This window comes from Rhinopithecus roxellana, chromosome 14, assembly GCF_007565055.1.
Source record: "Rhinopithecus roxellana isolate Shanxi Qingling chromosome 14, ASM756505v1, whole genome shotgun sequence".
NCBI classification, from domain to species: domain Eukaryota; kingdom Metazoa; phylum Chordata; class Mammalia; order Primates; family Cercopithecidae; genus Rhinopithecus; species Rhinopithecus roxellana.
Window position 1 is genome coordinate 32,767,552 of NC_044562.1, and position 62,941 is coordinate 32,830,492.

A 62,941-nucleotide genomic window follows, 5' to 3' on the forward strand; every position below is an offset into this window, starting at 1 on the left:
ATAAATACATAATGAGAATACCAGTAAAGAAAAAAGAAAAAAAGGAAGAGATGAAATACTTCAAGAAATAACGTCTGAGAATTTTTCAAAATTAATGACAGCAAGCCAAGACCCAGGAAGCCCCAAAAGACACTAAGCAGGATAAACACAAAAAATATATACAATAGGCATATCATATGTGAACTGTGAAGAAATCAAAGACAAAGAAAAAATCTTGAAAGACGCTGGAGGGGGTGATAAAATCTTACCTACAGGGGAACAGAATAAGACTTAGATTGGACTTCTCTTCAGAAGCTATGCAAGCAAGAAGGTAATGGAGTGAAATATTTCAAGTGTTGAAATAAGAAACCACTGTAAAACCAAAGAAAATGACTGAAGCAAGTCTCCATCAATTTAGAGATTTCTATTGTCAAGGTTGAGGACGTGCCTGGGAAAAAAGAACACAAAATCCCAGGAACATCTGTGATCTGTGCTTTGTCCAAAGAGGGTTTGGAGACTTCAATATTTCTAGTAGAAAGAATGAGCAGTACGGGGGAAAGGAAAGGGAAAAATGGGAAGGGTAGATAGAAGAGGCAAGTGGTTGCGTTCTTTTGAGGCTTTGATCAGTGTTCACTGAATTCACATTTTACATGTGAAAAGAGGGGGTTGATGTGGTTTGGGTATTTGCTCTGTTCAAATCTTATGTTGAAATGTGGTCCCCACTACTAGAGGTGGAGCCTGGTGGGAGGGGTTTGGGTCATGGGGGAATATCTTTTGTGGCTTGATGCTGTCCTTGTGATAGTGAGTTCTCACAAGATTTGGTTTTTTAACAGTGTGTGACATCTTGCCCCTCACTCTTTCGCTTGCTCCCACCCCTCCCATGTGATGTGCCTGTTCCCACTTTGCCTTCTGCCATGAGTAAAGTTCCTTGAGGCCTTCCCAGGAGCCTAGCAGATGCCAGTGCCATGCTTTCTGTATAGCCTGCAGAACTATGAGCAAATTAAACCTCTTTTCTCTATAAATTACCTAGTCTCAAGTATTGCTTTATAGCATTGTTCTTGAAGTTAGGCTGCAAGAACAGCCTAACACATAAAATTGGTCATGAGAGTGAGACATTGGTATAAAGATACCTGAAAATGTGGAAGCAACTTTGGAACTTGGTAACATACAGAGGCTTAACGAGTTCAGAGGACTCAGAAGAAGACGAGAAGATGAGGGAAAGTCTGGAACCTCTTAGGGACTGGTTAGACGGTGGTGACCAAAATTCTGATGCTGATATGAACAGTAAAATCCAGGCTGCTGAGGTCTCAGATGGAAGTGAGGAACTTATTGGGTACTGGAGCAAAGGTCATCCATGTTATATCTTAGCAAAGAACATGACTGTACTGTGTTCATGTCCTAGAGATCTGTGGAAGTTTGAACTTGAGAGTAATGACTTAAGGTATCTGATGGAAGAAATTGCTCAACAGCAAGGCACTCAAGATATGGCCTGGCTGCTTCTTACAGCCTATCTCAGACGCAGGAGCAAAGAAATGACTTAAATTGGAAGTTATATTTAAAGAGAAAGCAGAATGTAAAAGTTTGAAAAATTGATCAGGACAAATATCCATGCCATATTCTGCTCTTAGCCCCACAATCTCATGTCCTTCTTGCATTTCAAAATACAATCATCCCTTCTCAATAGTAACCCAAAGTCTTAACACATTCAGCGTTAAGTCAAAAGTCCCAAGTCCTAAGTCCAAATTCTCATCAGGAAATGAATTCCTTAAATCTATGTGCCTGTAAAATCAAAACAAGTTATTTACTTCCAAGACACAATGAGGGTACTGACACAGGGTAAACATTCCCATTTCAAAAGGGAGAAATTGACCAAAAGAAAGGGGCTATGGGTCCCACACAATTCTGAAACCTAGGAAGGCAGTCATTAAATCCTTTTTTTTTTTTTTTCAGATGGAGTCTCACACTGTTGCCAGGCTGGAGTGCAGTGGCATGATCTCAGCTATCTGCAAACTCCACCTCCTGGGTTCAGGCTCAAGAGATTTTCCTGCCTCAGCTTCCCAAGTAGCTGGGACTACGAGCATGCACCACCAAGCCCAGCTAATTTTTATTTTTAGTGGAGATAGGGTTTCACCATGTTGGCCAGTGTGGTCTCGATCCCTTGACCTCGTGATCAGGCCACCTCAGCCTCCCAAAGTGCTGGAATTACAGGCATGAGCCACTGTGCCTGGCCCATTAAATCTTAGAGCTCCAAAATAGTCTCCTTTGATTCCATGTGCCACATCCAGGGTGCACTACTGCAAGAAATGGGCTCCCAAAGCCTTGGCAACTCTGCCTCTGTGTCTTTGTAGGGCACAGTCCCTGTAGCTGCCTCCTGGGTTGGAATTGAGTGCTTGTGCTTTTTCCACGTGCATGATGTGAGCTGCTTGGTAGATCTCTCATTTCGGGGTCTGAAGGACAGTGGCACCTCTCCCTAGCTCCAGGAGGAAGTGCCCCAGTGGGGACTCTGTGTGGAGCCTCCAACCCCATATTGACCCTCAGAACTGCCCTAGTAGAGGTTCTCTGTGAAGGCTGCAGCAGGCTTCTGCCTGGACACCCAGGCTTTTCCATACATCCTCTGAAATATAGGTTGAGGCTGCCAAGCCTCCTTTATCCTTGTACCCTGCAAGCCTGCAAATTGAACATCATGTGGAAGCCACCAAGGCTTATGGCTTGCAACCTCTGAAGCAGTGGCTGGAGGTGTACTGGAACCCTTTGAGCTGAGGCTGGAGCTGGAGCATCCTGGATGCAGGGAGCAGTGTTCTAAGGCTGTAAACGGCAGCAGGGCTCTGGGCCTGGCCTACAAAACCATTCTTTCCTCATAGGCCTGTAGGTGTGTGATGGGAGGGGCGACTGGAAGTCTTCTAAAATGCCTTCAAGGTCTTTTCCGCATTGCCTTGGCTACCAGCATCTGGCTTTCTTTCAATCATGCAAATATCTCTAGCAAGTGGCTGCTCTGCAGCCTGCTTGAATTTCTCTCCTGATAATGCTTTTTTTTTCTCTGCCACATGGCTAGGCTGCTGTAGCTCCAGCCTCAGCTCAAAGGGCTCCAGGTACACTTCTAGCCACTACTTCAGTGGCTGCAAGCCATAAGCCTTGGTGGCTTCCATGTGCTGTTAAATTTGCATGTTTGTAGGGTATAAGAGTAAAGGAGGCTTGGCAGCCTCAACCTATATTTCAGAGGATGTATGGAAAAGCCTGGGTGTCCAGGCAGAAGCCTGCTGCAGCCCTCACAGAGAACCTCTACTAGGGCAGTTCTGAGGGTCAATATGGGGTTGGAGGCTCCACACAGAGTTCCCATTGGGGCACTTCCTCGTGGAGCTGGGGGAAGGGGCAACTGTTCTCCAGACCCCGGAATGATAGATCCACCAAGCAGCTCACATAGTGCATGTGGAAAAAGCACAAGCACTCAACTCCAACTTACAAGGCAGCTGCAGGGACTGTGCCCTACAAAGACACAGAGGCAGAGCTGCCAAGGCTTTCGGAGCCCATTTCCTGCAGCAGTGTGCCCTGGATGTGGGACATGGAATCAAAGGAGATTATTTTGGAGCTTTAAGATTTAATGACTGCCCTGCTAGGTTTAAGACTTGCATGGGGCCTGTAGTCCCTTCCTTTTGGCCAATTTCTCCCCTTTGGAATGGGAATGTTTACCCAGTGTCAGTACCCTCATTGTATCTTGGAAGTAAATGACTTGTTTTGATTTTACGGGCACACAGATTAAGGAACTCATTTCCTGATGAGACTTTGGACTTAGGACTTGGGACTTTTGACTTAATGCTGGAATGAGTTGTTAAGACTTTGGAGGACTATTGAGATTATAATTTAAAATGCAAAAAGGACATGAGATTTGTAGGGCTAAGAGTAGAATATGGTATGGATATTTGTCCTGACCAAATCTCATTTTGAAATGTGGTCCCCAATGTTGGAGGTGGGGCCTAGTGGGAAGGATTTGGGTAGTAATGGCAGATCCTTCATGGCTTGATGCTGTCCTCGTGATAGTGAGCTCTTGCAAGATCTGGTTGTTTAGAAGTGTGTGGCGTCTTGCCCCTCACTGTCTCTCTTGCTCCCACTGCTGCCATGTAACATGCCTGCTCCTGCTTCACCTTCTGTCATGAGGAAAAGCTCCCTGAGGCTTCTCAGAAGCCTAGAAGTTGCCAGCACCATGTTTCCTGTCCAGCCTGCATATGTGAGCCAATTAAATCTCTTTTCTTTATAAATTACTCAGTCTCAGGTATTTCTTTATAGCAATGCAAAAACAGCCTAACAAAGGGTTAGGCTGTAAAGAAAACTGTGCATTCATCTGTCATTCGTGTGAATCTGAATTTTCATATAAGATAATTAAACACAGAGTAGAGGAAGTAGTGAAATACACATTTATCTCAGGTGAGTGGAGGGATGACTTCTAGTCCTGTCTTTGCCCTGTACCTGTGAAGATAAGCTGTTGATTTACATTGTCAGGGTGAAATTCAACAGATCTCTGTTTTAGGGTAAAGATCTTAGGCACCACAAAAAGTTTTCTTGTGAGCAAATTGTGAGGGAGCCCTCCTGACTGCAGGGGGTATGTGGCCTTTCTATTTTTGCAGCTATCTACATTTAGGAACAAAATAGGAGGCAGTTTGCACCACTCAGTTCCCAAGCTTAACTTTTCCCTATGGCATAGTGAGTTTGGGGTTCTGAAATTTTATTTTCCATTTATACCATCAACCTGGAATTTTATATTCAGCAAAAATATCCTTCAAAAGAAAGGTGAAATAAAGACTAGGCTTTCTTAGACAAATGAAAATCGAGGGAATTTCTCATCAATAGACCTGCAATTAATGTTAAAAGTTCTTCAGAGGAAAGAAAAATTACATAGGTCAGAAACGTGGATCTACATAAAGAAAGCATATTAGAGAGGATTAAATGAAGGTAAAATAAAATGTTTTATTTTTCTTATCTTAATCTAACAGATAACAGTTTGTTCAAAATAATGTTACCAAAAATGTATTTGATAATTATAGCTTATGGATAAGTGAAATGAGCGACAGCAACTTTGTAAGGGACAAGAGGAAGAACTAAGAATACTTTGTTGTTAAAAGGTTTAACCACCCATAAAATGGTATAGTGTCATTTGATAGTAGGCTTGGATTTGTGATAAATATATACCACAAACTCTAGGGCAGCCACTTTTTTTTTTTTTTTTTTTTTTTATACTTTAAGTTCTAGGGTACATGTGCATAACGTGCAGGTTTGTTACATATGTATACTTGTGCCATGTTGGTGTGCTGCACCCATCAACTCGTCAGCACCTAGGGCAGCCACTTTTTAAAAAGTGTAATTGATACACTAAAGGGAGAAAATGGACTTATATTAAATGTTTGATTAAAATAAGAGAAGGCAGAAAAAAAGAGTAGAAGACAAAAATGAAACAAAGAATGAGGAAAATGAATGGAAAATTGTTGTAAATATGATAGATGTTAACAACTATGTTAATAACCACTTTAAGTGTAAGACTGTCAGAACGAATAAAAAATATATAACTCCCAACTGTATATTGTCTATAAGAAGCTGTAATGATATTTAATATTAATAGAAAAGCAAGTATACGATTCATAAGTACACACATTAGGCTATATACTCAAAATCTTTTTTTGAAGGTGGGAGTGAGCAATCCAAACTGTTTAAAAGCTACTCATCGAGAGTAGAACACTTTCAAATTTCATTGTGCGTAGGAATCACCTGGAGACCTTGTTACAATGCAGATTTTGGATCACTGAGCTTAAGATGGAACTGAAATTCTGCACTTCAAAAGAGAACCCCAGGGATTCGGATACTGGCCTTCCTCAGACCTCATTTTAAGTAGCAAGGGTGTAGAAGACGTATTTCAACCCCCAGTAACTGTCACTGCATCTCAGAAGGAAACATAAGATCTGTACTACTGACAGGTTTCCCCTCCCTGCAATGATAATGCATTCACATACTACTGGTGAACTTTTTTTTTTTTTTTTTTAATATTTTAGGGCAAACAGAAATAAGACTGTATCTAAACGGTAAGAAAAAAAGTGAAGAAAAAAAGAAGGAAGCATAGAGGAAGGGAAGGAGAAAGAAAGAAGGAAAGAAAGAGGAGAATTAGGAATGAAGAGGGGGCTGCTATGAAATGAATATTTGCTTTTGTCAAAGCTCATGCTGAAATTTAATTGCCCCATTGTGACAATTTTGGGAGGTGGGATCTTTAAGAGGTGTTTGGGTCATGAGGTCATCACACTCGTAACAGACTAACACTATTATCACAGAAGTGGGTTTGTTATCTCAGGAGTGGGCTCACTCCATCTCTTCCTCTCTTTCACTATCTCTCTGCCCTCTCTTCGGCCACCATGTGATGCCTTCTGCCATGTTATCATGCAACAAAAAAGGCCCCAGCAAGGTGCCAGCACCTTGATATTGAACTTCCCAGCCTCCAGAACTGTGAGCCAATAAATTTCTGTTTGTCATAATTTACCCAGTCTCAAGTATTCTGTTATAGCAGCACAAAAGACTAAGACAGGAAGTAATGAGTTAGAATACAGGAGAACGTTACTCTGTCTTTGGGGTCATGAATCAAATAATACAGAAAGTAAAACTTACAAAGATTTTAAAAACCAAGATTTTACTTTTATGACTCATTCAGACCATTTTAAGACTTATGATTACACTATAAGGAATATTTTGAAATAGGGGTCTAGGGAGCAGGCTTTAATTGTTCACTTTCAGCCTTTATGGCTACTGAAGGAAATCTTGTGATGGGACCTCTATGAAGGAGAGGTGGCAGAGAGCCAAGTCCTATCCAGCAGCCTTAATTCTTGGGAGAGAGTTTTGGGAGAAAATCTTAATTGTCTAATAGTAACCAAAAGCCAGAACAAGCAGGTTGGAGTTCAAGACCAGCCTGTAGGGAGGGAAAGGAAGGAAGCACTGCAGGCCCAGATGCTTTGCCATCCCTTCAGCAAAAGCAAATTCTGAAGACCCTCAACAGGTGGACTTAAGGGGGATATAAATTATTGTGAGAAAAGAGGGTAAAGTTACAGATTTAGAAAGAATTATAGAGGTTACTTGAACTACTTCTATGTTTCTGATATACTCCTCAATATGGCTTCTGCTCTCTCTACTCCCTTTATATCCTTTCTATCAAAAGTTCTAAGTTCACCTGTGACCTCTTAATTTCAAAATCTAAAGAACATTTCTCAGTATTTCCAACAGAATATTTGGCAGCATCTGCCTCTAGTATAATCAAAACAATAAATAAATAAATCATACATACTTTTTTTAAAAAAAAAACAGATAAATACATAGGCTTTGAGGAGGAAGGGACTGGTTCACCAGCTCAGGATTTCTTCCTGCACCCTTGATAACAGGTTAGACTCCTCCTTTGGCTCCTCTTCTAACCAGTTTTTCAGTGTCTGAATGTGTCTCTCTTAAAATGTGGTTCCCAGAGGTAAAATGTATTTTTCATGTGAGGTTTGACCAAGGGAGAGTACAATGGAAATCTTCCTATTTTTCCTGTTGACTTTTCTAAGAAAGAAGTCAAGTGCAAGAGCTAAAGAGAAGAGTGTCACATGGCCACCCTAATGTTGATCTTGTAGATTGCCTCCTTAAAGTTCTTCAGACAAATGGATCTAAGTTGCCTTTCCACAAGCCAAACCTATCCAATACAGGATCATAATAAAATCATATGTCTCATTAATAATAATAATAATAAAATAAATACAATTAATTTGTAATAATTTTTTTTCAACAAGTGATTCCCTTTTCTGAAAACAAAACAGTGGCTACATAGGAAAATAATATGTTATTGTTTGCAAATAATCTTATAATTTCTTGGCAACTTCTGTTAACAAATTACTGTCCCATTAAACTGAAAGCTAAAACCATTATAAATTATTCCCTATCTTGTGCAGTTGATTCTGAGATCATTAAGTGGCTTGAATATTAATGAAGCTAGACAATGCAGTTGGTGAGACTACAGTAAGCAACTGATTGCTTACGGTATCCATCTCTGCTACTGACTCTGGTATTTGGCCTTGAGAAAGTCATTTCCTTACTTGTCCTCCTTTCCCCATCTGTAAAATGGGCCTGTTGGATTTTTAAGTTCTGTTTAGCCTAGGCTGATCCTCCTGGCCACATTCCATCTTTTCTGCTCAAAACATCCCATGGCGTCTACAATCACCTTTGTCACCTTAGCCCTACCTTCTGAAATCACATTCATTCTCCTACCAGATCCTCATCTCTCCTCCATTTGATCTTCTGGGCACCAGTCCCACGGCTTGCACACACCACCCCTGCAACAATGCACCAACGTGCAAGGAAAAAGAAACTGCATTCACAGACCCTCACTGAGATTTGTCACATTAAAGTGCATCTAAAACACAGATACGTAATTGGGGATGAGGTTAGTTTCTGTATTCTGACTTCCATTGGATTCCTTGGGACAGTAATAAATAGTCCATGAGAACAGTCCCTGAGGAAACTGGCCTGTCACTAGGCCTCTCTTGGGGGCAGGAGACCTGCAGTGTTAACTTGACTCCACCTCCACTTTACCAATAGACTCAGCCCTATTTCTGGGCTCCTTTTTTCCCCAAGCTGCCTGGGGAGATTCAGCTTATCTCCTCCACCTTTCCAGTGGCCTTGGAGAGTGGTGAAACTGGTTTTTCCGGAAGTTCTTTGAGGCACCTTTGACTTTGCTCTTGGTTCATTCCTTCCTCAGGACCCTCTTTAAAGTAGAGGTCGGGGTTATCTTGCTTTCCACTTAAACTCTCCATTTTCAGGTTTTTCTACTGAGGAAGGACCTGCAGCTCACAGTATAAAGAGTGGTACAGAAAAGAATGCAGGTTCTCATTCCTTAAGCAGTGGCCCATTGAATGGATGCTGGGGATTTATCCCCCTCTCTGTCTCCACATCCACAAAGTCCAATCCATGGAGATTGCACTTCAATCTGTTTATACCACTCTCTGCAGACAGGGCTTTTACCACCTCCTTCAGCCACCCATCTCTGCACCCAGTACAGGAAATTAATATGTTTATCTGCCAGAATTTACCCAAGTAGCTCTTTTCTGAGGATAAGCAGCATTTAAAGAGAACTACTTATGGGAGGCAGGGGCGGGAAACCAATGGGTTTCTTGTATTTTCAAGCTGATAATGAAAGAAGGAAGCCAGAGATGAAAGTCATCTGCATATCCAAAATTTTATCCCATTTATCAAAATCTTTCTAGAATTTAGATTAGCATGAAAATCTGTTTTCTGAAAAGTTCAAGAATTATCTGCTTTGACATAAACCCTTCCTGCATTCAGAAAATGAATGCATTGTAGCTTTAAGAAGGGCAACCCTACCCTTGTTCTCACACCAAATTGCACTCCACATTTGGAGCCCTTGAGCAACTGAGCTGAGGCAAGTAAGTGCTGAAGGTGCTGTGCAGCAGGCAACTCCTGGAGTCCTGCCAGGCAGACATGGCAGAGTACAGCCTTGCACACACATGCTCACCCACACTGAGGTCGTTACTCTTTGGTGTGATGGCTGTACCCACTGAGCAGCCAGGGATGATTTTTCCCTCCCTGGGACATGTGGCAATGTCTGAGACAATTTTTAGTTATCACAGCTGGTATGTGGGTGGGGTGGGGCACAGGGGGTTGTTATTAGTATCTAGTGGATAGAAGCCAAGAATGCTGCTATACTTTCTACAAAGCTCAAAACAGCCCTTGTTCAGCCCAAGATGTCGCTTGTGCCGAGATTGAGAAATGCTACCTTTAGAGTAACCAGTTTGGGAAAAGAGCCATTTCTCCTATGTATTTTCAGATCTACCATCTCCCAAGCTCCAATTCTGAATGCATTCATTCATTCTCTCATTCATTTATTCATTCATTCATTCTACATGCATATATTGAACTCCTACTACTGTATAACAAACCCTGTGTAGGTGCCGAATAAAGTGGCAAGAGGAAGTAGCCATGATCCTTGTCCTTAAAGAGAATGCAATCATGCAGGGAGAGAGATCAACATTAAGAGTATATACTTGAGGAGATCGAGACCATCCTGGCTAACACAGTGAAACCCCATCTCTACTAAAAAATACAAAAAACTAGCCGGGCGAGGTGGCGGGCGCCTGTAGTCCCAGCTACTCGGGAGGCTGAGGCAGGAGAATGGTGTGAACCCGGGAGGCAGAGCTTGCAGTGAGCTGAGATCTAGCCTGGGCAACAGAGCGAGACTCCATCTCAAAAAAAAAAAAAAAAAGAGTATATACTTGACAGCAGACATCATTCTAAGCACTTTGCTTATTCATTTAATTCTTACAATAGTCCTATGGGATAGGTACTATTATTATTCCTAGGTCATCAGTGAGATCATTGAGGCAATAGGTAGAGAGGTTAAGTAACTTGCACAAGATCACACAGACAACAGGCAGTGGAGGCAGGATTCAGGCATAGGCCAGCAGGTGACAGAGCCCATCTATGCTTTTAACCAGCATGCCATGCCGCCTGTCATGTAAACAAACACACAGCTGGAATGGTAGTAAATTATTTAGAAAGGAGAGGAAAATGAAGCTTTGAATGGCTATTATAAAAGGAAGTATAATACAGTCAGGAGGCTCTGAAGAGAACTTGAGAAAATGGCACTTGGGCTAAGATCTGAGGAGTTGACAACCGAGACAGAGAAGGGTCTTCCAGGCAGAGGGACAGTATGTGTATTTGTTTTCTGTTGTTGCTGTAACAAATCACCACATAGTGGCTTAAGACAACACACACTTATTCTCTTACAGTTCTATGGTTTAGACACGTGATGCGAGTCTCACTGAGCTAATATCAAGATGTTGGCAGAAGTGCATTCCTTTCTGAAGGCTCTAGGGGGAATCTGTTTCCTTGCCTTTTCCAGCTTCTAGGGGCTGCCTGCATTCTTTCGCTCATGGCTCCTTTCCATCTTCAGAGCCAGCGATGTCTGATTGAGTCCATCTCTCATCAAATCATTTCAACCTTTTATTCTGCTCCCTCTGCTACTTTTAAGGGCCCTTGTGATTACACTGAGCCCACCCAGATAATCCAGAATGATCTCTCTATGTTAAGGTTAGTTGATTAACAACTTTAATTCCATCTGCAATCTTATTTCCCCTTTGCCAGGTGATGAAACATATTCACAGGTTCTGGGGATTAATGTGTAGATATCTTTGGGAGGTCATTATTCCACCTATTACAGATAGCATGTCAAAAGCCTTGCAGAAGAAGAAAAGAGACAAGTATGAGAGGTGGCAGAAGGTCCACATGGTTGAAACTGAGGAAAGGAAGGGAGAAGTGGACAGGAGGCTAGGCCACAGAGCCAGACATGATGGACCTTGGAAGCTACATTAGAAATGTGGTCTTCTTCCTGAGAACAAGGGTTAGCTCTGAAACATGTTAACCAGGGCATTGGTGTGACTGGATTAGCATTCTGACAACAGGTGGTAGAGGTAGGTGTTTAACAAGAAGAGAGTAGAGGCAGAGGCCAAAGTGGGGCAGGTGGACCCGTTGGGGAGGAGAGGGGGTGCTGGTGGGAAGTGATGGCAGTCTAGAATGGAATTTAAGATGGAGAGAGACAGGAAGATGAAGATTCAAGAGGTATTTCTGAGATGAAATCAATAGAACTTGGGTTTGGGTGAGTAGGAAATGGAGAATGAGAGAGAGGGAGAAGTCAGGGAGGCTCCTGGGCTTGGGTGACCAGTGGTGCCACAGAGAATAAGAACAATTGAGGAGGAGCTCATGGAGGTGGGGGGAAATTGGCTTTGAATGCATTAAATTTGAAGTGCCCAAAAGGAAACGCCAGCTAGGCTGGTGGATTTGTGAGTCAAGAGCCCAGAGGAAAGGCCTTATTTATGGTTGCTACAGTGACTGTTGGGTAATTCCAACTCCATGTCCTGCTGGCATCTCAAAACCAATATATCTCAGCAAATCTGTTACCTTCCCCCAAACCAACTTTGACACCTGCATCCTTTTCCCTTTTAAGGCACCATCCTACAAGGTCAGAAGTCTTATCTGACTTATCTTACCAGGCCCTGTACAGGGCAGCAATGTGTCTGGACTCTTGTAAGAGAATAATAAACATGGTAGAATAAATAACTGATTAAATCAATGAATTAATCAATTACCTCTAAGTCTCTTTCTCTGGGTCCCCCTGCCCTACTCCCTGCATCACACTCTCTTATTCTGTTTCTTTTGGGCAAAAAGTCAGGTCTGTTTAGTTTACAAAGACCTGGGGTCAAATTGTGTTTTGACCCTAGCACCTGTAGCCACAGGACCTTTGACCTTAAAACTGCAAAGGGCTCTGTTTCTTTAAGCAGCTCAGCCAGACACTCAGAGAGAAACTTAACAAAACTGACAATCATTGCTGGATTTTATTATTTGTTTGGGTGTCTAAAATCAGAGTTATTTCCTGTAAGAGATATGTTTCATAAAGCATTGCTGTAAATTGATTCACTTAAATATAAAATTGTAGCTTTTTCAATCAGATAAATATATTTCCATGTAGATATTATTTTGTGAATTCATGTTCTTTGTCCTTTAAAGTTTCCAGGAACTCTACACTCATTCACCACACAGAACTGCAGTAGAAAGAGAAACAACTGCTCACAAAGGAATGGTCCACTGGGTTAGAGCCTCCCTGAGCTTAAACCCTAATTAATCAATCACTCAGAAAAGCATCCATTAAGCTCTGCTGTATTCATCACTGTAAAAAAAAGAAAAAGAATTACAGACATGGTGCTTTAAAAGCTTGTGGGCTGAGACTCTTTTCTGCCGTTCGCTTTTGCACCATACTTGTTAGATGTTTAAACAAGAAATTGAACAAAAACACAGCAAAATACTAAAAAGAGTTCTGGAGTTCTCTTTAGATCAAATGGTAGCTCATTCTATCAAAACAAAACTGTAGTCAGATAATTTTCCTTTTCTTCATTCACCAAATGAACTTTATTGAATACCTATTATTTGCCAAGCAGAGGGAATACAGCTAGGAAGAGTCTGTTCCAGTTCCCCACAGGACTCACATTCGAGAAGGAGGAGATAGTCAATCAGCACTAGATAAGCAGAAAAATACTAAGTCTTCATGATTGCAATAGGACTCTGTGAAATGAAGAAGCACTGTAGGCTAGACTTTTAGGAAATGCCTGTCACCATAGTTAATATTTAAGCTAAAATATGAATAATAGGGAAAAAGCAGGGGCATAATACAAATATCTGGGGGAAGCATCCCAAATATTTCTTGACTAAAAACTACATAAAACAGGGACTGAGCCCTGTTTAACATTACAGTCACTGGAGTTACTACACAGAGTGTTAGCTTTGTAGTTACTACACAGAGTGTTACAGAGTGTAGTGTTAGGAGCAGGTATTTACGGTCTTTAAAATATAGATAATCACCTCCAGGACCTACCTAACCTCTTGACACTTTGCAAGGCTCCCTAAACCAGTACCATAATCACTACAAAGCTGTGCTTAGAGGCTTTGAGCCAGCAGATCCAGCCCTTACCCCCATATGTGGGCACAAAGACTCTTTTTTTTAGGCTAGAAATTTTCTAACCTTGACTCCTTCTTTCTAACATTTTTCATTTCCTATTTATCTTTTACTGGGTTAAAGGTTTTGCCCAGTTTCCAGGTGGGTCCTGCTTTGGCACGTTAGGAGTAACTGCAGAAAAACCCCTCCCTTCACTTCTGAACCACACTAAAGGAAATGCTTGGGCTAGAAAAAGCAGGAACCACTTCACCTCTCTCCCTGCTCCCCAAAATACTCCTCGTAGCAGACTTGGAGCACAGATTCCCTCAGTCTTCTCTTCTAGTACATCACATCCTCCACCATAGGAAATTGCTTCTCATGACCAGTTCCTCCAGCTACAACATTATTCCATGTATGGAGCTGGTTCTTGCTGCTAAAACCAGTGGCTGACTCTTCACAGACTCAACACAGCTGAGGAAAAAATTGGTGAACTTGAAGATGGGTCAATGGAAATTAAACAAACTGAAGCACAAAGGCAAAAAAAAAAAGGGTAGAAAACATAACAAAGTGAAACAAAAACAGAATACAGCATCCAAGAGCTGTGGGATGATAAAAGTTAATGGCTGGACATGCAGTCATCACATAAACTGGAAGGGTACTAGGGTTATTAGTTCAACCTGTTCCCACCTAACCCCTAGTTATACAGCATTAACTTCAAAGTCACCCTGAAAGTCAGCTCCCAACCTTAATTTCTCAGTCATCTTCCTTGGCTAGCAAATTCTAATATTCTAATATAGAGATGTGATGAAAATGATGTTCTCATGGCATAGTTTGGGGGTCATTAAAATAGGATTGCCAGATAAAATGCAGGACATCCAGTTCAATTTGAATTTCAGATTTTTAATCTAAAGCTTGTCTTATACAATATTTGGGACATACTTATACTAAGAAAGTATTCATTGATTACCTGAAATTCTAATTGAATGGGGCACCCATATTTTCATTTGCTAAATCTGCTAACTCTACATTAAAAGTCACCATGCAATCCACTCAAAAATCTCTCCTTTTTGACCATCCACATTACCTCCTCCTAATAAAACCATGGATTGGTTTATCGGGTCTACCAGGCATTAACCTAAGCCGCAGGTGCTTGGTGAAGCACGGGGCATACCATGGAAGAGTGGCAGGAGAAAACCTGCCACAGATGAGAAAAGCTGAGTCCAGAATCAGAACATCCTGTTCTAGAACCAGCTCTGCCTCTTACAAATTGGGCACCTCACTGAACTTCTGTGTCTCACCTTGCCAGCGCATAAAATGCCAATTACAGTCCCACTTAGTCCCCTCTCCCAAGCTCTCAGGTGATCCTCAGCACAGCTCTCCACGGAAACATAATTTGAAAACCATATAGGAAGACACGCCCATCTGGCAGTGGTATTATTGTTCCTTATGGGAAGAAATGAGAAAAAGACCAAGCCACCAGGTAGAGGGCTCTGGATACGGGAATGAAAGGCCTCAGACGCTCTTTGCCTGTCTATCTTGCCCCTCACTGCCATTAGCAACATCTGCTGTCATCAGACCTGCCCACTTCTCCCCCGACAAATTGTATTTCAAACCATTATCGGTCAATAGTCTTTATTTTTGGACTTTGCCATCATGAGCACCCCAGGCGCCACCAGGCTCTGTGATGTCAGTGTGGCTGAGCTTGGCCTGGTCAATTCTCAAAGGGGAAACTGCCAAGGGGACTGTGGGAGGGCTCAGTGATACGAGACCCTGTCCTCTGAGCCAACTCTGATGACAGCCGGGTGAAGTAAGCCTCCGTCAGGGACACCATTCACCTGCTGGCTTCTGGCCTCTCTCTGGCGATGATCAGCACCCAGCAAACTGGCTCAGGCATGAGTAACAAGACAGGTTTATTTCACGTGGCTCCTGGCGAGGGAGCAGTGGCCTGGATTCCATACATCAATAAGAGGACAGACAGCAAGCTGGCACTGGCCTGGAATTAGTACTCCCAACCTGGTTCTCCAGGGCTGCTCTGCCATCTCTTGAGACTCCAGACTCTGAATCCAAGGCTCAACCGCCCCATTTTAGATGCCTCATGAGCCTAAATGACCTGCCTCTAAGAACAGATCCACCCCTCCCCTGCTGTCTCTCCCTCGCCAACATCCACGGCAGTCTCCACGTTCAGGAGAAAGAAGCCTTAGGTATTTCCTCTGAATCTGAAAAAGAGAATTAGCATGAGCAGCAGCAAGCTCCCCTGGGCTCAGGGGCTCTTTAGTTATAAGAGGGAACGTGTTGTAGTTACGGTTAGAGAGGCCTGAACTAGACAACAGGAATTTGTATACTGCCACTGCAGCATGAGGACACAGATTGGAGATAGTGGGACATGTTACCAAAGGAGGTTACAGACAGCCCTACTCTCATGTTTTCTGATCCAAAGACAAGGGACTGTGGCAGGCCCAGAAAGAAAACTCCAGAGACGGAAAAATTGTGATTCTTTGCACTATGAAATAAGCTAGAGCACAACTGAATGTCTGCTTGGAACACATGACATCCACAGGAACATCTTTAAACACAGAAGGTCTTCTCAACGCATATCTCTGGTGATAGGACAACAGGGGGCTCAAGTTTCTCCAGCCAGTAGCAGGTGAGTTGCACCCAGGCCTGTCAATTTCATGCACACCTGACCCAGTGGATCATGCTGCCCTCCAAACCTCCCTTAGCTTCCATGTTGGCCCTGGGCACTACAGGTCTAGGAATGTGCACAAGAATTAGACAGCTACATGCTCTTACACACATGGAGTCCATCAATGACTGTTCAAAAGTCCAGTCAAGGAAGGAGAGGGTAAGAGGGGCCCCTGGGAAATGTGTAGAAGGTCCCACTGGGAAGCTGCCTCTTGGGCTCCTTTCGGAGCAGGAGCACCTATCTGGCCTGAGGCCTGTCCCTACTGGCTCTCTCTGAAATGGCTTCTCTCTGTCCCTCCAGACCAGATCTGGTTTCAAAAGACTTGGAACTCTCCAAGCCCTTGCCTGCTGTGAACTGATTTATTTGGATCCATCTGTCAGAGCGTGACTAAAGAGTGTCCGGCCAGCTAGGAGCCCAGCTGCAGCAGATGTGTCTTGGAATGCCCTGCAAGGTGAGGCTCATATGGATTTTACCCGCCCGTTCCACTTGTTCTCTTTTTGCCCTCCTGGGAAAGACTTGGAAAGGGGTTAAGAACATCTGCATGACCCATGAGAACCAGGAAAGTGAACAGGGCATCTTGGGGGCCACAGAGCACTAAGGAGGCAGGCGTGCTGGTGCAGCAAATGGTGGGGACCCTGGCTCTAGCCTGTGATTGCACACATAAAATAAATGTTGCTGATACAAGGGTATGTACCATTTATTAATAATAAAATAAGCAACACTCTCTATTGTAAGTTCCATATGACCAATGGATTCTCACAGAATGCTTTTGTGAATTTTTGCCAAACTCTTGTGTCTATGGTGAGTTTATCATTGCAGTTCAACTATGATTTGACAAAGGGCTGTGTTTGGCAACAGCTTGTGAAACTTCAGAAAATTTAAAAATTGGAGTAGGAGCTCTTGGGACCCAGCAGAAGCTGGGTCCCATATCCCACTGAGGCGATCCCTCGAGTGGGCACACAAGGGTAGGGGCTGTCCCTGTCTATCTGTGCCTGCAGCACTCATCACCAACCAACCCAGTCAGCCAGTCACAGTTCAGCATTCAAGCTGTTCCCTGAATTGGACCTGCTCACCTTAAATCACCCAAAGAAGAAAGCCAAGCAAGCAGGATCTGATAAAGTAGGAGCAGGTGTCCACAGGGAGCAGGGCCAGGGACTGATGGTGGCAGGTGGTGGGTAGCCAATAAGACTCCATAGACTGAGTGGTTCAGAGTTTGGAGAGAAGCAGCGGGCATGGAATGGGGAGAGCAGGAGCCAGGGAGGGCATTCCTGGTGAGAGGGATGGCATGAGGAAAGGCACGGGACAAAGGGCTGCCTTTTCCGGCACGCAGATCACTCTTAGATACCGTCACTAAACAAATGTTTATTGTCCACTGTGTGCGAAGCACGGTTCTGAATTAAACAAAGTCTCTGCTCTCATGGAGATTAAATTCTACCAGGGAAGAGACCCAATATACAGCAAACAAGAACCCTCCATGGTGGAGGATGCTATGAGCCAACAGCTTTTATTTCAATATAAGGAAGAACTTGATGGGGAGCCTAATCCCCAGGGATGTTAAACAGGTGCTTCTCGAAGAAAAGTCAAGTATGGCTAAGCAAAGAAAACCAGGTACCTTTCATGCACGGCTTCTCAGGGCCCTGGTGCTCATGGCCATCGGGAGTCATCAGGAGGAGCTGATGGGCTGTAGTGCTTGTCAAACTTGCTTTATGGATGGAAGAAAACAAAAACATGAGTTGGGCTCCTAGGTGGACAGCCAGAATATCTGACATCCTGGGTAGCCAGTGTGGAGATGTCAGAGCAGGTAGTCAGGCAGACATGAGCAGGGCTGGAGAGGGCTCCCTCCCACCAGCAATGTCCGGTGACCATCAGGTGATGGTCAGGCAGTTGCTACACTGTCTCTCTAAAATGAAAACTGGTCACAGCTGGTGCCAGGGAAAGGCAGGCTCCCAACAGATAGAAAACACCTGAAGCTGGTGATTAGCAGCAGCTTCCTGAAAAGATTTCAGGAGTTGGGCGAGTGGGCCCATGCATGGGCTCTCAGAGGCAAAATGGCCAAATTTAACTGATCTATGACCTTCCTCTAAGAACACTTGACTGGTAAGGGAAAAATGCCTCAAATGAGCATATACACAACTTCAGTAAACTCACTGCACTTGCGGCCCCTCCTAAGTGCTGGCAGGCCACTGTGCATCCTAACAGCCCACCCCAAGGGAAGAATCAGGGGAGAAGAAGTGTAAACTCTGGAACCTTCCAAGGTTTAAAACCCCAAGTCAAGAACAGAACAGTGCACTTCAACCTCTCAAATTGCTTGCCTGGCCCTCTAACAAGTATACTTTACTTCCTTTCATTCCTGCTCCAAAACTTTTTAATAAACTTTCACTCCTGTTCTAAAACTTGCCTCAGTCTCTCCCTCTGCCTAATGCCCCTCAGTCGAGTTCTTTCCTCTGGAAAGGCAAGAATCGAGTTGCTCCAAAAGGGCATGAATTCACCACTGCTCACAAGAATATTACTTCAATGTCTGGGCTCCCGAGACCTGAATAGGGGAAATCAGAGGAGGGGAAGGCTGATCCAGAAATGTAGCTACTCCTGTCAGCCCAGCTGCTGCTTCTCTGCATTGTCCACAACCCCCAAGTCCTCAAGAGAAATTAATCCCCCAGTGGCACTTGCACGGGGTAAGAGCTCCCACCTGGGTCTTTCTTGTCACAAGGGCCAAGCCCTGTGCTGTGGAGCAATAGCCCAGGCTTGGCAAACAAGCAGGCCCTGGACAACTTGTTTCTGGCCAGACTCCTGTGAGAGCAGTTGGAGCCTCCAGAGAGCTCACAATGAGACACAGCTCCTGGACTCCAGATGACCTAAGAACTGACAGATTAATTACGCTTCTCCAGGGACTTCTAAACTGTCCCGTTGGGCCACCAGAGATCCTCCAAGGTGCCTTGGGAGGTACTGAGAGAGATGAAAAGCAGCTGAGGGATAGGGCTTCAGCAACTCCTGGCCTCAGCATGGAAGACCCCTCTGCTCTCTACTGAGGCTCTGCACAGAAAGAATCATCTGATTGATGAGAAGAAAAACATATTTGCAACACTACAGAGGGCCCCAGCCTTTGCCTCTGGCCCCTCCAGACATACAGCCATCTCCGATACTACTCTCACTTCATAATAGTCCTCTGACTTCTCCATGAACTTGGCAGTTGCCAGATACTCTTCACACACTCAGGTCTGCCTGTCTCCCAGTTCTGGAGAAGGGAGGCAGATGAAGGAGAAAACTCAGACCCAGCGAGGAGAAGGAACCACAGCTGGTAGCAGAGCAGGGGTGGCCCAGGACAAGCACTGTGTCAGCGGCTACACAATCTGAACATCCCCTCTGACAGCCCCTGCCATCCCTTGCTCCCAGCCCACAATTCCACCCAACATCAGAGCTGCTGCCCAAGAGCTCATGAAAACCCCTCTGTGTTTTTTGGCCCTGCAGTTTAGTTCCACACACAGCACACTTTACCAGTTTTTGAGCCAGCCCCGAATGACAGTCATTTTCCCCAGGATTAAAAATCCCTTTAACTGATCCTTCATGCCACACAGGCTGAGCCTGGGAAAAACATCCGGGAGGCACAGCTGGTCCACCAGCCGACCTCCCTCACAGACGGGCCTTCATGGGCATGAGCCCTGGTTCCTGCCACACCACCAGGAATGTGGCTTTGGGCCCCAGCCCCAGCCAAGAAGCTTACTCCACTGAGTAATCCTAGTGCCTGGAGAAAGCCAGCAAACCTCTGTGAGCCAGTTTCTGCTTCTTTGCAATGTGGGGAAAACACACCCTATTAACTCACTTCACCATCCATTATAGCAAGCAAGGCAGTAGCTAAAAGGCAGTCAGAATCCTTAGTGAAGGCAGAGCATCTGCAGTAATTCCAAGTGTCTGTTCTTTTGCAAGATTGTTGAGAGGTGCAAATGCATATTGTTAAGTTTGGGGGCAGGCTCACATAGTTGCAGTTCAATTCCTCTTGCTTTCCTTCAGCAGCCACCCAAAAGACAGCCTGATCTTGACAGAGGCTTTGACCATGGTGATTTTCACAGAAGCCCTAGATAGTCACCCCTTATCTGTCTTGGGAATAAAGTTGCTGAGGGTTGATTAGCAAAGTAGGAAAGTGCAACTGAGGCCTGGCATTTTCTAGAGGAGAGATGGCAGTGGCGACAGGGCCCATGGGGTGGGGAAGGGGGTCAGCCATATGACTGGCTCCATTCCTGTTAGTGGCACCACCAGCAGACCTCCCTGGAGCCAGCCAGTCCGGCCAGACTGATTAGGCCAATTCACTCTTTATCTGGGACAAGCAGATAAGGCTGTAGCCCAAGAGGGGTGGCTATGGGATGTGCCCAGCTGGAAGGAGACCCAAGAACACTGTAGCTGATGGAGAGGGAAGGGAAGAACAGAAAAAGTTCTCTCAGGAGCCTCCTTTGTGGGTTTCAAATGGTCTCCAGTCAAGATGGCACTAAGCCTCCTGACATGCCCCACCTGAATACCTGAGGCTGGCAGTTCTCCGACTCTAAAGAGCATCAGACTCACCTGGGGGGCTCCTAAAACACAGGTGGTGGGTCCCCACCCCAGGTCCTGCTTTAGCAGGTCAGGAAGGGACTAAGAATTTGTATGTCTAACAAATTTCCGGGTCATGTTGATGCTACCGGTTCAAGCACCACACTTGGAGAACTGCTGCCATAGGCCCTTGACAAAACCTACCTGTCCAGCCCCTCCCCAGCCTCATCCTTAGGCTATTCCTCAAATCCATCTCCCTCATTGCTCCTGAGACCCTACTTTCAAGAAAGCCCCTAATGAGGAGGGATGGCCACCTGTCTCCCCACAGTTTAGGGCCGTATAGGCACTGAGGTATGGGACCCTCCTGGGCTCCACTTCCCTCATTTTAGAGTGGACTAAGCGATATTTTTGTTTGTTTGTTTGTTTGTTTGTTTGTTTGTTTGTTTGTTTGTGATGGAGTCTCACTCTGTCGCCCAGGCTGGAGTTCAGTGGTACAATCTCAACTCACTGCAATCTCCGCCTCCCGTATTCAAGCGATTCTCCTGCTTCAGTGGCATGAGCCACCACACTTGGCTGATTTTTGCATTTTTAGTAGAGATAGGGTTTCACCATGTTGGCCAGTCTGGTCTGGAACTTCTGGCCTCAAATGATCCACCCACCCCAGCCTCCCAAAGTGCTGGGATTACAGGTGTGAGCCGCCGCGCCCGCCCTAAGCAATTTTTCAACAAGCCCCTTTCCACACTGAAGTTCCCTGAACCCATGGAAGGGAAAAGAACATCAAGCTTTAACTGGGAACCTAGCTGGGGCCAGCTCTGTTCTTCCCATTCATCTGGACACCGGATTACACAGATGACTTCATTTTGAACATCCACTCATATCTAAACCCCTAAATACATGTCTGAAGAGTTTTTCAGTTGTCAACTTTCCCTCATTTTCCTCCTGTCTGCTTTCTTCTCTTTGCCTCTTCCCCAGACTTAAGATTTAAGCAGAATTTTATTTCTGCAGATGTTTGATCCATTTTTTTCATACCTCAGCTGGCCACCTTTTGCCTGGGACACTCTGGTGCCCTCCCAGAATAGAATCTTGTCCACAACCATCTCCCTGACAGGCTTCCAGATGCTGCCCTGGCCAGAATCAGTCACCCAGGCTGCACCGGAAGCCCTGTTGCCTGGTCCCAGCCTTGGCCTAAATCATAGTGGGGAGCCCTGGCAAGAGAATCAGTGCCTGCCCTCTGAATTGCTAGCAAGATCTCTGGTACCCACACCAAGGCCTTGTAAAACTCCACAGATTTTTGTGAAAAAGAAGTGTCCCTGCAGGCAGAAGGCCTACACTGCATCACTATTTCTGCTGTCAAATGACAGCTTCAGGGTCCCACAAGTGAGAGAGGGGCAGACCCCTGCCTGGGCTAGAATTCTGTGGGTCTTGGGTCTCCACACAGAAGTTGCTGAGTCAGAAACCCCCTCTCTCCTCCAGGTGTCCTGCCAGACACATATGCTTTCTCCCACTTGACTGTCACCAATAAATCATGGAGTTGGCCAAAGGCAGGTTCTCCTAATATTGCAGGTGAGAAAAGCTGAGATCCCCAGAGCAAAAACAACATGCCCAACGTTGCACAGATAAATTCTTGGTGGAGTGGGAAAAGGGTCAGAGTCCCCAAGACTTGAACGGCTCACTTTGCTTTGACACAATTTGGCCCTGGGTGCTGTTGCCTGACTCAGATCTGACTGCATGTGCCAGGGCCAGCCTGCCCTGGCCGGTCTCTACTCTGTAACCGGACACAACCATGAAGGACATCAAGAAGGGGGCAAGGGAGCAGAGAAGATATACAAAGGGATTTGAGCGGATTTGGTTACAAAGTTGCACCAGCCATTTCCTGGAATATAATGGGAGCCAGTTCTGAGAACTTGAAGGGGTGGGGAAGTAGAGGGGGGAGGGAGAAAAAAGGCAGATGACTGGCTTGTGGGGTGTGCAGTGGGGAGGAGAGATGGGCCCTGCTCTTGTGGCCAACAGCCAGGCAGGCCAGGCTCCTGGAGGCAGGAAGGGGCCTGAGAAGTCTCTTTCCCCAGACCTCAAATGATTTCTGCAGCCTACGGAAAGCCCCCAGGCCTTCCAATAAAGCTCCTTCTAAGCCTTCTTCCCAACGCCCACTCTGGGCCTGGACAGCCTGGAGGGTTGATGTGCTTCTCCAGGGCTGGTAAGGACAAAAGGGAGCAAAGGTTCCTGGTCCACCCAGGATGCCTTTGCCCCAGGAGACAGGGAACAAAGGCCCTCTGGTGCTATTCTTGTCTTCTAGGCCTTCCTGCCCCTTTCCTCTTGCCTCCTCAACACTCTCTTCTCTTCCTGCTCTCCCTCTGCTTCCGCCTTCACATTCTTCTTCTTTCTGTAGAACTTCTCCACCTCCACCTTCCTCTACCCCTTTGGTACTTCCACATTCCATAACGCCCAGTTGAGGACAGAGGCAGAACCTCATCCTGAAGCCCTGTCCACGCTGAGCAAGTGGGGTTTGGAGATAAGAGTCACAATGGGGACTTCACTTCTCACGAGTGATTCAGCAGCCTCCTGCATACTTGCTGTCACTCTCTCTAAGCCTCATTCCTGCCAGGAGGGCCATGTCTGCCAGGCCCAATCACCAACGTGGGGAAACCAGCAATCCCCTATTTTTCCAGAAAGTCCCCCCATCATCACACACTTTATTTGCCCTCTTCCTTTCCTTTCCCCTTTACCCACAGGACCAAGGAAAGATGGAGATCGCCCACCTGTTCCTACCTCTGTGACAGCTGCCTACATTGGCAGCAAAATACCAAATCATAAGGCAAGACAAGGAAGCTTCACCCACTAAACCACAGGCCCCGTGAGGGAAGGGCCTGTGCCTTTTAATGTTGTGCAACGAAGCCACTGTGACTTTGTGGCTGAATATATTTATTACTTTTATTTGGAGCTGCACCAATTTTTTTGGCTTCTAAGGTCAATGTATTACTTCTGTTATTTAAATGTTGAGAGAGACATATTGTTAATACTGAGGCATGAATTAGCAGCTCTTGCATACTTGGATACTCCGAAACCAACATATTTTCGATTGGGACCATCCTGGAAAATCTGTTATGTAAAGGAGATGATGCATACTATCCCCAGCTGGGTTTGGGAGAGATATGGAGTAGGCATACAAACAAGGTGTGTCCAATTGCTTAGTTGTTTCACTAAAGAAATCAAGATGGCATGGGTGGAAAGCCAAAGGGGATGGAAAGCCAAATGTCATGACCAGCACTCTCTGCAGATCACCCATCAACACTCCTCCCACTGTCTGACATCCTATTATCAATTGCAGATTTTGCTAAAAATTAAACCAAGTCAGATGTCTCTTCTCAGAGTAGCCCACAGACAGGGTGCCATCTCAGGATCATCTAAAGCTAGTGCGGGAAAGGCGAGTCCCTTTCTTTAGCAAACAAATCTTTTTGTCTCAACCCTGACTTATTCCTGGGGCCTGCTGGGTGGTGTACACAGTGACTGAGTCATATATATAGTATGACTTTTGAGGGCGATATCATGATAAGATGCCCACACAGAAGCAAAGCCAAGTTCCTTGGCCTTGTGTATGAGGCTCCCTGCTTGTGGCTAGTTTTCCAGACTGAAAAGCCCTGTTTATCTTTCCCACTCAACCTCCTCTGAGAAACTTTCTGATTCTCCTTAACTTTATTGACATTTCCCTTCTTGGAACTCCCAAAGCACCATGCCTGAATCACCCATCTGGCCCTTACAGCCTGTCGGTATGGTAAGTTGGCTTTTTTTATGTCCACATAGCTGAAACCACCATCTCTGTGCAGATCTCCCAGGAGGTTCTTTGCACACTCCTCCAGTTTTGTTGTGCTTTCTCTTCCCAAGTGACCCCTATGGGTGACTACTCTTTGGAGGGCCACCTTTGGCCTACTAGAGCCACTTCACTTGCATACAAGCAGAGAACCTGATATGCCCAGGAACCTATGACCTCATGGGATAACCCCTGGCTCCCTTGTTCCAGGGCATATATCAGTCAGGATCTAGTCTCAGACAACAAATCACACCAGTTATTTTAACAGAGAGAATTTAATATAAAGAATTATTCACAGTATTAGGAACAGAAAAGGCTAAAGGGGATATTATTAAGGTATCGAAGAGGTAGCAATTATAAGCAGCTAATATCTTTAGTCTAGGGGAACACAAGGGAGCATTAGAATTATAAAACTTAAAAGCTTGAAGGGAGACACTCACAGAGCTGATCTGCACCCCTTAGAAAAGGAGCTGCTTCTCTGCTGGGGCTGAAGGGGAGGGCTCACCATGCTGGGACCCAAACCCCTGAGCCAGATGACGGCCGATGGTGTTTCTGCGGGAGAACAATGGACCTAGTTCTACAAGTGTTGACAAAACTGCAAACTGGTATCCCTGGCTGCTACTGGAAGGAACTGCCACTGCTAGGGTGAGAAAGCATTGCTATGTGATACTGATAGGAGCGGAAAACATGATGAGGAACAGAAAGTAAATAGGAAGGAGCACTGGCCAGGCCAAACTAGAGGCTGCCTTACAGAGATGGAATTAAATTTATTCACCTACAGAAACACTAGAACCATATTACCGCCATGTATATGAATTTCAGGAATAGCTTGAAATTAACAGAGGGCAAAGCTAAAACTGAAAGAGATCTACTTTGATTCAACTCGCTCATACTCTGATGCCCATACTCAGGAATGGAACTGTTCTCTTTCCTATATGGGTTAGTTTATTCTGGGAAACAGTAAAGAAGATGCCTACTTAAGTCACTTAACCAACTAGGACCTTGACTACGGAAACCACACACCATCCCAAATAGAGAGGATCTCAGGGACTGGCTATTACAACCTTCCCCTCTCCTCCCACCCACTAGCAGACATTAACAGATGAGGAAACGAAATCACAGAGGGACCAAGTGATCAAAGAGTGGCCAGGACTAGCCCTGGAACTGGAGTCATTCTTTTGTTCAACAAGTATTTATTGATCATCTACTGTTCTCGCCATGGGTCTAGGTTCTTGGAAAATATCAGTGAATAAAACTCCCAGGAAATCAGGAAAACTAAAATGTAAGCCATACTGTGGCAAAGAGGTTTTGTCTGTATCTCTTCTTCCTAAGGTGCTCTCTCTTTATTACTTTAGGAGGGCTTCGTTTTTCACTTATTTTGTCTGCAGACTTCATCATGAAACAAAACACTTTCAGCGAGTTGTTGTGCTTAAAAGGAGAAGCTTGGAGATGCAACAGAATACAGTGCAATGAACACTGCATTTTGCCCCCATGCTCCACTGGCCTCCATAGTTCTGAAAACTCTAGGACCTTACCAATTTCAAACATCCTGCTCTTGTGACTAGTACGTACTAAGAACCTTGTTTCTGGATGGTTGGGTATATATGTTCATGTTCACATTCTTCTTGGAAAGAGACTGGTGCCAGGACTGAGTGGCACAACAGCTCCCCCACGTGCTCTGGAGGAATGGCCTGTGTTAGACAGTGGTGGGGATCAACTGGTTTGGAAATTAGTTCACCTCTTCCATGAAAACAACACCCTTTTTTTTTTTTTTTTGCTTTAAGTTCTGAGATGCACGTGTAGAACGTGCAGGTTTGTTACATAGGTATACATGTGCATAATGGTTTGCTGCACCCATCAATCTGTCATCTAGGTTTCAAGCCCCACATGGCTTAGGTATTTGTCCTAATGATCTCCCTCCCCTTGCTCCCCACCCCCTAAATGGTCCCAGTGTGTGATGTCCCCCTCCCTGTGTCCATGTGTTCTCATTGGAAAACAACAAACTTTTAAGAGATCTTATGGGAAACCTCAGAGATAATGGAGGAGCCAGGGTTTCTTTGGGGGATTGAAAATTCTTACGTTCTATTTTTCACATTTCCAATGATACCAGGCCCATTTATTGTTGATGATAGACATGAAGGTGCTTTGAGTCTATAAAATAAGAGAAGCAAAGGAAGACAGATAAGGCATTGGAAAATATAGATGTGGCTGCATTTCAACCTTCACCTGAGTTCGAATCAAGAAGCATGGCTTGTGCTCACTGATCCAGGGGATGAATTGAAATTTTGTTTATTCTGGTCTTTGTTTTTCCCTCTTTCTCTTGATCTCCACTTTTTAATCTTTTCCTCTGATTTTCTAGTTTAACTCCTGGGAAACAAAAGGGACAAAGGGAAACTGGGCTCCAATTCTATCAATCAACTGTCAGAACTTCTACAAGGTGCTTGGTCATGTAAATCAAAATTTCAAGAGTTCTAATATGTATCTGAGTTATCATTTCCCACATAATCTTAGAAATGTGAACATGGAACACCTGGTAACCCATTTAGTACATGGATACACAGAAAATAAGGGTGTAATGATGGGAAGGTAAATTCAGAACCTTTGAAAACTCTATTAAATATCTCAAAATGGAATTGTCTTTGAAGAATCTATTTTATGTGTTTTGTATATGCTTAGTTCAGCTGATACTATGAAGAAGCACTTTTAGAATCCAGGGAAGACAAGGAATCCGGAATGAATGTCCTTCATACATTTTCTATTCACATAGAATAGTGCTCTAACCTACCCCAAATAAATAGAGGCCTCCACTGTGCTGAAAGTCCTCTGAGCAATAAGAGTTTACAACCTCTCTTAGTCACCCATGCCAGGTCATTGCCAAAGTTCACCTTTAATGCTCTCTCACACTGCTGATGGGACTACAGGTCAATGAAACGTCTCTGAAAAGCAATTTAGAAAACATGTAACCCATTTGACCCTATAAATCCACTTTTATAAGCTGTATCCTAAGAAAATATAAAAAATACAGACAATACTGAAGAAAGATGTAAATTTTTGTATACATTTTAATAAAAATAATTAGAACTGCAGTAAATATAAGATGTTGGTTCATAGATTGTATAAAACAAAATGATAGAGTATTATGTAGTCAGACACACACATACAACAATGTTAGCATGATGCATTTTCTGTCTCCGTTTTGGCTGAGGCCCTAAAAAGGCAGAGAATAATATATCAGGGAGCAAGTATTCCTACCTATCAAAGGTGCTAGGCAGCCCAGGGGGCAGTTAACATTCCCAGAGGAAACCTTCAACTAGGAGAGGATGGAAATCCATTACATGTCCCAGCCTCCCCGCATCTGGAGAGATAATTCTAAGGTGCATTCCACAGTTTCTCAGAGGGTCTCCAGCAGGATTGAACCCCAGTTGCTGATGACAATACTCAGCTCAGTAACATATTCTTTATTCTCTTCCTTCCCTGTCCCACGTGGCCTGTCCCCTCCCTTCTGCTTCCTATAATCTACCTCCCATTACAAAGCCTGGACTCAAGTTCTTATCTCAGGTTGTATTGGAAGGTGAGATAAAATTAAGTTGCCCCCAAAACATACCAATAATATCAAATACCCAGCAAGGAAATTATGGATTTTGAATACCAAAAACTCAGGAAGGGAATTATGTACAAAGAGCTCATTTCATCCCCCACCCAAAGCAGGAAAACACAAAATGAAAATGTGGCTCTCTGCTTCAAAGAGGGGAGGGGAAATATATTGAGAATATACACAAACGAATAATCCAGTGAGTTGTCTTGCTCCAACATTATCATCTCATCGCTGCCATTGTTATTGTCATACACCAACAATGCAGGTAGAGGTCAGTCAGGGTCCCCGCCCTTCAGGGAATCACAAAACTGGAAAAAGACTCACAGGTCCAGGACCTGTTTAAGGCAATTCCTCTGCCTAACACAATGTTCCTGCTGTCCCAGCTATCAAGAAAGCATTTAGAGAACACAGTGTTATACGCACCAAAAAATAATAATGAGTGTCAGGGGCAGGAGGACTATAATGTGTTATGAGTCTTCTGTCCCAATTTGGAGCCCAAGTCACATCCAGACAGACAACTGATTCTCTTCTCTGTGGTTACAATTCTTGTAATTTCCTCATTAATTTCAAACTATTCTTCAGGAAAAAGAAGGGATTCTGAGGCTAGCAATGAGATAGACTTGATAATGTGTGGTCCCAGTGATCTGAATAAAGATCCAAAAAGCAGGTTGCCCTGTATACAATTCCAGAGGCTTGTCCTTGGATCCCCTACCTAGAATATCAAACTGTCCTCTTTACTGTTTGATAAATGTGGGCAAGAGAGCGATGAAACCAACACAGCTGGTAGTGCTAGCTACCAAAAGTTTAGGACAGAGGTTACAAAATCAAATGTCTTCAGAGCTCAGGCAGGTAGTATAAAGTAACACAAGCAGGGATTTGTGGAGACAGGCAAATTGACAAGTACGTGCCTCTTCCGAAAGATGCTTCTGAGCACAAACCAGTTAAAATCTAGTATTGATAGACATTGCACATTTTTAAGAGCAACCAAGAAGTCAAATATCTGGATTTTACATGAAAGTTCCTGACTTTTCCATGGTGGCAACTAATCCAAATGTTTTCTGCTCACTCCATATTGGCCTGCATAGGACGTCAAAGGAAACATATTTGTGGGCTGTTTCGGTTCTTGGGCCACCAGTTTGGACATAAGCTATGAGAGTTATCTTCTGTTATTGGAGAATGTATTGAAAGTGCACCATAATGGACAACTATAAAATTTTGAAAAGCAGAAAGACTGGAGAAAAGTGTTAGGTCATGAGTTATAAATGAGCAAGAGGGACTGTACTCAGATTCACAAGCTTATGCTCTCTAATCTGGGACCAGTTTCAGCACCTGATATGATGAGTTATAGAGGATAATGGTGGCTATAACATTATGACCCTTATTGCATCATACAAAGCCCTGACCTGATAGCTGCCTCCTCCTGTCACTGATTTAATTGCCTGAGTAGCATCTGGCTTAGGACTAGTAGGTTCTGTCCCCTAGCCCTACTTCCCTATGCTCCTTAAAAGACCCTTTTACCAGAAATATAAAACTACCAGTCCCATGAAGACAAGTATAAAGATAGCCTACTGCACAAAGGTATCCAGAAAGAGGAAGAAGCCCCTGAGTAGAAGTAACAAGCTACCGCAAAGGGTTAATGAAACTCTTAGGAAAAGGAAGCATAATATTGACACTTAGGTGAGATCAGGAGAAGAAGATCCAACCTCCCAGGGGCTGGAGGAGTGAGGGTAGATAGAACCCTGCCAGCCAGCTCTACGTACCTCTTCCTTTGTGTGACTTTTTTGAAGGTATAATAGCACCACCCTGACTTGGGTCTTAATTCAAGCACATCCTCAGCTGTATGATCTTAAGCAAGTTCATCATTCCACCTGTTTCAATTATGAAATTGGGACCCTGATTACCTCAATGCTACAACTGAGATAAATGAAATAATGATTCCACAGGCTCTAGGGCAGGGCCTGACAAACTGCTGTCTACAGGCCAAATCCAGCAAAGTTTAACTAAAACAAAGTCAGAGCCATTCACTTACTATGGCTGCTATCACCTGCAAAGAATAAAACATCTGCTATCTGGCCCTATAACTCTGTGGGTGCTCTCTCAAGTGGCCCTATCACCTCGCATAACTCACAAAAGCTGCTGTAAGGTATAACTTGGGTCATGGTTGCTTACCTCATACAAGACTTTCATCAATAAATATTGAATGCCCTAGACAGAAGATTCAAATGTTTCACATCCTATAGTTCTCCACAATTATCAATTACAAAATTTTCTTCTAAGTTTCAAGTTTGAACATGTGATAGATCTCCTGGTACTATTAGATTTATTCTGGTTTTCTCCTGGACTATATATCTTAGACTATGTATACTATACGTACATTTCTTAGAGTACATAGACATGTGAACAGGACCTGGCACATGGGCATTATTCAATAGTAAAACATGTCCTATGTAAATGTAGCGAAAATAGTGAGGGTGGTGTGGAGGACTGCGCCAGAATGACGCAGGGAAGGCTATTGACCTCTTTGCCTTTGCCTTCTCCCTGAGATTATGTCAGTGTATGCACAACATGATTACAGCCTACTACTGCCAGACAGACTTATAACCCATTACTGTAGCCAGTTACTACCAGAGGTACCTGTAACCCGTTACCATGACCTACTACCATAAGACATGCTTATATCCAATGATATAGCTATATTACTACAGCCTGCTACCACAAGAGCGACTTGTATTATTACTACATACACTACCTCAGGACACTCCGCTCTTGCGCCCAGGAACACCTGCCGTAACATCTTTAAGCAGTAAATTGCCATCTCTCCACACCCCTACACTAAGACTGAATGTGACCACCAAAGAGCAAAAGCAATCATCAAAGAAATGCAAGAAGCTCATCAACATCTAGGAAATAGGACAAAACCCTGGGACCCACCTAAGTCAGCCAAACAAGAAAAAGGCAGTTTCTGCATCTTTCATGTTCCAAAGGAAATAGAGAATTGAGTTGTGAGGCCCCAACCTTACAGATTAGCTTTGGTCTTGCTGGTAAATGGTTTTTAAAGATTGCATTTATGATTCTCGGGGGGCGGCAAGCTGTGCTTAGCAGAACTTCTGCAGTTTAGTGGTAATGGATTGGGAGTAAGAGATGATTTGGTACCTTTACATAAGTTATACAAGGTTCACATTTAATTACACAAGGGATTCTATAAAGCTATAAGAATTATTTGATCCCAAATTGCCCAAACACTACATTATATCCAGAGTATACTAACAGGAGAAGCTCGAGGATGTTGTCCTTTAAAGAGTTCCAAATGTACATATGCCTTTGTAAGCGTATGTTGTGTCTTTGCACTTCCTCACATTTATAATTCCGGGACTTCATGATGGATGACCTGGGCTTGTTTCTAGGAAAACAAGCATCTTCATTTCTGCTAACAAATGAATGAGAAGTGTGAGCTGATGGTGATCTGGTGGTTCACCTGTCTCAGCCTGCACTGGACTTGTTTAGATGGTCTATCAAACCAAATAAGCCCTTACCATATCCAGAAAGCACCTCAATTTATCCCAAACCCAAGCCCAACCACAAACATCATAGTAAATCTTTCAAACAGGAAAAAAAGGGTAAACTACATATTTCCTCCTGACTCATGTGGTTCTCCCTCTACTTATCACACCCAACGTCACTCTTCAGCTGAACAGTAACACTCAAAAACACCTTTGTCAGCGAAAGAAGAGAAATTTTATTTAGAGACACTGGGGTGGAGAGGAATAATCAATGATGATTATGGTGGTCTTGGGCCTGTACCAAAAGCCTTTCTTTGTGCTGGTTGTGGGAGAACACATGGCTCAGAAAAGCCCAGATTCAAGCAGCTTCTTCAACCAAAACATTGACATATTCTGCTGACTAAAGAGACAAATAAGAATATTAAAGATGTACACTCCAAAAACCCATGTGTTTTTCATATAGGGACCTTCCCAACTCAGTTTCCCAGAGATTCCATCAAATAACAGACCTTCAAAGAGTTTGAGTCCCACCTCAAAGAGGTAGGTCCAGGGTTTGTGTGATCTCTTTTTACTGCATGGACAAGATTAGAAGGAGGCTCTACAGCACAAAGAAGACAAGCCATGAGCACAGAAAGCCTGGCTCTCCACAGGACTTGTGGGGAAGCAGGGAGAGAGTTGGGTGGTTGTTTTTTATTGGTGGGTGGGTGTTGGTGAGGGAAGGGATTGTTAGAGAAGTACCGGGGCCAGTCTTTAGAAGGTGATAGGAGATCTTTGCTTTTGAAGAGGCATGACAGTTTGGGAGACTGGCCAAGCATGGGTGACAATTCCTCAGTCCTGAGAGTCCCCTTTATAATCAGAAAATGTCATCAATACCTTGTCTTCTCATTCCTTTTCAGAGATAATTTCCTTGCTTTTTGCGTCTGTGGGGAATATTTCAGATGACATGCTGAACACCTACATCTGCAGGCCTTCATCATCTTCTGTTCCTCAGCTCTGGTCAGCACGAGGTTTTTGTTGAAATAGCAATATCTGCCTGCTCCCACTGTTGTCCCTCTCTCCTACCCTAAATCCATTTGTCCAAAGCAGTCCACCCATCATTTCCTTTATATAGTGGCTTATGACATGGACCCTCCTGGTAAAGGGACATGATGATTGATGGTGCCTTGTCACAATGGCTGAAAGTCAACATGAGAGCTTGGTTGAGTGGTTGAGGCAGTACTGAAATGTTGGATAAAATTAAGAAAATGCCTATTAGGATTCCTTAAATCAGCTGGCTTCCTATCAGGATAGCCCATTGGAACCCCCATGAATTACAGAAACCAAGCAAAATTCTTTATGCCTTTCAAATACAAGTCTAGCATTTTTAAAGCCTTTGTCTGCTGACACATTTAGGCATATATTCCTGGTTTCATTGCCTTACTTCTAGAAAGAGCTCCTGAGGGAGGATTTGAACAATGTACACTTTTTAAATGAATGTATTGAAGTATAATTGATATACAATTAACTGCACATATTTTAAGTGTACAATTTGGTAAGTTTTGACATAGGTATACACCCATAAACCATTACTACAAATCAAGATAATAAGTACGTTCTACTGTGCTCCCTTTGTAATCTTCCCCCCAGCCCTCCCCTAAGTTCTACTCTAAGTCCCCAAAATGTAAAATTTAAAGCTCTATTCCAGTTCATTTTTTAAATCTACTACCCCTGCCCCATCCCCTAGAGCCCCACGGAAATATAGCTTCAACTTCAAGAAGCTTATATCTGGCCGGAGAAGGCATCTTCTATTGGTAGATATAAAATGTAACCAAGCGCCGGGCGCGGTGGCTCAAGCCTGTAATCCCAGCACTTTGGGAGGCCGAGACGGGCGGATCACGAGGTCAGGAGATGGAGACTATCCTGGCTAACCCGGTGAAACCCCGTCTCTACTAAAAAATACAAAAAAACTAGCCGGGCGAGGTGGTGGGCGCCTGTAGTCCCAGCTACTGGGGAGGCTGAGGCAGGAGAATGGCGTAAACTCGGGAGGCGGAGCTTGCAGTGAGCCGAGATCCGGCCAGTGCACTCCAGCCTGGGCGACCAAGCGAGACTCCGTCTCAAAAAAAAAAAAAAAAAAAAAAAAAAAAATGTAACCAAGTAAAGAAGTAACCATGGAGTATAGGGCCTTTGTTTTGAGTCTTGAAACACATATGGAAGTTTAATAGGTGAAGATGAAAAAAAATAGTACAAATCACTGAATTTCCTATGAACACCTGTACTTTTTCTACTTTTTAAATAACCCAGTTTGGTTAGAACAGAGGTTCCCTGAAGGAAATAAAGGACATGGCTAAAAAGCCAGGTTGGCGTTGGGGATGGGGATATGGAAATTGAAACACTTTAGTCAAAATGTCTACATCTTGTAGACAATAAAGAGTTTCTCAGATTGAACTGAAGAGTAACATGATTAGCCTTGCTTTATGAAGTTTCACTGGGCAGCAATTTGCATGAAAAAAGAGACTCCAGCCACCTCCACAATGATGTAGCCCAAAGGCTGATGAAGGGCTGCCACCGGGCATCATAGAAACATGGGTCTCATAAAGGGGGAAGAGCCCAACAACACACCTGAGCTTCAAGCCTAAGCAATGTAGCTCTGGGTGGTGCCAACCAGAAGGGTCAGGTTGGCGAGAGGGTCCCAAGAAATGTCGTCTCCTCTCTTCCTTAAAGGCCTGGTTTCAAACACACTTCCTGAACAAGGGCTGTAGTGATTCACCCACTTCAAGAAGGCCAACTTCATGTTGAGTTTGCAGGGGGTGAAGGGGTGGACGTGATCATCCAAGCATCCCCCAGTGTCCCTCTAATATCCCACCTCTTGCAGACACCCAAGAGGCAGAGAATGCTACAGTTCTCTTGTCATTCTTTTAACATAAGACTTAAGGTTTTAATCCTGGGTAGGGCAACAAAGGCAGAAAAGAACAGAAAGAAAGAGAAGGAGGTAGAGTTGTATTTAAACCACATATGTGATGCTGAGCTTAATGTATTCTAACTCTTCTCTGATTGTCAGATGCTCTGCAGGAATCACCTAAGGTAAGGACAGAGAAATGAGATCAGGTTCCTCAAGCGCTCTCACAGTGCCTGACTCTTAGTAGGTCCCCTAAAAGTGCTCTGACCACCTCAAGTGTCACAGCTTCCAGTTTTGCATGCCTTACTTTCAACCCCATTCTCTCAACCCCATGTCTCTATCCCATTTGTCTACAGGGCATCCTTGGGGACACTGGACCTATCTGGTAGACACTCAACCTATGCAAAACTAAAACCAATTTTTTTCTGTTCACGTCTATTTCCTGCTCCTGTATCTACTCAGCAGTCATTCACTATTCACTTAGGGCAGAAGTCTAGGATTAAAACTTTACCCCTCCATGTAAATCATGTCAGTATTTTATAACACACCCCATTCTTCTCCAACTCCATAGTTGGCTTGGGTTAAATGGCTTAATATCACTAGAGAACTTACCATATTGCAGGCACTTTCCTACAATAGATAACAAGTTAGACTTCAAGTCTTTTGTTGATAGCTGTCTTTATGGTGAACATTAAGTCAAAGATATCACCCTCTGGGTAACTGACCATCTTCCTCTGCATCCCTTCTGTGGCAGCAGTTAGAGCACATGCACTAAAATTAAGTAGATGTGGATCTAAATCCCAGCTCCGCTGTTCAGTTATTTGTGCACCCTTGAGCAATTTCCTGAAGCTCTGAGCCAGTAAGGAGGTGATCTCCAACTAGGTGTTTAGTCTCCTCATTAGTAAAATAATAGGATTGCCATTAAGCCTGAGTCCTTCTCTCTTCAACTTACTGAAGATTTTTAAGGCTGGGAGAAATATAATGATTTGCCCACATGTAGTAAGTTGAGAAACTTGGATCCAGAAAATCAGTCTGACTAAATATTGGAGGAAATCATCCCAGGTACCCTGCTCAGCCCTTCTCTTGTAGATTGGTTCACTGACCTCATATGGACTTTGTGATATCCCAGAGAGGGGAAGACCCAGTCACAGTGGCCTAGCTTCTTTGCAGCTGGGCTCCTTCTGTCTCAGAGCTGAGAATACAATCTTCAGGTAAATGACTGGAAAACCACCTTCAGGCCCCTAACATCTCCCATCACTAAGTATAAGCACTAAGTGTGTGCATTCAGCCACACTAGAATACAGAAGAGCTGCATGTACCCCAGGACTCAGCCAGTTTCCTACAGGAGCATAGAAGAAAGCACCACTAAAGGAGAGCAAGGAGAAGGAAGAGGAAGAGGGCAGCGATTGGCAAGGCTTGAGGGTTTGAGTAGGAGAAGTGAAGACAGGAGTAGTACCAGCTATGGATAAAGGATGTGTGTGAGGAGGGGAGAGGGGAGATGGTCATGGACCACCAGTAATGAAGAATGAACTTACCCACCAGTAATGAAGAGGCTAAGTTCATTCTCAGGCAAATGGCACAGCCTCAGTATGAAGCAAGTCATTTGTAAGTATTCATCAATCTCTCATTATGAATAGGAGATTTGACCAGCTCTCCTGGACTATAAAAGTGAACAAGATAGAGATTTTTTCAATTTAGTTATCTGGTATTTGCCATATGTAGTGGCTTAAGTGAGGCAGAAAAGACAGGGTGGGCTTCATAGTCATGGGACCTGTGCATCACAAACAGTCTTGTGCCCACCTACCCACACTGATCCCAGATTTATGCTCTTCTGTCACTACCTTGAAATTCTTAATAACTTTTTAGCAAGAGGCTAGCATATTCATTTTGCATTGGACTTCACAAATTATGTAGCTGGTTCTAGGGAGACATAACTTTTTTTATCTGGAGCATGTGGAGTCCTAATAAGCAACAATAAAGAAAGGACACAAGGTGGGGCAAGGCCGGCCCCAGGTTGGAGGAGAACAATAAACAATTTTTCTGAGAAATGGCTAAACACAAACAACCTGTGGGCACAATGACCTCCTTCCCCACATAGACCCAGCAGCACAACCTCATTCTGCACATAAATCCTATAAAACTCCCCTCCAGCCCCTGCCTCTTTGCAGACAGCCCCTTCTTTGCTGTGCTGCCCATTGCTTTCTTGCAACATACCTTCATACTTTGTCTAATAAATCTGCCTGTCTTTACCTATGATTGTCTTGGTAAATTCCTTTACTGCCCACAACACCAGCCCTAGCTAGTCACACCCACAAGAAAGCAGATGTCACAGGGAGTAGCAAGTAAGCTAGGCCAAACCAGAGCTAAAGAGGTAATAAAATCATAAGGGAAAATTTGGAAAATGTCAAGTTAGCCTTGTGTGCCCATCTGAAGAACTTCCTGTGGCTCTCCTGCTCTAACCAGGGACTTTTAAACCTCAGTTTTGTCTTTCCTCTATTGCAACATGAAGAAAGTGCACTTTCACTGTTGCAGTAGTCTTAGAAAACAAATATTTCTACATGGTGACATGGTCCTTACTAGAACCCCAGAACATCTCCATCTCCATGGTATGACCTACTACATTTCCTCCCCACCAAATGATAATAATAATAATAGTAATAAGGCTGCCAAGTGTCTGGAATTTCTTGATCAATAAAATCTGATTATTTCCACACTCTAAAGCATCTGGGTCTTTCTTTGGTCCTTACTAAAAACAAAAGCTTTGCTTTGAACATTTCTGTAGGCAAGTCCCATCTGCTTCCCCAGAACAAGAATGTAATGAAGAGGGAAGCGTTACTAAACCTTTGTGCTTTGGACCACAGAACTTTAGGATTAGAAAGAGCAGCAAAAGATCTACTTTTTTCTTTTTATTTAGTATAAATACAACTAAACCTACTTTTTGAGATCTCCAAATATGAGAATTCTACCCCAAAGAACAATGGGGAAACCTGACAGTGACACTGTCAAGCAAGCCTTCATTGCCAACTCTGTCTCGTAAGAGTTTCAGGACATGTGGTAAAATTATGCTTTGAATCTGCCTGTTCTTCTCCCTCAATCACCACTAAGACTAGGAAGTGGAGGCTTGGCAAGCCAAGTCAAAGAGGTAGGGCTCATTGTGATGCTCTCTTTTGGCCCAACCTTGGTCAGTAGAGTTAGTCAGATCTCTGTATCCAATGCACTCTACCAGCCTGATGGTCACAATGCTTTGAAATCACCAATTATGAAGCCATTGACCTTCTTCATGTGTGGCAACCTCAGCCTGTCTCTGTGGTCCTTTTCCCCCCTTGATGGCAACTCTTTCCCTGCTTTCAAAGGGTCAGGTGCCCTAAAACTCTGAACTGATGGCCCTTGGCAGGTGGGATGATTTTAAGAGGGCCAAGTCTCCTGTACATGGCTCTTAGCACACAAGGGGAGAAGAGAAAAGCAGACCAAATGCACAGAAAATAAAAAAGAGGCCAGAAATTATAATTGCGGTGCATCATTGCATAGTGGCAGAAGCCTGGACTGGAGATTAAGAGATCTAGGTTTGAGATCTCACTTTGCCTATGATTTGTGACTTTGTCTGTTACCCTTCATCTCAAGGTCTATTTATTATAAAATTGTTCTCTAGCAATGCTCCAACTCAAAGTTCCTTACTCCAGTTGGTGAATGGATTAAAACATATTATTCGTGACCACGTGAGGCCAAATGATTTTAATATATGTGATATTTTTGTACCATAACACCCTTTTCTAACACCCTGGGATGCAGCCCTACTTTTAACTTAACAGCTGAATGGAACTATATTTCCAGTGTGTTCGGAAAAAGGACATATTTTTTGTTACTATGTTATAGATGGGGATTAAGGGAGGCAGGTTAGTGGCTAGTGGTCAATGTGAAAACTTTATTTAGAACCCTCTGAAGCATATAATTTGAATTTTCTTTATGCACCATTATACCATGTAGTTTTATTGTTAGTGGGACTTGGAAAGACAAAAGGAACAGAAATGGTCAATTTTCAGAAGTCCGAAAATAATTAAAAGCAAATGAAAGTTTGAATGTTCTCAAAATAAGAACTTGAAAGTTGTCCAGAGGTCCTCCAAATTCATGCCCTGCCTCTAAGAAGGACTACTTTTTTTTCCAGTTCTCCCTCTTTAATATTAGGTTCCTTCACTGTGATCATAGCAGGCATGCATGAAAGAAAAGGCTAATAGAGTGGAGACTCAAGGACAGGTTTGTTTTTAAGTCGAGTAGGGAAGGCACTATGGTGCAGCAGGCAGTCCTTGGCCTGGGGTAGGCAATCTTGTCACTATCCTGGCTCTTCCACTGCCCAGGTGTGTCCCCTGAGATAAGACTCTTGGCTCCCAAAGAAGCAGGACAAGGTAGATCCTAAGAGCCTCCCATGACCATTGCTCTTGTGATAAATCTCTCACTTTAAGCACCCCAATCTCTCTCCTCCTGAAAAAAGCAGAAATTGTTTACTGAAAAACAATTTGAGAATGTAGCAGAAAGAATAGGAGAGAAGCCTGATGGAAAAACGGGAAGGAACACCACCATATCTTCAGACAGACTCCAGGCCATCCTCAGAACCAAGATGCTGCCTATACCTCCAGAACTGGATGAAAAAAAGGTGTATGGAGTTAAGATCCTTCCTCCCTTTTGCTCTGCAAACCACCCCTAGGCCTTGGTTTCTGGCCTCTTCTTATTCCCTACTGAAAACAGTGAATGTGTTCTGAGTTCAGAGAGCTCTGCCCCTTGGTGAGGCACCTCTGTCAGCCACTTTCTTCTCCTCCAACCTGTCCCCACGCCCCTTTGGCCTGTTTGAACAGCAGCAGCAGCAGCAGTAGAGAAGACAGGGTGTGCATGTGAACGGGGTAAAAGGCCCCCGCTTCCCAGCCGAGGTCAACATCTGGAGAGACTTAGATTTCAGAGAGGGATTCAGACTGAGTCATCGACATGTGTAAGGACTGTCAGCAACTTTTCCATGTTCCCTCTTCATAAGCCCCAAGTCTCAGCCTGCTGGGAAGATCCAGCCCTATGAAGGCATCCGCTGTACTCCCCGGGAAAATTAATGGAGTGAGTTTGAATTGCAGAGGTGACATGGAATCTAACTAGAGATCTGACTTCCAAAACAGTGACACCCTAAGCCTACCTTTCCTAGCCTAGGAAAGGGACCAGTGAGAGCACTGGCCTCCAAGCCCTTTCCTACACTGCAACCCTGGCTACCCGTCTGATACAGACACCATCCTGTCCATTTACCTGTCTCCAGGCAAGACATCACTGAGCCCCAAGAAAGAAAAGGCTGATAGTGTCTCTTCTCAAAAGACCAGGAATTTAGTTATCTCTCTTTCTGTGCCAACAATGATCAGAACATAGTAATTTCCTTTCATCAAGGGGAAAAAAAGCTAAGTCCCACCAGGGAAGCTAAGGTATGAAGGAAACAGGTTTATGGGGCTGTCCCTGTTAGTCCTATGCTGAGTTATTTGAAGTCACTCATATGTCCTCTCTGTGCAAAGATAGCAGGAAAAAAAATGATGAGACAGTCAGCAGACTGGATTAACAGATGGTTCTCAAGGAAAGGCCTCGTCCTGGACCTGCTAAGGGTTAGAAGTAGCTCACTGGGCTCTATCTAAATTGCTGCTAGCTTGAGCAACACTGGGGCAGAAATGGAAAGAGAAACAGAGACAGGCAGCAGTGGCCAATGCTCAGCCCTTCTCCATCCTCACTCCAGGAGGTCCGATACAGGAGCCAACCCAAACAGCCTCCACACACCCTCGCCTTGAGTGCCTGTGAATCGCCTACCCCGTCCCCCACTGGGTTTTCTGCTGCTCAAGTTTCTCAGCATGGGTGTCTGGAACCAGAACTGCTCCTCAACTCTAGGCAAAGGGGACGTTTTTGTTTGTTTCTTCATCAGTTCCCAAGTCTGGCTGTCTTCTTCCCTGTGATCTCAACTTCTCCTTGGCACAGCAGGTCTTTTGGGGGTGGGAGGGACTGAGGAGAGAAATAGTATCCAATCTTCAGGACCATCCAGAAAAATACCTCTCAAACCAAAGAGGCCAGTTCCTCTGTAAACATTATAGCCAATGGTGTCAGGCATGAGAGGTGGGCACAGAGCACCAGAGGACCTGTTGTGAGGACAATGTCTTCTCTCTTCCCTGCTTAGAAATGCCCCCACTTGTGCAAAGTCACTGTGATTGTGTTGAACTATCCTCATAATACACCAAAGCAGCTAGACTGAACAAATATTTACTGACCACCTAGTGTGGGCCATGCTAGTACCTGTGGAAAATGCAGTAGAAATAAAAGGTACAGTCCCTAACAAGAAGGAGGCTATCACCAAAGTCAGATCATTTCAGAGATCACCTAGCCCAACCTGCTTATTTATAGAACAAGGGAGCTAACGTCCAGAGAAGTCCAGTGAGGACCAGAACGAAGACACACCACCTCCTGTTGAAACCAGTCTAACACACATGGCTGGCAATGCAGGCATAAAATACGATTTCACACAATTAGGGTTTGTTGTCCAGACTTTAAAGCCAAGGTCATATGGACAATAAACTTTGAAGAAGTTTCAAAGGACAGTGAAAATTTGGTAAGTTGGGAAGTCTTCCTTAGAAATGTGGGGCAAAATGGGAAGGAACAGGATTTGGAAAAATAAAAGAAGGACTTTTTATTCACTGACCAAATGTATTTCACAAATATTTACTGAGCTTCTATTCTGTGGCAGGACTGATTAACTCCCAGGGAATATTCAGTGGTGAGCCCAATTTCTCAATTCCTGCTTTCACAGAGGTCCCTGCTTTCATGGGGGCATGTTTGTAGGAGAAACAACCAGGCTTGAGTGGACACAGAAGGTCTGGAGTACCAACAAGCAAGCCAGTAGTCTGTTTTATAGAACTGCTTCTTTGTGTGAATAAAAGTCACCAACAAATCACCAACAGAAGGTCTCCAGAGAGACCTGCCTGGAAGAGGAAAATGGAAAGTGTCACATATGGTGGCTATTCAAGGAATCTGGGTTTCAAAACACAATTTGCCATCTATAGATATCAGAAAACCAGGGAGTGGGGCTTGAACTACATTCGCTCTTCTATTCAACCAACTTTTGCTAAGGATCTCCTGCATACAAGATGCTCAGTTCTTGTATGAGGATAATGGCAGTGGAGAGAGAAGGAGGGACAAATGGAAGAAATAGCAAACAAGTTCTATAGAAATCTGAATGAGGCGGGCACAGTGGCTCACGCCTGTAATCCCAGCACTTTGGGAGGCCAAGGTGGGAGGATCACCTGAGATCGGAAGTTCAAAACTAGTCTGGCCAACATGGCGAAACACTGTCTCGACTAAAAATACAAAAATTAGCTGGGCATGGTGGCACGCCTCTGTAATCCCAGCTATTCAGGAGGCTGAGGCAGGAGAAATGCTGGAACACAGGAGGCGGATGTTGCAGTGAGCCCAGACTGTGCCACTGCACTCCAGCCTGGGCAAAAGAGCAAGACTCGGCCTCAAAAAAAAAAAAAAAAAAAAAATATTTTCAAAAGCATTTACTATGAGGTACACTGGAGGAAAAAGGAAAGGCTGGATGACTTATACACCAATAATCCTTCAATATATCTATTTGTAAGTGTCAAAGGCACTTCAAAGCCAGTATGTCATACCAAGTACATGATCATCACTCTCCCCATGTCTGGCCTTTATCCCCATGAATGGCACCAGCATCCAGATAAATGCATTATGCAGAAACAAAAGCCACACCATTGACACCATCTGTTTCACCTCCCAACTCCAATCCATTACCAAGTCTTGGTCTCTTGTCTCCTTTATATCTCAATCACCCTTCCTGGCCAGACCTAAGCCATCATCAAATCTTTCTCTCTACTGAACCACTGATGTTGACAGTAGCATCTCCCTTTACACGGCTCCTCCAGTCAATACATCACCCACTTGGCACCCTCTAATCTCACAAGCCATCCTCTTAACATTTTCAAGGGCTTCCCAATGTACTTGATCATGATTTGATCTCTCTCTCTCCAACCTCATCCTGTACCATGCAGGGAGTTTCCCTCTGTCCTTCTCCAGCCAAAATGACTCCCTAAGTACTTATTCACTGACTTATGTAGACACCGATGAATGGCTTTCTCCCTAGTGGGCTGAGAGTTCCACGAGCACAGTATCTACATGATTTTATCCTCCAATAATTTTCTACCACCTAAATGTATGGCATATGCTATGTGATCAATATCTGTGACCGAATTTTAAAAAACAATTAGGTTAATTGTTCTGAACCAGAGTCATTTTGTCCCTCACTTCCCCAGCCTCCCAAAGAAACAGGTGGCAATGTTTGGGAATATTTTGGGTTGTCATTAGTGTCCAGTGGGTAGAGGCCAGGGACGTTGCCAAACATCCTAGGATGCACAAGACAGCCCACCAGAAGTTACCCTGCCCATTGTGTCAACAGTGCCTAGACTGAGAAATCCTGACCTAGACGAAAAAGAAGGAATATTTCTATTTTGATCATATTGAATTGGGTTCTCTAGAGTCAAGTCCTTATAGAAATATACTTATTATCTCCAGATGCTGTGAGAGACTTAAACAGTGATGCATACACACACACACTCAATGACTGTTACATTTCCTACAGGCAGGAGAAGCATATTTGAATGGTCTCTTGTACTCCCCCGATGCCTGGCACAGGGCTGGGATTCAGTTGCTCAATAACACCTCTGGGAAAGCCTCACTTAACATCAAAAGGACCTCAAAACTGAGGGAAGCCCTTGAGCTGCATGTAAAGGACCACCTTATTTCACATATATGACCAAAGTGCAGCAAAGGTGAGTGACAGCACAGTAGAGCCCCACCTACCTGCTGAGCCACGCCCCTTCCCTGTCACAATGGCCAAGGCCTTAAATACCCAGACTCCTGGCCCCCAGGCCTTGCAAAGCCCCTCATTTTGGCAGAACTTACCATGTCGACCAGCCGCAAATTAAAGAGTCATGGCATGAGGAGGAGCAAGAGCCGATCTCCTCACAAGGGAGTCAAGAGAGGTGGCAGCAAAAGGAAATACCGTAAGGGCAACCTGAAAAGTAGGAAACGGGGTGATGATGGTGAGTGAGGAATGGGGAGGAGACTGCCAAACTTAGGCACACATTGCTGCCAGGCCCTCCCTCTTGGAGGCAGCCCTCACAGGACCCTGAAATCTTGGCCTGAGATTATTTCGAATAACTAAATGCAGATTTGACCAATAAGAGTATTGATGGGAATGTTCTAATTGTGTCTCTGTTGCAAACCTGTCTTTTCCCACAGCCAATCGCAATTACCGCTCCCACTTGTGAGTCCCCAGCAGGCTCTGCCCTGGTGCACTTCACACAGCACCAGGCAGCAACAAGAACAGAAGGGGGACTGCCAAGGAGAACTGATGTTAGATCAAAGCCAGAGAGGAGCCTATGGAATGTGGATCAAATGCCAGTTGTGACGAAATGAGGAATGTATATGTTGGCTGTTTCTCCCCAACATCTCAATAAAACTTTGAAAGCAGAAATGTTTCCTTTGATCCTTTGGAAAGACTTGATTCCTGAGCTAGGTGGGTTTGGGGAAGAATTGACTAGTGTGAAACCATTAAATGTGACTTGGAAAATATCAAAAGTAATTTGTCCTCCAATTCCCTCCCATGGTGGTCCTACTCTGGCCACACACTATCGCCATATTTGTCTTTGTCCTAGTGTGCTGTCTCCCTCCCCGACATGGAAAGGGAGAAGAGATAAAAAGGGAGAAATGCATTCATTAGCATAAACCAAAGGATTCAAGCTGTTTTTGTTAGAGCTTAAACCAAAGGATGCAAGCTGTTTTTGTCAGAACTTACAGCACAGAGGTGTTGAAAGCTACACTAAATCTAAAGACTTGGCCCGGAGATAGAGATCATTTGGAGGAGCTTTTAGAAGCTCTTAATTCATTGATCATATGGGCAGGATTAGCAGGCTAAGAGATGGGAACACCTTCTGGACAGAGACCAACATGCTATTTGTAAAGGATCCTATTAGTAACAGTGGAAGTGATGAGATAGGTTATTTTGGTAGCTATGTTGGGCTTGAGGTGGGCAAGACTGAAGAGTGGGATATTGCCTCATAGCATGACTCTGTCATAAGCCTTAGTCCAGTGTGCCTGGAAGTAGGAATTGTCTCAATCTGAGTAGGCCTTATTAATCATTTGACAGAGAACTGACTTTAGGGATAGAGCTGGTTCTGCTCATTTAGGAAATTCCTAAGCCCTCACTTTACCTTGTCCCTGAGTTGTAACACAATTTATGTCTCTGGTCAAGGATATGACATTCACCCACTCAGAGGTGGATTGTATTTTTCTTAAGTGTTTCCTGTTGCCTCAGAGGTAGCTCCAGGGTAGAAATGAGACTCATATTTAAACTCAAGAACCAGCCACCCACATGGTTTCTGGGGAAGTAACCAGGAAAGGGTATAAGCAGGAAGGAATGAGGGGGCATGAGGTTAGTTAGACACGAAGTTTCCAGCAGTCAGGGGTGTGAGACACTATTAAGTCTGAGCCTCATGCAAATGTGTGGGTACCAGGATGGTGGGATGAAAAGACTATTAAGGGGTGGCAAGGAGTGTTCCTGTGGGTGAGAATCTAGAAATGCAATAAAAAAAATGTTCATTTTTTAGATAAGTCATTTCACTCATTGGGGTAAAATATTTCAAGTCCTCACTCTTCCATAACCCTAAAAATGCACATGCTGATTCAGTGCTGTTTTCAAGTTCATGTGAAAAACATCTCTCCTGACCATCGGGCACACAGATACTTCAAAGTTTCCCATTATCAGTTTCCCTTTTTGTCGAATAGGGATAGGGAAAATGCTTCATAGCCCTGATCCTCCATGGTTATGTCTCTTTTAACTCCTAAATGTAAACTCAGATTAGTCTCAAATAATCCTGTGTGTGTCCATAGTGTCACTGAATGAAGCTCTAACTTCTTAGAAGTTTGCACATTTCTGATCTGGATTCCCTCCTTCGGAAGCTCTGAAAGAACTCATCAGCTATGGCTCTCACCCAGCTCTCATGCCCCCTGGGACTTCCTCTGCCTCTGTATAAAATATAAACGCTCCTTGCAACATATGAAATCTATAAAATAAATCCAAAAAGTTTAATTATTTTAATGTGCTTTTGCTGCTCTTGCTGTAAATTCTTTTAAACTTAGCCTCATAGGTTGGGTTCTCAGGGAGCAGAGATGGAGTTTGAATGCAAGATGTTTATTAGAGGTCAGTACTTGAAGAGGGAGACTGCAGGGTTGTACAGAAGAAGGAGCCGAACAAACCATCAGGCAGTATAGCCAGGCCTTTATACCCCACCCGGCTGGGCTGTGCCTGTAAGAAATGGCATTTCCCTGCTGAAGCAGACTCAGAAGGGAGCATCAGCTGGAGGTTGCCCGGTGGAACGCACACCTGCAATCTGGGCAGCTCACCTCGGTGTCTATTACAATTGCTCTCTGGATCATCTGCATCTTTTCGCAGCCTCTGGTCCCCATCTTCCCCTTCTGCCTCTTCACAGCTTGCTGCCTTGCCACTTCCTGCTATGACTGTGTGTCGTGAGTCTTCAAATGCTCTTGTGCATAGCTCACTTCTTGTGGATTGCCAGTTTGCACAAAGATGACCTCTCCCATAGGACAAAGTCAACAGTCAGGAACAAACTAGAATACCATGATGCTGAGTGTGCAATATTTACCTCCCTCAGGAAACTTGTTATGATTAGGGAGCCACAGATCCCTGCAGACGGTCCAAATGAAGACTTTGTCAAAGGGATTATTTACAGAGGAGAGACACCTAGAGCCTAGCAATGGGGTCTTCAGACCCTTAGGACTGAGAAGGAAAAAGGGCAAAATAGCACGACAGGAGCCCATTGACAGCCAAAACTGTGTGTGGGGAGGAATGGTTGTGAATGGACCTCCTGCTAAAATTTGTACTAGGAGGATCACAGCTGTTGTCAGGCTCAGACACAGGGAAGAAACATTCCGACATTTATCTAATCTCCTGCTGCTGCTCTCATTGGCAAAATTCAGAAGTCAGCAGACAAGAGACCCCAGGTGACACAGAGCATAAGGGCCAGCCCCCTGGGGCATCAAAGAGCTGAGAATATTGGATGAAATCTCCAAAAATCCAACAGCGATAGCTAACACAACTTTGCAGACAAAATCTCTTCTTTCCTTGGACTCCTTAGAAGTTTGCCATTTTATCAACCTGCTTAACTCCTCCCTTATGTTGTCATGGACCAAAGTCCCTTCAGAAGCGAATTGTAGAGAGACAGAGTGAGGAGAGAGACTCAGAGCAGTTACACAGAGCTCCTGAACCCTCACCTTAAAAAGCTTGTTTTCATGTTATTTGCATGACGGTATTATCCCCAAGCCAATACAATGCAATGTTCTAATACAGTGTTATATCTTCACAATACTCTAAACACCGAAACAATCTAATTAATCATTAGGACAGGCATGTGGTGAACAGCCCAAGACTAGCCAGAGCAGACAGATCCTCGCCTGATGACTTCAGCCTCTGCCCTCTTAGGTTGTGAAGGAATGGTAGCCGCCCGGAAAACTCTGCTTTGCACTAGGAACATTTTCCAGACCCACATATTGGAAATTTTTCAACACTGGCATTGACTTAGTCTCTGTACCCCAGGAATATTCATTCTGTCCCTCTGTTTACAGTTCATGTAGGCCCAGCACCTACAAGGTTCGTGTATGGGTTTTTGACCATGGGGACGCTCTTTCAGAAAACCCAAAGGCCTCACCCCCTGTGTGCTTTTTCTCCATTTCCCTAACCAAGGAGGACTTTGTTTCCCTCCCCAGTTTTCTCCAGAACGCTATGTTCTAAAGTCATCACTTGTTTGAACTTTTGGAAAAGTGAAAAATCAAAAAAAAAAAAAGAAGAAGAAGGAGGATCTTGGCCACAAGCCCTTTTGGGTCACCTTGACCTTCATGTGAGCTAACTTGGATATGGGGCCTCTGCTCCACTGGCTTCAGAGCCCGATGGGAGTGGCGAAGCCAGGGGACCCATGTGTGGGTGGAGAAAACCCCAAGGAGCTATGGGGAACACAGCCAACTCCCACCTTTCACCCAGCCTCCTCCAGATGACCCTTGGGTGGGACCTGCATCTGTGCAGCTGCAGGCAAACAGGAAGTTCTGGAGAAATGCTCAGGGCTATGTTAAGGAGGTGAAGGCCCAGAAATGGCAGCAAGGAGGAGACTGTGTGCTCTGGGGGTAGCTGGTGCAAGCCAGACATGGTCCGGGGCTTGGCTGTTGGGGTCACCCAAAGGTTCTGTCCTTTGAAACAAGAGAACAGCAGCAGCCTGAAACCTCTCTCACTTTCTGGCTTTGCAATCTGAGCACTCACTTCCAGGCCTATGCTGGGAGAAAACCCAAACAGGGAAGGGTCTTAATTCCTGACCTCTAGGAGCAATGGGTCTTGGTTCCAGGTTGATCTGCCTCACTAGGCTGTACGTGAGGAAGCTGGCTATTTCAATAAAGCCTGCCTCTCCTCATGGCTGGCCCCACCAAGCCTCTCTCCATTCTCTCCCCGATCCCTCCCATGGCACTCCAAACATGAGCTTTCTCCTGCAGCTGAGCCCTCCAGCCATTCCTGAGCTCAGCGTTTCAGAAGTAGTTAGCATCAGGGTACAAGAGGGTTGAGAATCAAAACCCAGGGGTCTGACTCCTTCTGAGCCAACTCCTCTTGCTTTGTGACCTCAATTGACCTATTAGTCCTGCCTCATTTTAAGCTTTGCACACCTCCTCTCCTGCAACTGGGACAATTTCATCTCTTTCAATGGCCCGGCATCATCATCGCCATAAGCAGGCCTGACCTCAGGCAGAAGGCAGTGAGGCAGCATGACATAGGATGAAGCAGAAAGGCACTGGGGTGAGCGGGTCTGCGTCTGAATGCCCACTCTCTAGCTGTGTGATCTTAGGTGAATTTCATAACCTCCATTAACTTCATCTTCCTTATCTGTAGGATGCCAGTCATAAAATCTACCTCTCAGGTGGATTGTAAGAATCTAAAATGCTGTAAATTATAGGCCCTGAGCACATTGCATGACCTCTCATTTCTCTGTCTGGACTGGTCTTTTAGGGATCATTGTGCCTGTCTGATCTTGACTCATGACTGCTTCCCAGACCTTAGTCTCAGGATGCCACACCAGAGGAGGAGGACCCCACACTTGAGGACAGATGTCCCTGGCAGTGCCTGCCTGCTCTGCAAAGAGCTAGCCCCAGGCTCCCATTGTGACCTAGCACCTCAGCCTCTCCTGATCCTTTTGCCTAGGCCAGATCCTAAGATCAACCTACATCTCCCTGGGGCTTGCTTTCCTCTCCCATAAAAGTTAGGAGTTGGGGATGATCTTATCCCTCTACCTAGACTGTAGATTCCTGGGAGCGGGAGGCACAAGTGAGGGCATCAGAGTCACATCAAGACACACAAACAGCCATGGAATCTTGAGAAACAAATCAATGAGTTCACCTCTTAAAATATTGTAAAACATAAAATCTGAGTATGAATGTTGGTGAAAAGGACCAAGGATGGATCAATAAACTCACCAATTAGCACCATACTTATTTTTTTCCATTAGCACTGGCAAGTATCTTTAAAATTAATTAGGTATGAAGTCCCCGAGTCTAACCCACACAGGTTTTTACTAAGAAGATGTAAAGAGCTTGAATTTCACAATCAGCAGGGATCATCCTCAAAAATGCTTTAGAACAGAGACTTTTCTAAAAGTTGAAGGAAGGATAGAGTCTTCAACAGGTCTAGAAACTGGACCTTTATTTGTTGAAGTTCCCTTCAGGAACACAGAAGAACAACACTACACCAGCTATACAATAATACTTCTGCAACTGTATGTGCATAGAATCACCAGGGGATCCTGGTAAGATACAGACTCTGATTCTGTATGTCCAGGGTGGGCCTAAGAGTCTGCATTTCTGAGAAGCTCCCAGCTGGGGCTGATGCTGCTGGTCCAAAGACCAGAGTGAGTAGCAAGGACATAAGAATACTCAATTGGAAGCTCTCTCCAAACTTCCACAACCATTCATTACCCCTAACCGAACCTGAGCTGACTTCCCAGGGATATCAGACAAAAAAATGAAAGAGATAAGAAAGTGCTGTGAAAACAGTCAGGCTTCTCCCACTATGGCCACCACTGGACTCTTGAAAGGGGATCTCTGGGTTGCTTGTTTGTTTGTTTGTTTGTTTGTTTGTTTGTTTGTTTTGAGATGGGGTATTGCTCTATCACCCAGGCTGGAGTGCAGTGGCGCGATCTTGGCTCACTGTAACCTCTGCCTCCCGGGTTCAAGCAATTCTCGTGCCTCAGGCTCCCGAGTAGCTGAGACTACAGGCGCATGCCACCACCCTCAGCTAATGTTTGTATTTTTAGTACAGACAGGGTTTCGCCATGTTAGCCAGGCTGGTCTCAAACTCCTGACCTCAGGTGATCCACCCGACTTGGCCTCCCAAAGTGCTGAGATTAGGGACGTAAGCCACTGTGCCCAGTCGGATCTCTGTTTTCACCACGTGACCCTCTCCTTTTTTTTTCTTTTTTTCTTTTATGTGCTCGCCTATGCTACAGATTATGAGCCATATCACCCCTAACCTGCTGCTTGAAATGTGTATTCTTTTGCAGAGACAGATTCTAGCTCACTTAGAAGTGGGGTGGGGTGGGGAGAGGATGAAATCTGTTAGAAGAATGTGGAAGAGCTTAGGGAATATGAGGAAAAGCTGAACAACTGGGCCTCATAATGGGAGCCACGCAGGCATCAGATGGGGCCTTAAGGGCACCCTGCTTTGATTGAAATGATTGATTGTTTCTCATTCTTACATCACTTATGCTAAAAATTCAGAGTCCCAAGAGACAGAAAATGATGACCATGCTTGTATTGCTGTGGGGACAACAAGGGTTGGTCCTAAAAGGAAAATTGAGAGACTGATACCAAAGATGGGTATATGCGTGTTGATAAGCCAGATAATGATGATATCCTCTACAGATACAAGAAACTACTTCCCTGCAATGCAAAGAATTCCAGGGTACCGGTGGCAAAGCATAAAAACAGCACACAACAGCCACTTTCTTGAACCCCTAAATCTGTGAACACACTTATGCAGTTTTTCTCTGTAAAATGGCTATCTTAGCACAAAGAATTTGTTTAGAATACATAACATACATTTTACTTTTCACCACCAGAACCAGTTCATTTTCAACTCCATTATTTTCCCTGCCTAGAAAGTTTTACATCAGGAGAGGTAACAGCAAATGGGGTAGGAAGGAGGGAGTCACAGAACACTGAACTGCAGGTCTACACGCTGGATGGATGGCCAGGCTCATTTGCTAGTGAGCATGTTTTATATTCATGCCACAGCAAAAAGAAACGTGCCTAGGGGTCATAGACTCTCTATAAGAGTCCAGGATAAAGGCTGTGATGTTCTTGAAAGCCAAGAGTACAATGACGTACAGGTGTGGTGGTTGGAGGGGACACTGGCCTCAGGGCACTCATCTGTCCCTGCCTAACTCCTAGCAAGAAGAGACCCCTCTTCCTCTCCTTCCACTCCAAACAGTCAGGAAGCAAGACATGCTCTAGCTTATTCAGCAGACAGAAGCTCCTCGGGGTTGAGGTCTGTGGCTCGCCAGCCTGGGATCCACTGGGCACATGCAGCTACCAAGCACTGGAAAGAGGGTGAGTTTGAATGTCAGTGTGCTCCTATTATAACAGACACACCAGCAACCAAAGGCACTATGCAAGAGAAAGAGTGTCAAAATATCTCATTCATAATTTTTTACATTGATTACATGTTAAAATAATATTTTAACTATATGAAGTTAAATAATGAAAATTAATATTTACATTTCTTCTTTGCTTCTTAAAATGTGGCTGCTAGAAAAATTGAAATTACAAATATGACTTGCATTATATGCAAGAGTTGGATAGAGTTGGCCTAAGCTGCCCTAGGTGTTAACTCCTCATTCCACACACTTTCTGCACTTCGCACTTAGAGCAGTGCCTACTAGCCAGGCCCTATGCTAGACAGAGCCCATTATCTCCCCGCACCTTTCCTCTCTCTCTGTCTCCTTCTGTCTTAGTTTAATCCTATAGGTCTAGAGGTGTAGGAGGTGATTGCTGAGGCACTGTTGTGATGTTCTTGCTGTTCTCATGCTCATCCTTGTTGCCTTTGATGGACCTATATGATCACCTTATCTGGAAGTCTGGAGGCAAAATTGTTCACCACTGTATATCTAAGGTCCTTATGAATGGGCTCGAAGTTGATTGGTTTATAAGCATAAAAAATGAAACAGAAAATGTGTTATTTTTGATATATGAGGAAGTTTTCTATGTCACACACAGAGGAAAGGATAACTTGACACCTAATTTTCACCATGATCTACTCACACCTCTGCCTGTTAACTCTCTTTCTCTCTCTCTCTCTCTCACACACACACACACAAACACACACACACAAAAAGTAGAGAAGAAAATATCAAGACACACAAACACACACACACGCACAGACAAAAAGTAGAGAAGAAAATATCAAGGGAGTGGTACTCAGCTTTAAATTCTATGTTATTTCCCGTGTATTATTTGAAAATACTAGAATTTCACTAATTTTACATTTAAGAAGAATAATGACAGCAATAGTCATAAAACACCTATACCAGATACTCTCCTAAGAGCATGTATGTATTAACTTCTTTCACTCTTGTCACAGTCCCATGAAGCAGATATGATGATGATCTCTATTTTAGAGATAAGAAATGTTTCCAAGGTCACAGGGCTAGTGAGCAGTAGAGTTGGGGTAGAGCCAATCCGTCCTTTCTCTGTGTGCTTAACAACTAAGCTGTGCATCTGTGTTTTACAGGCAGAAGAAATGAAGCCTGGAGATTGAGAAAGATACACTCAACATGGCTCGGTAAGTGACAGAGGCAAAACTAGAAATCTGTGCTCTATTGCCCTCCCTCCACCCCCACAAATGCTGCCCCACCCCACCTCCCCGTCTCTCTACCCACAAAACCAGACTATGTCATTGTCTGAAGTGAACGGGGGTTTTGATAGCAGACCTAGGATGCTTAGGGGTAGAAGACAAGGAGGAGAAGACAGACGATGTTTCCCATATCTCTTGATCTGATAGAGACAGGGCCAGTTGATTCAAACCCTAAGTAACAAACTATAACAGAAAAACCCAATAGCCTGATTCAAACCCTAAGTAACAAACCATATGGGAAAAACTCAGGCTTTCCCAACAGCCTGTTCTAGACTCAAACCTTACAACAACAACTTAGCAGTTATATAACCTTGAACAAGTTATCTAGCTTCTCTGAGTGCTGTCATTTGCTCTGTAAAGTTAAGAACACCCTCTAGGATCAGCATGCAGATTCACATGGAATCCACGTACAAAACAATTCACACCATACCCAGTACCTCCTGGCTACTTTATAAACATCAGTTCCTCCCCAGACCACCCTGACTCTTCTCAAGGTTAGTTGGAACCAAACAGGGACCCTTGAAATCTCTGCCAATGGGTCTATCATGGAGGACAGTAAGTGTGTAGATCTAGAGAGTTGCCCCAGGAGCAGAGGAGCAACCTCCACACCGGTCACTGCATAGCAAGTCAGGCAAGGGTTACCACTGAGAAATCCACCCCACAGCCTTGCTCTGTGTTGCTAGAAAGAAAGAGAAGGATTGTGAGGTTTTGCTTGCGTCACAGAAGCCCTTTGTGTTTCCCCCAGGAGAGGGGAGGGTGGGACCTCAGGCTAACGGAACAGTGGTGGGCGGGGTGATCATGGCAGCCTCGATTTCATCGAAGAAAGGCTGGCTTGATGCCCAGCCTGGCGTGTTGCAAGGCCAAAGGTGGAGGTACCCTGTGAGGTGGAGACAGGTGTGGGGGAAAAGCAATGACTTGGAAAAAGGAGATGCCTCATTCTTATTTCTTTTAGATTGCATTTTAACTAAGTAAATTCCATTTTTAAGACTTTTTGTGCTTAAAGGGAGCCCATTTTCCATGCCCTGGTTTCCTCAACAAAAACATAGGAACTCAAATATTGTGGAGCTCAGAGGACATTCCCAGGCCCATCTTTTCTATCTTCCAGTAGACACCACAGACGGCTCTCACCCCTACTGAGCAGATGGAAAACAAATGGGTGAGACCCCAAGACTCCCAGAAACTAGAAAGCACCTTCTCTTTCTAGGCCAACTTGACCTTCCATGGTTTTGGTTGGAAGGGAACTAGGCCAAAGACCAAAAGGAGGCTCCCTTCTGGAAAAAGGCCTCTTCTGTTTCTCACTATCAGCTTTCTCTTTGAAATTCCTCCCAAATGTTAAAACCTAGTTCCAAGGGTCTTTTCTAATCAACCCAGGCAAAAATGAATAGGCTTTATCATCTCTCAATTCCTGGCTCACTGTGCACGCCCTTCTAGAAGTCCTCACTTTCTACTAATACAATGATATTATAGCTGCTAAGGTCTCATGTTCCTAATGGAGTATAATTTCCCTGAAGACAGAACCATTATCAGCTCTGTCTCATCCACGTGGCTCACAACAGGGCTTCTCAGGCTGGGATAATACTAACTCAGGGTTTATTGAATGTCTACCCTATACCCAAACTGTATTTATAGTTTCCTATATTCATCCAGGATGACAGCCACTGTTCCATAAATGTCTGTGGAGTAAGAGCCCCTTACACTATAGACTGGTGCTTGTATAGAATGAGTGGTCCAGGTACCAATTTCACCCTTCAAGGTATATGCCTCTAAGGTGAGCAGGCATCAAGATCCACACGAAAGAGACAGGTTTTACCATGGGTGTTCTGAGTATCTGAAAGATACTCCCAATTTTGTTCATTCCACAATGCCTCAATTCTAAATGTAATTATTTGGCCAAAGAGGGTAGAAGAGGGCTCCATTAACCCAAACTGCTACTCCAGGCCTGGACATCCCATGAGGACAGGTAGTGTGACATTTTGTACTCTACTGTCTCCAGCCTCTGGTAAAGTGCCTGCACATGGTAGTTGCTCAACAAATACATGTTGAATAGATGGACAGATGGAGTTGATGCTGTTGACAAGTGACCACATACCTCTTAAGAGGAGGATGAGAATGAAGAACATTGCAGTTAGAAGGGACTGTGAAGTTTTGCAAGACTGGCCTCTTATGTTTAGATTAGCAAATGAGGGCCAAGGTCACACGATGGAGTAGAAAGAGCACTGAACCAGAGTTTGGGAGACCTGGAAGCCTCAACTCTGACAAAAAAAAAAAAACTCAGAAAAAGAATAGATAGTACGGGTGCTGTTGGGGAAGCAGTCCTTGCCATATTACCACCACCACCCCTCCACCGATCAGGTCATGTGCTCTTAACACATGTATGTTTATGCTCTCCAAAATCACATTTCACATTCTCAATTCTATTCCTATGTAATTCTCTAATTGTAAGCTCCATGAAGCTTGCAGCGGGGGTCATAGTTTTGGTTTGTTCTTTTCTCACTGGCCATGGTATCCCTATCATCCACCACCACAATTTAGTTACATATTAAATATTTGTTAAATACAAGAAGTTATTAATTATACATTCCTTCTCAATTGCATGCTAAATTTTTCATGCAGCCTCTAGTGGCTCTCATTGCAAATGCAGCCACTCTTGTAACTGTAAAGTTGCATTTCAGAAAGCTGATCAGAACTGAAGCAGGATTGAATTCGGCCCTAGAAAGCTGGCAAAAACCAGAAAAAGGCATGGCTATTGAAGCAAAATCAATTCTGCCTTCAAGATGGATGGGGTGTCTTTCAAAACTCAGGCTAACACTAATCTGAGCTGGGATTGAGAGACTTGCTCCAGGGTGGTAGGTCTGGGGAAGATGGGAATGCAGAAGATTCTGCTAGTGGAACTGAGAGAATAAGTAAACAGCCAGCAGTAGCCAAGTGGCAGCTGGGAGAAAAGTTTGGACCTCAATTTGAGAAGGTTTGTACCTACAACACCGTTGGCAAGAACTGGGTATCCTCCAAACTCAGGACCAAGAGAGGTAGAAGAGTTAGCCAAAGACTGATGCGTAAGCCCTGTCATTTTTTATTCTGTTCTGTGTTAAGTTGACCCAGTTATGTGCCTATAAATCGTCCTTCCATATATAAATTGTGTATTAAGATGTTGAGCTCCCATCAGAAAACTGAGAGCCATTTCATGAATTTGGTTTATCATCCAGAAAGACTTTAGATTTAGAACATGAGTGATAAGGTAGATCATGGTTCTAACTGTCTGGTCTGAGCAAGAAAAATGTGACAAACTAAACAAGGCAGCCAACAAGTCCCATAAACTGGGAGAGGAACCCTGGGGCTATGTCTGGGGTGTCCAGGAAGAAATTCCAGCTCTAAGATTTTTGAAACCTTGGTGTGTAGAAGTTGAAATTTAAAAACAAACAAACAATCAACAACAACAACAAGAAAACACTTCAAGAGCCAATCTATTAAAAATGCAAATGAGGCTGGGTGTGGTGGCTCACACCTGTAATCCTAACAATTTGGGAGGCCAAGGTGGGTGGATCACTTGAGGTCAGGAATTCAAAACCAGCCTGGCCAACAGGATGAAACCCTGTCTCTTCTAAAAATACAAAAAAATTAGCCAGGTGTGGTGATGGGTGCCTGTAATTCCAGCTATTCCAGAGGCTGAGGCATGAGAATTGCTTGAACCCAAGAAGTGGAAGTTTCAGTGAGCAGAGATCATGCCACTGCCCTCCAGCCTGGATGACAGAGTGAGACTCTGTCTCAAAAAGAAAAAAAAAGAAAGAAAAGAAAAGCAAACAAGCAAAACGCTGGGCTCAGAAATTTCACCTCTAGGCATCTGCTATGGTTTGAACATTTGTGGCACCTCCAAAATTCGTGTTGGAACTCAGTCCCCAATGCAACAGTATTAAGAGGCAAGGCCTTCAGAAGGTGATTAGGCCATTAGGAATCCACCCTTATGGATAGAATTAGTGCCTTATAAAACGGCTGGAGGGAACAAGATAGGTCCCTTTTTGCCCTTCTACCTTCTCCCATATGATGACTCAGTGTTCATCTCATCCCAAGGACACAGCATTCAGGACACCATTATGGAAGCAGAGACTGGATCTACTAGACACCAAATCTTCTGGGGCCTTGATCTTAGACTTCACAGCGTCCAGAACTGTGAGAAATAAGTTTCTGTTATTTATATATTGCCCAATGTCAGATTTTTTTTATAGTAGTATTTGTTCTAAGCCCAATGTCTTGCTTGTTTGCTTTATCTTTTTCTTTTTTGAGACAGAGTCTCACTTTGCCATCCAGACTGGAGGGCAGTGGCATGATCTCAGCTCATTGCAACCTCCACTACCTGGGTTCAAGAGATTCTCATGTCTCACTCCTCGAATAGCTGGGATTACAGTGCCCGTCACAACACCCGGCTAAGGCAGCATCTATTCTAGAGAAATCGTTACATCTCTGCACAAAAAGTGTTCCATAATAGTCATGGCAGGATTTAATGTTAACAAGACTCTTAATATATTTATTTAACTAATAAAAATATACCTGCTGCAAAGTCTAATATGGGCTTCTCCATTGAAGTACACCCTAAGGGACTAGTCAAATCAATAAAATTACATCTGTACCATGATACATTCTATAGCAGTTTAAAAGTAGATGTGTGTGTGTGTGTGTGTGTGTGTGTGTGTATGCATAGACACACACATATACATATGCTCTGATATGGAAGATTTCTAAGTCACATTACTAGGCAAGCAAAAAATGTAAGAAGCAAAACAATACATATAGTATGATCCCACTTAAATTTAAGAGGATAAAAGTTTTCATATTTAAAAATAAAGTGGATGAGTGTGTGTCTATGTGGTGTGTGTATCTATATGTGTATGTGTATACATATATTTACAAACACACATACACACACACAGTTTTGTACATTTTTTTATGTTTGCACCAAGCTGTTGACAGTGATCATTTCTGGGGGGGAAGAGTGAATTAAGTGGTGAACAAAGAAGACTTTTGATCTGTCTATATTGTTTGAGTTTTGTTACACATTACTTCTATAATTAACTTTTTTAATTTCTTCAAGCTGCAAGCAATTTTTATCTGGCAATAAATGGAAACACCATCAGTCTTTTAGCATAGAGAGTTTCTTTGTTCTGCGGATATTTCCCAAATGAGGCTTTTGATGATATAAAAGGACTTTCTTCGGTGCTCAAGATGTGGTTTCCAGGAGAAAAGGTTATTTTGCGGGATTAATATTCCCTGTGTTAACATGTCCCTGTGTTGGAGCAGAGCAGACTGGACTAGGAGGTTTGTAAGGACATGTGCCCTAGCTGAGAAAGGAACGAAAACCCAGAGGGATGGCAGGCCACTTATGTCTCCCTCAACAGCAGCATGATCAGAGTTGGGGCCCTTGTGGTTAGAAGTTTGAGGATGAGAGGCCTGAAATATTTTCATTCTGTCTTTCATACAACTCTGGCTGCAAGCTGTGCTCTTTCTGTGCCCAGATAACTAAGTAAAGCCCCAAGTCACAAGACACCCTCTCTCTGTCCTGTGTGGAAACACTCCTGCAGACCAAGGATTGGTGGTTATTGTGAATGGCATTGTTTCCATTGTATTTTTCAATAGATCATTACTGATATGCAATAAAGCACTAAGCCTTTTTAAATATTTATTTTGTATCTGGCTACCTTAATAATCTCTTATTAGTTCTCCTGCATTTTCAGCTCATTGTCTCCATTTTTTCTCGGTATGCCATCTGTTATGGGTTGAATTGTGTTCTCTAAAAGGTATATGTTGAAGCTGTAACCCCTAGTCCTTCAGAATGTGACTGTATTTAGAGTTAGGATCTTAAAAGATGGGATTAAGTTCAAATGAGGCTGTTAGAGTTGGCCTTAATCCAATCTGACCGTTGTTCTTATAAGAAGAGGACATTTGGGCACATGGGGACAATCATATGCAGAGACAACAAGAGGTGACATCTACAAGCCAACAAGAAAAATCTCAGAACAAACTCAACCTGCTTTCTCCTTGATCTTGGACTTACAGCCTCCAGAACTGTAAGCAAACCAGTTGTTGTTGCTTAAGCCACCCATTCTGTAGTATTTTGTTATGACAGCCCTAGCAAACCAATACACCATCATACAATCAGAAAATACTCAGAATTTTGGCTGCTCTTCCCCATAGTTCTGCCACTTATTTCTGTTTCCTACCTTATCCCATTAGCTACCATATCCATTCTTTTAAAGTTTAGGATGCAGTGCAAGAGGGGAAGTCCTTATTTGACATTCCAATAGGCCTGTTTTTATTAACTAAGTCACTCAATATGAAAGAGCTAACTTCAAAAGGTATTACATGTTGTTCAATCAATCCTAAAAAGTTGACACTGTCATCCTGGTGACTAGATCAGCAGACTGAGGTTTCATGAGGGTAAGTGATTTGTTTTGGTTGAAATTCAGACTCCAGCTTTCTCTAGTTTCTAAACTGAATTCCTTGCTTACTCTATCTTATCACCAAACAATTGACCAACAATGAAAAAATAAATTTTAAGTATTTATTAATCAATGTGATGATTGCTTCTTTTGAAGTCTTACATTGTCCTTTCTGCCACTAATGCTTGCTTTCCCTTCCTTGGTGGGAAGAGTGTTTTCTCTAAATGAAAGGCTGGGCAGAATAGCTGTAGAACAGAATACACACTTCTTAGGGCTGCCTTCCCAGTCCTCTCTGCTATATGACTCCAGGAGGCAGCAAGTATTAGCAGGAAGTATTTGGTATGGTGGCAGTTTCCAACAAGATGGTTCCTGCCTCTGCTGTTCAGGAGTGTGGACTACACAGAGTGGTTTACTTCAGTGAATGAGATACAGAAAAAGTGATGATATGTCATTTCCAAGGTAAGGTTAGAAAAAGACTGGCTTCAATCTTGCTCACTCTCTTTTGCACCCTCACTTATCGCACTAATGGAAGCCAGCTGCCACAATGTGAGGGGCCACAGTGGAGAGTGATGCATGGCAGGTGACTTAGAGAGGTCTCTGGCCAACAGCCAATGGGGAACAGAAAACCATTCCTACAGCCTTCAAGGAACAGCATTCTGACAAGTGAGCTTGTTGAGTGGACTTAGAAGCAGACCTTCTCCCATTAAGCCTTCAAATGAGCACACAGCCCCCTCCTAACACCTTGAGTGCAGCATTCTGAGAGTTTGTGAGTCAGAGGACCCAGTTAAGACACCATCATTTTTCTATCCCATAGAAACCATGAAATAATGCGTTTATGGTTTTAAAATCACTAATTTTGGGGTTGCTTGCACCGCAACAGATAATGAATGAGTTCAATTTGGAAGTGAAAAGACCTGGGTTCCAGTCTCACCTCCACCAATAGTTTAGGACGAACCCTTAGGCTAGTACTTTTCCCTCTCTGAGAATCTGACAGTTCCTCTCCTGTGAAACGAGGAATGTGACAGATAGCTCTAAAAATCTCTTCCAGCTCTCAAACTTTATAAGCCTCTTGACACAACATCCTAAATCTTTTCCTATGTCCCCTCCCACCCTTTTTCTCCCCTTTCATGTGCCCCTTCCTTCCAGGCCCCCTGGCCTCTACTTGGGCTCTGTCATCCCTGCTCTTTCCAATCCTGCAGTGAAAAAGAGAAAATCTTCCTGGGGAAAGAGGTCCAGCCCCCGTGGCCCAGCCCAGGACTCTAGTGGAACTTCAGAAGCTAAAGACAAAAGGAAGGGATGCCGCTGCAGTCTGTGAATTTCTCCGTGACTCAGACATTCCCAGGCTGCTGCTAACTGCACACCTCAGCTCTCAGCCCTCAGTCTCCTCTTCAACTTTTAGGAGATTCATGTCATATGTTCTTCCATGTTCCCCCAAAGGAAGCTCCAAGAGGCTCTCAAAGCCTGTCACCTGACTTTGGACAACACCTGGGCCCCAAATCAGCCCAGCACAGTAAGTTCAGCAAACGGCATCTCTGGAGACCGGGGTCTTCGGCATAGAATGCTGACCTTGTGCTTTCTCCAGAATATCTGGTCTGGTTCCAGGGGAAGCAATTCACAGGCCTGAGGAGGAGACAAATGGACCATCTGGAGGGTGGGGACTGGTTTGGGAGCAAGCACTCTGGAGTTCAACTCTCTGTAATGCCGCCGGATTGCCTGGGTGACAAGGAACAGGTTCCCAGCATTAAGCCTCAGTTTACATTTCTATAAAATAGAGAGAAATCCCTGAAAGATTTCTACCTCTCCTAACACATCTGCACCCACATTCTACAAACCTGTCCTCATAGACTTCTCAACACCCCCAATCCTTCCTTAGAGGGCCCCCAACCTCTAAGAGACAGTACGAGGGAAGAGTGCCTGTTTCCTTAAAGACAGAAAGCATGGCAAAGGAAAACCACTAGTGAAATTTAAATACAGAATCTCTCCCTCTATTGCCTTCTGGTTCTGTTCTCTTGAGAACACTCATCCGTGCAGCCCAATGTAATAATGAGCAGGTCCTGGCAGCTGTGATAATGGTCCTTGTGTTCTCCAGAAGGGGAAAATGAGGTAGAGAAAAAGAATTACCTTTTTTAATGCATTTTAATTATTTTTTTTACTACACCTGCATCTGTGAAAGGAATCTAAAAGGCTGGGTGATTCATTCAAGTTCAGAAGAGTGCGTGCCAGAGAGGCAGTGCACCTACCTGCTGACTCTTTCGACTGCGTGTAAAAAAGAAAAAACACCTGACTCAAATAGCTTAAACTTTAAAAGGGGCTTATTAGCTCACCTAATTTTAAAAGATGAAAGGTATGCTGGCTTCAATAGTTTCACTTGGAATTTTTTCTCTTCCTTTATCTCTGTTCTAACTTCAACTTCATCTTAACACTGGTTCCCCTACTGTTCTTCAGATAGCTGCCAGCAGCCCCCAAGGCCATGAGCTTCCTTGTTCACATGGAGAAGGAATGTAGGAGCTTCTTTGCTCCAGCATTCACAACAAAAGTCATGAAGTTCACTGGGACATGACTAGCTTAAATCACCCAGAGGTCATCATGATTGGAGACTGGATATGCTATCTGACTGAGCTCCCCACTGAGCCAACAGCAAAAGAAGCTTCCCTGAACCACTTGAATTCCCAAATAAAACTGGAGGCCTCTGGGGAAAAGGAAGGCAAAATGGATACTGGGAAGATAACCAACAAGAATCTGCTATAGATACAAAGAGGTTCTTCAAGTTCAGAACCTCAGGGTTTTAAAGTAAATAATAGCCATACTACCCACCCTTCCTGGACCTCTGAATGATGACAGAAAGTCACACCCCACCCAGACAAGTATGCCCATGCATACACATAGACATTTATCCTCTTTGGAACCCAATTCCTTATCTGGAAAATGAAATGTTAGAATAGATCATCTCTAAGTGATGGTCCACTTCCAAGATCCCATGACTGTATATGAAGCAGATGTGTCCCTGGGCTCCCGGAATTCACATACAGACCTATGCTGGTTAGTTCTTAGCACAGACCCAACTCTGCTCTTCTTGGGCCCGGGGTGCTCCTAGAAGACCTATCTCTATGAACTCTGTACCAGGGCACTCTTGCCAACTGGCTCTGGTTTGGTTTGGCCAACAGAAGACATCAGCTTGAGATGAGGAGTTGGGAGGAAAGACATTTGGGGTGTCTTTCTTTCTCCATTCCTACTTTGGGCCACATTTCAGTAGTGCCTGGTCCTCTAAAACCAGGCAGCACCTCCTCTACAATTGTAGCTCTCACTGGGATTCTTGTAACACTGATCCCTCCCCTTCCCCTCTAAGGCCAAAGCGTGTCCATGGCGTTCCACTGTTGCTAGTCTCTAGGTGCCTTGGCATTTCTTACTGGTTTCTTTAAACCTGTCCACACCTTTGAAAGTAGTGCTTTGTTAGTTTTTTCATCTTTTTTGTTTGTTTGTTTTCATTTGAACCATTTGAGTTGAACTCTGGAACCTGACTGATACATATTTTATCAGTCAGTGCAACATTCTTGTATTCCACTTCAAACATGCTTCCAGGCAAAAACAAACAAACAAAAAAATAAATACTGAGGATTCCTTATTCTTATACATATGTGCACACACATGGAGATGGAAATAAATGGCTACTACCCTAGGGATACAAATAGATTTTAATTTCTATGACAATACTGCCATATTGGTAGCACCTGTCAGGAACACTGAGTTGAGAAGGATTCTGTGGAGTAGGCTGAATAGTGGCCCTAAAAATGACAGACCCACATCCTAAAGCCCGGAACCTATGAATGTGACCTTATTTGAAAATAGGGTCTTTGCAGATAATTAAGGATCAAGATGATGTCTACTAGGATTCAGGGTGTACCCTAAACCCAACGACTGATCATTGAGAGAAAGGCCGACACAGATTTGAGACACAGAGAGAAGTTTGTGTGAAGATGAAGCACAGATTGGAGTGATTCATCTACAAGCCAATGGCTCCCAACAGCCCCA

The 62,941-nt window shown here is 44.0% G+C and overlaps 1 protein-coding gene and 1 long non-coding RNA gene across 2 annotated transcripts; one reads left to right on the plus strand and one right to left on the minus strand.

Annotated features, from left to right (window-relative positions):
* Positions 1-31,791: 31,791 nt before the first annotated feature.
* LOC104661611 lies at positions 31,792-32,934 on the minus strand. Its single transcript, XR_747876.2, has 2 exons — positions 32,449-32,934; positions 31,792-31,975 (listed from the first exon to the last, which is right to left on the minus strand). It is a non-coding gene; the product is annotated as an uncharacterized LOC104661611 (long non-coding RNA).
* Positions 32,935-43,403: 10,469 nt separating this feature from the next.
* Positions 43,404-44,000, plus strand: TNP1 (transition protein 1). The gene is made up of 2 exons (XM_010362311.2): positions 43,404-43,566; positions 43,766-44,000. Exons 1-2 carry the CDS (start codon positions 43,428-43,430, stop codon positions 43,792-43,794), a joined length of 168 nt encoding a protein of 55 aa, XP_010360613.1. The 5' UTR covers positions 43,404-43,427; the 3' UTR covers positions 43,795-44,000.
* Positions 44,001-62,941: the final 18,941 nt, after the last annotated feature.

What these genes read in the sequence shown, in the direction of transcription:
- TNP1 (XM_010362311.2), top strand. Translation starts at nt 43,428, where the DNA reads ATGTCGACCAGCCGCAAATTAAAGAGTCATGGCATGAGGAGGAGCAAG. An exon ending in TAGGAAACGGGGTGATGATG is followed by an intron (nt 43,567 to 43,765) that starts GTGAGTGAGGAA and finishes CTTTTCCCACAG; the next exon opens with CCAATCGCAATTACCGCTCC.